This window comes from Rhineura floridana, chromosome 9 (genome assembly GCF_030035675.1).
Source record: "Rhineura floridana isolate rRhiFlo1 chromosome 9, rRhiFlo1.hap2, whole genome shotgun sequence".
Lineage (NCBI taxonomy): Eukaryota > Metazoa > Chordata > Lepidosauria > Squamata > Rhineuridae > Rhineura > Rhineura floridana.
The window spans coordinates 106,425,839-106,497,677 of record NC_084488.1 but is presented as its reverse complement, the minus strand read 5'-3'; the positions used below and the strand labels follow the sequence as shown (position 1 = coordinate 106,497,677).

General features: G+C 41.7%; 3 protein-coding genes and 1 long non-coding RNA gene across 13 annotated transcripts in view; 1 reads left to right on the top strand and 3 right to left on the bottom strand.

Moving 5' to 3' along the window:
• Window positions 1-665, top strand: part of AFF1 (ALF transcription elongation factor 1) — a 193,800-nt gene extending 193,135 nt beyond the window's left edge. For all 5 annotated transcript variants that reach the window (XM_061583084.1, XM_061583085.1, XM_061583083.1 and 2 more), the window contains one exon: window positions 1-665. This exon is cut by the window's left edge and continues 3,190 nt beyond it. The gene's annotated coding sequence lies outside the window, so the exon portion shown is untranslated.
• Window positions 666-6,980: 6,315 nt separating this feature from the next.
• KLHL8 (kelch like family member 8) lies at window positions 6,981-36,245 on the bottom strand. 4 transcript variants are annotated; one of them, XM_061583075.1, is made up of 10 exons: window positions 35,974-36,245; window positions 27,588-27,910; window positions 20,326-20,874; window positions 18,257-18,443; window positions 17,087-17,230; window positions 16,383-16,494; window positions 15,018-15,186; window positions 14,136-14,295; window positions 13,498-13,699; window positions 6,981-9,768 (listed from the first exon to the last, which is right to left on the bottom strand). In XM_061583075.1, the coding sequence occupies exons 2-10, from the start codon at window positions 27,789-27,791 to the stop codon at window positions 9,645-9,647; spliced, it is 1,851 nt and encodes a 616-aa protein (XP_061439059.1). In that variant the 5' UTR covers window positions 27,792-27,910; window positions 35,974-36,245; the 3' UTR covers window positions 6,981-9,644. The 4 variants fall into 4 exon arrangements, with proteins under 4 accessions (XP_061439059.1, XP_061439060.1, XP_061439061.1 ...); XM_061583076.1 differs by having other exon boundaries at window positions 36,032-36,245; XM_061583077.1 differs by lacking the exon at window positions 35,974-36,245 and adding an exon at window positions 32,992-33,099.
• Window positions 36,246-43,976: 7,731 nt separating this feature from the next.
• LOC133363749 (uncharacterized) lies at window positions 43,977-56,653 on the bottom strand. Of its 3 annotated transcripts, none has more exons than XR_009757749.1 (4): window positions 56,551-56,653; window positions 51,008-54,498; window positions 46,300-50,261; window positions 43,977-44,202 (listed from the first exon to the last, which is right to left on the bottom strand). It is a non-coding gene; the product is annotated as an uncharacterized LOC133363749 (long non-coding RNA). The 3 variants fall into 3 exon arrangements; XR_009757748.1 differs by lacking the exon at window positions 43,977-44,202 and having other exon boundaries at window positions 45,661-46,379; window positions 50,110-50,261; XR_009757747.1 differs by lacking the exon at window positions 43,977-44,202 and having other exon boundaries at window positions 45,661-50,261.
• A 4,510-nt stretch (window positions 56,654-61,163) lies between these two features.
• LOC133363748 (17-beta-hydroxysteroid dehydrogenase 13-like) lies at window positions 61,164-69,807 on the bottom strand. Its single transcript, XM_061583080.1, has 3 exons — window positions 69,542-69,807; window positions 64,805-64,912; window positions 61,164-62,232 (listed from the first exon to the last, which is right to left on the bottom strand). The coding sequence occupies exons 1-3, from the start codon at window positions 69,797-69,799 to the stop codon at window positions 62,044-62,046; spliced, it is 555 nt and encodes a 184-aa protein (XP_061439064.1). The 5' UTR covers window positions 69,800-69,807; the 3' UTR covers window positions 61,164-62,043.
• Between the last annotated feature and the right edge of the window lie 2,032 nt (window positions 69,808-71,839).

Here is a 71,839-nt window from a genome sequence, read left to right as displayed (position 1 = left end):
TAATTATATAACTAGAACAGCCTGCTAGTGGCATGTTCTGCAATTTCTTTTTTATTTTACATGCAACTGAAAAGAAGCAGTTGGTCTGTGGGGAATCACACTTAGGAAGCTTATATCCTCTGGATGTTTTTAGAAAGAGTGATCAAATGAATTAGAGAAAATATTTCATTCCCTTTCTAGACTGTGGTACCCTTAATGCTGATGGGCCTTCCATTGATTTCAACCAGGGCCTGGAGCCCAGCCTCTCTAAGGAGCAAGAAATGAATGTTTTGCCATTTTAAACACAGGTCAATGGAGCTGTACACTCAAAGCAGTCTCCTTTCCCCAGTGATATTTATTTAGAATTATAATTAATGTATTTAAATTGTCAATGTTCTATATGTCTATGATACCATTATTTAATAATTTGCAAGTTCCATTGACACTGGAGATGTGGACTGAAAGTTAGATTGATGACAATATTATTTTTTAAGGGCAATTTCTCTTCCCCCACCTGCCCTCCCCTTTTCCCTCTTTGGTTTCATTATAAAAATAATCTCTACATTTAAATTTGTTATGGGGTGTTGTCTCTCCCACTTGTAAATAACGTTTTCTGCCCTGTATATTGGTGGTATTTCCAGATTGATTTGTTAAATTCATGTGGGGTAATAAAATAAATATTAAATGAAACAACAAAATTGGTCTTGAGATTTTGTTAAGCTGTAAACAAAAGTAGTTCCTATATTGGTGTCCAAAAATGAGCCACCAGTGATAACATTTTATGGCAGGGTAGCAAGCTTTTGCACTGAACAGAACTCTCCAGCATCTCAATTTTCAAGCAGAAGAATTCTGTATTGTTTCAAAGGCTGCATTGCTATAATTCCAACAATATAGTTATCCTGAAATGATTCAAGGAAGACCTGCACAGCTTGCACCTTCCCCCCAGCTATGAATGGTAGCTGACCTGAACTTCTGTTTGCTATCTGGCTGGGCTTCAGGGCCAGCATTAACACCCAGCATCCTTGGGCACCTATCAGGGTTCAACTGCCTAGTGGTGGTGCACTGGTACTGATGCCTGCTTTGAGCCCTCCTTGACATTTACAAAGCTCCTAGAAACGGAGATGGGGGGGGCTTGCTTTGTGGAGGCCTGGGTCAAACAGTCCCAGTTGATCCCCCCACCCCAGGTAGCCCTATAGCTTTGCAGTATTACCAAGTTGCATGGCTTGTGCAGGATTGCAAAACATTGCAGTGTAACAGACCCTCCTACTCCCAGGCTTTTCCCCAGCAATGCCTATGAAAAGGGCACAGGGCAAGCTCTCCGTTATTTGCTGCTCTGCTCAGGGCACTTCTGCCCCAATTTTAGGACCCATTTTAATATTTTATATGACCCTTTAGAAATATTATCTATGGAGGGTTCCCAATTGGCACGCACTAATAGTCCTATACGTTCTTAATTTTATTTATTTATTTATTGTACTTATAAACGCCCCATAGCCGAAGCTCTCTGGGCGGTTTACAGTAACTAAAAACATTAAAACAAATATACAAATTTAAAAGCACATATTTTAAAAACAATTTAAAACACATGCTAAAATGTCTGGGAAAAGAGGAGAGTCTTGACCTGGTGCCGAAAAGATAACAGTGTTGGTGCCAGGTGCATCTCGTCAGGGAGATCATTCCATAATTTGGGGGTCACCACTGAGAAGGCCCTCTCCCTTGTTGCCAGACTCCCAGCTTCCCTCCGAGTAGGCACCCGGAGGAGGGCCTTTGATCTTGAACGTAGTGTACACGTGGGTTTGTATCGGGAGGGGCGTTCCATCAGGTATTGTGGTCTCAAGCCATGTAAGGCTTTATAGGTCAAAACCAGCACCTAGAATCAAGCTCGGAAACATACAGGCAGCCAATGCAAGCAGGCCAAAATTGGTTTTATATGTTCGGACCGTATGGTCCCTGTTACCAATCTGGCCACTGCAGTTTCCGAACAGCCTTCAAAGGCAGCCCCACATAGAGTGTATTGCAGTAATCTAACTTGGAGGTTACCTGAGCATGGACAACTGAAGCCAGGTTATCCCTGTTCAGATAGGGACGTAGTTGGGCCACCAACCGAAGTTGGTAGAAGGCACTCTGTGCCACCGAGGCTACCTGAGCCTCAAGTGACAGAGATGGTTCTAGGAGAACCCCTAAGCTACAAACCTGCTCCTTCAGGGGGAGTGCAACCCCATCCAGGACAGATTGGACATCCACCATCCGGTCAGAAGAACCACCTACTAGCAGCATCTCAGTCTTGTCTGGATTGAGCCTCAGTTTATTAGCCCTCATCCAGTCCATTGTCGCAGCCAGGCCCGCCTCACCTGAAGATGAAAAGGAGAAACAGAGCTCCGTGTCATCAGCATACTGATGGCAACACACTCCAAAGCTCCGGCTGACCGCACCCAACGGTTTCATGTAGATGTTGAACAGCATGGGAGACAGAACTGACCCCTGAGGAACCCCATACTGGAGAGTCCAGGGTGCTGAGCAATGTTCCCCAAGCACCACCACCTGGAGGCGACCTGCCAAGTAGGAGCAGAACCACCGCAATGCAGTACCTCCCACTCCCAACTCAGCCAGTCTGCCCAGAAGGATACCATGGTCAATGGTATCGAAAGCCGCTGAGAGATCAAGGAGAATCAACAGAGTCGCACTCCCCCTGCCTCTCTCCTGACAAAGGTCATCATATAGGGCGACCAAGGCTGTTTCTGTGCCAAAACCAGTCTCAGATGCTCCCAGACTAGTGATCTTCAAGTAGAGGGTCAGAAACCACTAATGGATTTGTAGTCTGATCAAAGTTGGGTCACAACAACGACACAATAAAACGTTTGTCCCCTAAACACACACATTTGGGCTAAAGGTAGGTTCTACCTCTACTAATGTACAGCAAGGAACCAGTGGGCATTCAGCTGTTGTTGAGACAATACTCCATCACCACTGACCTTTAGCCATGCCGGATGGGAGTTGGAGTCTATGGAACATCTGCAGCACTCTCTCCCCACCATGTATTATTTTATACACCTCTGTCACGCTGTCCTTACTTGCCTTCTCCCCCAAAACTAAGAACCCCCAAATGTTGTAACCTTGCCTCACAGGAGTTGCTCCAGCCCCTTATTTTAATTAGGCAGTAAACAAACTGCTACCACTCCCACTCTCTGCTCCAACTGCATTGCTTCCTACACTTATATTCGTTTTCAGGGCCATTTGCTTAGCTGCAGTGCGGAAGAACATAGCCAACCGTTGCGTGGGATGCATTAAAAAGCCTCCATCATCAATTGGCCCTAGAGCTTACCTGCTTTTTCCATCCATAATCCATACTGCATGTAATTTATTATGACTAACCACCTCTAGCCATGTGTGAATACTCCTGGCTTTAAAAAGGCTGCCCCTTTACAAGCATTAAAAAGGCTTAAAGTTAACAATGCATCAAAAGTTGTCCCAATAGCCTCATTTCTCCCAAATGTCTGATCCAGATTAAAGAGGAAGTATGCAATGACTGTCCCTAACCTGCTTATTCTGGCAAAGAGAGATAAAAGTATATTGAACCCCTCAGTATTAGGGTCTTTCTCATTGCAAGAGCATTACAGCTTTGTCTATATAATGCAAAATGAAATTTGTACAGGTACATAGGGGTGAATACACCTTCCTTGTCCTCCTGGACCTCTCAGCGGCTTTCGATACCGTTGACCACGGTATCCTTTTAAACCGCCTAGAGGGATTAGGAATAGGAGGCACTGTCTTGCAGTGGTTCCGTTCTATCTCTCGGATAGGCAGCAACAGGTGGCATTGGGAGATGAGGTTTCAGACCCTTGGCCTCTTCATTGTGGAGTGCCACAGGGTTCCATCCTCTCTCCCATGCTATTCAACATCTATGGGAAACCGCTGGGAGCAATCATCAGGAGTTTTGGGTTGCAGTGCCATCAGTACGCAGATGACACTCAGCTCTATCTCACCTTTAAGTCCTCACCGGAGTTGGCTGTGAATACCATGTCCAAATGCCTAGAATCCGTAAGTGGATGGATGGGAGAGAATAGGCTGAAGCTGAACCCCGACAAGACTGAGGTATTACTTGTGGGAGATAAAAGGAAGTTAGGAATTACTGACCTGATGCTTGATGGGGTAAGTTTACCCCTGAAGGACCAGGTCCGCAGTCTTGGGGTCATACTTGACTCCCAGCTGTCCATGGAGGCTCAGATTACAGCAGTGAGCCGGGCAGCTTGGTATCAATTACATCTGATATGGAGACTGCGTCCCTATCTTCCTGTTCACCTGCTCCCTCAGGTGATACATGCCCTGGTCTCCTCTCGCTTAGACTACTGCAATGCGCTCTACGTGGGGTTACCCTTGAAAACGGTCCGGAAATTACAGCTGGTACAGAACGTGGCGGCACCCTTGATTACGCATAGCCGTCGCTGGGATCATATCACCCCAGTGTTATTAGATCTTCACTGGCTACCAGTTGTCTACCGGGCCCAATTCAAGGTGTTGGTGTTGACCTTTAAAACCCTATACGGTTTCGGCCCAGTATATCTGAAGGAATGCCTCCAGAATCACCGATTGTGCCGCCTGACGAGATCAGCCTCGCAAGACTTTCTCTCGGTCCCACCGGTGAGAACAACTAGGCTGGTATGGACCAGAGAGAGGGCATTCTCTGTTGTGGCCCCCACCCTCTGGAACTCTCTCCCTTTCGATCTCAGACATGCTCCCTCCCTGTCCAGCTATCGCCGAGCCTTGAAGACCTGGCCGTTCAGGCAGGCCTACAAGATTGGGACAGATTAACTTATGTTATAATTGAATTAATGAATGGTTTTTTAGCTTAAAATTTGATTATGTTGATCTATATGTATTGTTTTTATTCTTGTTGTTCATCGCCTAGAGTGTCCCTAACCCGGACAGATAGGCGGCTGAAAAATAAAATTTATTATTATTATAAGCCAAGGAGGAAGAAAACATCTATATTTAAATACCTTTTACAAGTTCAAAGAGAAAAGAAATAATGCAACACAGATACGTTATACATGCGCAACTAAGGCGACTAGAACAAAATTAATAAAGGACTACGATTTGCAAAAACGTTGACATGGACACATCAATTAAAATGTTTGTGTCTGAACAGCTTTTAAGCAGCCCTCTACAGATGCATTTTGTTACCATGCAATACAGTACTTTATAATTCCTCTTGTTCCCAGTGACATAAGTATTTATTATAGTCATAATTGGAGAAATATTTTAAGCTCCTAACTCCTCCCCATAAGCACACCAGACTTGTTTTCCAGCCCTTCTTACATCTGCTTTAAATTATCAAAAATTAGCCCCATTCTGCAGCAGCAAAAATGCCAAAGAGTCCTGTGGCACCTTAGAGGCCTTCCAATGTTCCAAGCTACTCCATGCATTGCAAGCACCAAGCTTACAGCAGCTCATGCTCCAATAAATCCATGTCTCTAAAGGTGCCACAGGACTCTTTAATTAAGGCTGAGATAATGGATAGCCTCCAGCAAGTTCTCAAGTTGGCTGAAGCTGGGATTTTCAAACCAACCTCCCACATTACAAGTCCTTGATGATTCAGAGCAAATTTCCATAAGCTACGTTGCTGGTCTCCTCTGATGAGGAAGGCAAGTTATGGTTCTTTCTCCCCCTCTACTGGACAAACATGCTTAGTGCAGCTTGCTAGACATGAACTATGAAATTAGTCCAAGATGAGCTTGCAAAACTGGTCCTCCAGACATTGCTGGACTCCAGCTCCCATCAGGGCCAGTCAGCATACCCAGTGGTAATAAGATAAAGGGAACTGTAGTCCAGAAATATCTGGAAGATCACAAATTCCCCAACTCTAGTCTAAAAGGCTGTATTACACACACACTAGACCATAAACATCTACCCCAAGAACACACTTGGCTACACTTGCGTGTCACTGTCATCTTTAGCTGCCATTCCATCAGGCTACAGGAGAGAGAGAGTGATTCAAGGTCTGTCTAAAAGCTCTGCTAAAGTAGCAGCAATTTTGGTGCCTCCTTTCCTGGAAATCTTTCAATTCAAGCTGGACATTCCAAAATCTCTAAGAAATCATGCCTGGTTTTTCTTTTCCCCCTCTCCTTCCTCCCAGTCCCTTTTATGTCATGTCTTTTAGATTTCATAAGGGCAGGGACTATCATCATCAACATTCCCAAGCCACTCATGGAGCCTTTTTGGCTAGAGAGTAGGATAAAAATGCTTTAAGTAAACACACCATGGCTCACCATGAATGAGCACTGTGCTAGTGCATGCTGCTGACTCACTTCCATTTCATTCTTTTTGTTGACATGGGAGCAACAAACCATGAGTCTTGGCTTAGTGTGACATGCAAACCAGTGCTCATTTGTTTCTCACTTAAGATTGGTTTGTTTCTTATTTGGACTGGAAATGTTGTTCCCGCCTCAATGAAAAGGAGTGACATGGGAGCAATTCAGCAGCACACACAATCACCCTGCTCACTCACTGTAAGTCATGGTTTATGACTTACAGTGACATGAAAATGCAGCTAGTAGAAGGAGGAAACCTTTAGCAGGAACATGGCTGCATTTTAAAAAGCATTTGGCACTAGGAAATCTTATTACAGTCTTCCCTGTTTCATGTTTCTAAAGATATGTGATGATGGCCTGTTGCATTGTCCTTCTGGGGTCTCAGAAAGAGTCTAGTAGGATATAAAAAAGTATTTTAGATTATACATCTAAAGTAATTACTCTGACAACAGATAGCCCTTAACTCTTTTAAGAAATAAAATTTGACATCTTAAGGAGGACGGTTTTCCAACACCAACCTCAGAAAAGCAATAGTTTTTCCTTATTTACAGTGTAGATTCTTCATAAGACCACTGATTAGTGATTGGGCTTTCAGGCTTATCTAACCGTTTAAATCTGAAGTCCTAACAAGCATCCTCTTTCTATTTTTTTGCACTGACATTCCACCTAAGTGAGAAATAAATGCACAAGCCATGAAATAAAATCACTTTATTACAAGATTTCCATACAACACGACATACCACTTCATTCTGCATTTTGTCCACTGGATACCACTGACTAACACATAAACAAGTTTTAGAAGTGGCAGTGCCAATAGTAAAGCAGCAATTTGTATGCTTTGTGATAGAACTACATACAGAGAATCATTACATAATTGTTTCTCCAAGAAACAGTATTCTTATGCCCATACTGTGCCCTAAACCAATTCCACTCACCCTAAAAGGTTTGGGCATTAAGCTTTGGCCATGTACATTTTCCCCAGTCATTATCAACATCTTATGAGATGAGAAATTACATTTTCTTCCGTAATTGTGTTGAGGCAGCTCCCAAATCACACACACAACGCCAAAACGCTCAATTTCCTTTATGAGAAAATGTGTGTTCTGCTTCTTGCCTTGAGAGCTGTTGCCACTTCAGGTTTAGCCTGCTTGTTTTTAAAATACAGCTCTGCATGCAGCCTCACACACAGAGCTCCATGGGCTGAGTAGTAGGTAACCAGAATAAAAGCAACCCAGAACAGTTCTGACGAAGAATTGGAGGGCTTGGGGTGGGGGGAGAGAGGAAGAAAAAAGGACCTGTTACATCAAAAAGAGGTGAAACCGTTTTTAAAGAAAGAAAGGACTGCATATTAAGGAAACTTTCAACTAATCTGCACACATCCAATTCCATCTTTCCCTCAAACTGCAAAACAGAAGTATTTAACATGTATCATTCATGAACAATCATGCTGTCCTCTAAGTTAACCATAGAACAAGACACACTTAAACCATCAAAGAAAGGCTTGGTCCATTCAAAAACATTAGTCCTCCCAACAGTTACGAGGGGAAGGAATGCAAATGAACAGCTCTGAGTTAAGAGTACAAAACTCTTCCTTATGTACAGCTCCTTTTCTGAGGCTCTTGGACTCATGTAGTGAAATGTAGGGTGCCAGCCTATTACCACAACTTCATGCTATAGCAAATCTTTCACCTGGATCTCTTCAGATACATACACAAGGCCAAACCCAGCATCTGACAAGGATTCCGTAAAGGTTCCTCTATCCCGCAGTGACATTGCAGTATTGGACCCCAAGTGGGATAACTTCTTTGGGAATGACTTCCAATGATTGTTTTGAATGTAAAGTGATACTACACAAACATAATCAACAAAACAAAGCTACCCCAAATAATTATCTGGCTTTGTAAACTAACCAGAAATGTCATTTCAGGGTGAGCCACACATCTCTCAGATGACCAGCTTCCAAGTGATTTGCTAAACAATTGTCCCAAACTTGACTTATTTTCAAGTTATGCATGTCCTGAATGCACATATGGAAAAGTCACATGAAAAAATCTGTAGTCCAGGATGCAGATGCAAAGTTTGGCAACTGCAGTACAAGCCAATAACCTCAAGAAAAAGAGAGAGATGATTCATGGAGGATAAACAGCAAAGCAATGCACTCAAAAATCTCTGTAGCTATTCGGATGAGATAAGACAGTTCAAAAGCAAGGCTTCCAATTTCACCAGGTTCTGACATCACCGACACCCAATTATTTTTCCTGTGAAAACCAGAGTCCACAATCCTTGTTTCTATTGAACACTTTGTTTTACAAGGAAGCAGAAGGTAGCGATTCTGTTTCATACCAATTCAGCTGCGTTGCCTGAGCAAACAAACTGACATCAACTTCATTTTCTGAAAACCAAGATATTCACACACTTAATAGTTGGTGCTTCTGTCCATCAATGAAATCTCTCAAGTGATGTTCAAGGCATTGTCCTATTTCACTCTTTTCAGGAGGCTGGAGTCCATAGGGCTTATTTGTGTTTGCATAGTGTTACAGCAGAACACAGAAAGACAACCTTTTTTTTCAAAAACAGAATGGATGCAAGTCTTAGAGGATATTTAGACCATTGTTTTATATGTAGAAGTATAAGCATTTTGGAGGACAGATCTGAGAAAAATCCCAGGGGTTTGAAAAGTACAGGTAATAGTTTCTCTAGTAGCCTGGAAGACCACAAGTTCTCCTCTCCTATTCTAAACAACTGTTGAGGGCTTCTTAAATTTTTACTTTGTTGCTTCAGATAAGCTTCAAAAGCTGCCAGAACACTCTAAGGCTGCATTCGCATGCAATACAAAACCAAGGTTTAGTGCTACATTCATGAGCAAGAATAAGCGCTAGCAAAGACTTGGACTTGAATGCTCAACTCCTCCCCTTCCTCATGCCCAGGAGGACTTCACCAGTACTTACTTTTCACTTCCCTGCATCTCAGCTTGTCCAGGTTGTCCAGCCCAAGGATCACGGTTTATCACAAACTCTGGTCAGTTTCAAGACAACTTCAAAATATAGATTAGGAAGCTGGCTTGTTTAACCAGGGCTTGAGATAAATCAGGATCTCTGGACTGATGACATAAAATGAGATTCGGGAAAAGTGAAACTAAACACGGAAAGAGGAGGGGAAAGCATTCAGGTCCAAGGCTTCACTCAGGCTTGTTCCAATTCATTCACACAGTGCTTAACCATGGTTTAGCACTATGTATGAACACAGCCAAATTCTAATACAAAATGTTTTGAATATCTACACACACTGGTTTAAACATTCAAAATGTCTTCGCGCAATGGCTGCAATTCTTATGACATTTCACAAAAGGCTTCACATTTACATGCAATCCACCACATTGCTGGACCCTTGACCCACATCACGAATTTGGCTGCCAAGGCAAGCACATACTGCTACACCAGCCCCAGCTCTGCAGTGAGACACGGAACCCACAAGCTCCCACCTAAAAAGAATGAAAGAGAAATGCAAAACAAGAAAGGTCAGCAACGCTTCAATAGTTTAAAGTGAAAAAAGTGCAGCATGTAAGGTAGACACACCTCCTGCATAGCAAACAAGGCACAGCAGAATCTCTTACACACATTCAATTTTGAAAATTGCTTCTACTTTACTTCGGTAACCATTTATGGGTTCTAATGCAATGCATGAAGAAAGCTTTGCTAAAGAAATGGATGGTGGTCACTCACATTTAAATAGCAAGAACAGGTCGAGGAGAGCATTTAGCTTCCCATGCACCCAGACAGGGATAATTCAAAGGCCCAATGTATTTTACAAGATTTTCAAAACTGCCTATATCTGCCTAAGAACAATGAAGGAGTTCTTTAGCTCACTCTTGGAGAAAGCAAGTTTCATGTATAAATAACTGTTCAGATATTTATGATAAATGTGTTGACTCCCACATCTACACTTAAAAGATAGGAACTTCTTTATTCAGCCTCCTCTAATCAATGAACTGCACAGCCTTGGAATCCTTGCATATTCATCCTCACATCTGGGTATTTTTTTTCTTCCATTTCCACCTCCACCTTTTCTCCCCAAATCAGATCACACAATCACAATTTCTGCCTTTCTAATTCCTACACTTCTATCACAATAGGTTCTGTCTGAAAGAATCCTCTTCCCTTCGCTACAGAGTCTAAGAATTGCTTTGTGGCTGGTGCAGAAGAGCAAAATGAGGATTTAACATCAACACACCTCATATTTTACACTACTTTTAAATCAGCACACTATTACCTGGCCTGAGTCCATGAAACAGGGTGGGATACAAATCTATAGCCAGAATTTGGAGTATATTACAGATACACAGAAGGGAATACAAAGTCAAATCAAAATCAGAAAACCTAGCCTAATCTTTTTCAATTCAAGTATTGCTTTACATTGCCATAAAAAGTCCAAAAGCAATTTAAATGGACAAGAGGCAAAATATTCAATGAAAATCCATTAAAATAAATACATTAAAATATACTCCTAGTGTTAATTCACAAAAATCACCCAAGGGTGGGAAGGAACCACCCTGCCCATTTAAGGATGAGCACCAGGGAAAAAATGTCCAAAAGCCAAACCTTTTAGTGCTGTTCAAATGTCCAGAAGAATAAAAAATTATTTGCTTGACGCCAGATGACAAAAGTTGATGTCAAGCAAACCTCCCCAGGGACAGTATTCCAGTGGGCCACCAGAGAAAAGGCCAGTTCTCTCATTGCCACCCTCTAAACACAGCAAAAAAGCCTCAGATATTGATCTCAAGGTCCAGGTAAGTTCATATGGAAAAAAGTGGTCCTTGAGGTATTGGGGTTCTAATTTCAGCAAAGATGTCATTGATTAAGACCTGCAATCTTTACCCGAAAGTAAGCCTCACTGAACTCAATGGGACTTCTAAGTAGACATGCACAGTTAAAATATTAAAAAATATTTACATAAAAATGCCAAGTGCCCAACTGACAGTCAGCCTTTGCAAGTTGTTTAGAATGCTAGAAGCAGTTTAACTTTGTACTGAGCAGAATCCTGCCTGCACATTTGTAACTTTTACTTATATATCCCTGTAAGGGCTACTTTTTTTTTTTTTTTAAGGAAACTAAAAGCTCAGAAAGGGGGCCCAAATTATCCCTGAGAAGTTAGGTTTTGTAATACCTCAGAACATCCTTATGCTATTGTGACTTCCGGGAAGGGTGACTTCGCTTGTGCCTGCTTTTGGGACGGGCTCCCGCCTCAAAAGAAGCTTATTCAGATATAAATCAGTCAGAACATTTTTTTTTTGACTGATGAAATTTCTCCCGGGCAGGGAGAAACGTAGAGATCAACCTCAAAAGCCTGTTTTTGTTGGGAGGACTGGATTTCATTAATTTATGAGATAAGGTCCAGCCAACAATGCCGGACGGACTTCCTAACAAGCTCTATCTGCTTAAGCGATACGTTTATCTTTTCTTTAAAGAGAGAACGGACTAACAGGCAAGCACCCTTCTTTCTATTATTTTTTTTACTTGGTTTAAATTGTTGCAGCCAAAGGAGATTTGTCAGATTGATCGGCTTTGGACAACTTCTGGGTGAGATATAGCTCTTCTCTGTTATTCACGAAATTAACAGCTTATCTCTGTTTCTGTCGCAAAAAGCTGTCCTGGAAGTGCATTCTAAAGATAATAAACAGAAGAGGGATTTCTATTCCTGATTTCTATTCCGAGGAATATTATATTGTCTGGGACTATTCTCTTTTTGGTCTATTTTATTTTGACGAATCTGCTTCTTCACGACGCCACTAACTGTTTTGATGCTGGGAACTAAATTTGTTTTGCATTCTTGAACATAGACAGATAAGGCAGGTTGCTCTGTTTATACTGTGATGTCATCAAGCCTGGAATATTAACCCAATTGTTGCTGAAATAAGAAGTGGTTCTTCTTTATTTTTGTTTTGCTTTGTTTTCGTGGTTTTAAAAATGGCAATCAAGAAAGTGGCTGAGAATCTGGAAGTAATTATGTTTCAGAAAATAATGGATGAGATTGAGATAACGAAACAAACCCTGCGACAGGGTAGTAAGGAGCTGAAAATTGAACTGAGCAAAATGACGCAGGAGCTTAAAGAAATAGGGGATCCTGTGAGAGAGGAGAATGAGATCAGAGATGAGAAAAGAAAAAATAAAGGGAAGATACAAGCCCTGGAGATTGGAACAAATGTGGAATTGGAAAAAGATCTGGAGTTTATGGATATTAGAAATAAAATCTACTGTTTGGAATTTAACGTTATCTCTGAAGAAATTAATGAAGATATTAGAGATAAAGTTATCAATGGCTTGGATAATCTTCTGGACTGGAATGATATGATGGAGTTTGATATAGTGAAAATCTATGGAATTAACTGCAGCCATGTGACAATGGAAAAACTCTTAAGAGATGAGCCAGTGCATTTTGTAAAAAAGAAGAACACAGATATGACTTTACAACAGTATTTCAGCAACTTATTCAGAATGGATGGCAAGAAAATATTTGGGATAGAGGAAATTCCCATCAGACTCTTATTATATGACTATGGCTACGACAGCAAGATTATTATGGAATACTGATAATGGAAGATTGGACACTGAAATTACTGGACTTAACAGGACTATTGAAGATGGAAGATGGAACTAATAGGGATAATGGAATAATGGCTATTGAAATTATTGGACCTAACAGATTCTGATGAGATGGATTAATCGAAATGTTTATTTGGACTATGGTTATGACAATAAGATTATTATAATTATTAACGAGATGGATTAATTGACATGTTTATTTGGAGAAAAATTGATAGATATATTTCTTAAAGAATTGAAACCTCTCTTTGACTTTTTGTGGAAAGAATAAAGTAATGTTTATGAGATTTGATGATTAATTAAGATAACTACTGGAGAAAAGTGATTTTATAATATGATTTAAGAGACAGGATTGTTATATATTGTAGACCTATAACTGATTTGATATGTGACAAATGGGAAGTCAACATTTTATTTTTTTTTGTTTAATCATTTTTGTTTTGTTTTTTGTCTTTGAATGTTTTATGATTTTGTTTTCTATGTTTTATGAAAATTTGAATAAAAATTATTGTTAAAAAAAAAAAAAAGAACATCCTTATGCTATTGTCAGTGCACTATGTACCGATCCAACATAAAGAACCTAACTTTGTAAGAGCAAAAGTCGAAGGTACCTGTTCATCACTGGATCAAAGGCTTCCACTGTATTCAGGTAAGCGTTTCCATTGTGACCTCCAACAGCAAAAATTTTGCCCATTAATGTTGCTATGCCAACTCCACCCCTAGGAGTTGTAAGCTCTGCTACATATTCCCATTTGTTAGTGCGAGGGTCAAATCGTTCGACAGAGCTAAGTGGAGAATTGTCATCAAAGCCACCTGCATAAAAGCATGTAGATATAGGAGACACATGAAATCTTTTCTCAGACTATGTAGTAATTTTAACATAAGCTGTAGAGCAAAGCTATAGGATGCATACAGTGACTCAGTTATTCAAATGGCACAAAGACACAATGGATTAAACTAAACTTTGTGAACTAAAACCCCAGAAAGCATAAAAAGTTAATGCTAATCCATTGCTCACAGAATCTGTAAGAACGCACATCAAGGTTAGTAAGTAGAGAGGTCTAGGTTTGTACCTAATGATTCTCTGTTAGCTTGAAAAAACAGCTTCATCATCAATAATTGTCTACAGCCTGCAACTAATACACTTAATACCAGGCATAACAATTTGATGTGGTTGTCTTAAATATTTACAGCAGAGCTACAGGAAGATATATTGATCCACATGGATAAACATCTAGGTATTACTCACCTACTACGTATAAGCAGCCATGGAGCTCACTAACCCCATTGCCAGCTCTTCGCTGACCCATTTCTTTCACTTCTATCCATTTATCTAGATGAGGATCATATTTCTCCACACTGGAGAGAGAGGCTACACCATCGTTTCCACCAACAGCATATACGTAGTTCTGAAAAGAAGAAAGATCAAAAAGAACATTAGTCAGGAAATTTGACATTAGTCAATCAGATTGCCTGTGGAAGCTTTGTTGCTTATTTCATATTCACCAAATTTGAACTGTACTTGTATGAATCCATATTTATGTAATTCAGTTTAGCAAAGATATTTATTCTCTCTATTTTTCAATCACATAATAAACTATTATCTTCTGGATGACATACAAAAATGATAAAACAAATTTAAAACCACAAGATCCACATTAATAGCATTCTACATAGCAACACTTAACATGAAAAAACCAATAATTTCAGTCAGAGGGATGCATCTAAAAATCAAGACAAACAGCACTTAATAAAGAGACTAATGAAGTTCCACAGAGTTATATAACCATATTAAGACACAGCACAACAACAGAGATTAAAAATAGTTTACTGTCTTTTATGACACCAGGCAAAGACCTTTCCTTTTCACAGACATTTCTGACATTGCAGCAATGTAAGTTCTATTTTAACCCTGCAAAGTTTTATTTTGTATCTTTGGTTAAATAATTATCTTCCTTCCATATTTCATTTCTCTGTCCATTTCTTCTGTTCATTCTTTTACTTCATCGCTTAACACACACTGCTACAAATGTGGCACCTGAAACAAAGGTAGTGAAGACCATTTGCAAGATTTGGACCTCCACATAACTGTACCATATTGTAACATTGATCAAGGAACAGAGCTGCTTACCACAAGAGCCACAGAGCCAACTCCTCCCCGGGGTGTATTCATAGGTGCTACACCATTCCACTGATCAGATTCAATGTCATATCTCTCCACATCACTGAAGCAAGTATTATCATCCAGTCCTCCAATGGCATAAATGGGGCCTCCAAGAGAAGCTAGAGCAATGCCTCTCCTAAGAAAATCATGCCATTAGTTATCCAACTACATTATCTTACAACAAACTGGCAAACTGTTACCAGATATAATTAGCGCTAGCTCATCTTGGCAATTTTTCAATACCAAGGTTAATAAAACCCCAAATGCAAACCACAATTTGAAGCTTCTTTTGTTCAAAAACACCTTAAGCAGTAATTGCTAGCAGTAAATAATGTTTGAAATGGCTCCTAAAGATATGAACCATTGCAAATGAAACTATTAAGGAACACATTTTGGACTAGAGCATTTGAAGGTTTCGGAATTCAGTCAATTTTATTTATTTTTTCAAACACTGTAATTACCAATTAATAATATTCAATATTCAAAAACCAACATAAAGGATTAACAGGTTTATGAACTATGTCTGTGTCATAAACTCTGTGTTGTTAAATGGTTAGCAAGGGCCAATTTTCACAAAAGCACTATTCTGGCATTCAGACAACACATGGGGGAATAAAGTACGGCAAACGCAGTGCCATCACTCGTTTCCCTGCCTCTTCAGCTCTGTCCCTGCCTCTTCTTGCATTAAGCTAAAAGGTCTGAAGGTATTCACTTCAATGGGCAAAGAATCCACCCTGAGATCAAGAAACCTGATTGTGCACTATGAAAAACAGCATTTGCACATTCATCTAAATGTGGGAAGATCCCCTTTCAGGCATTTCCCCTGCATATTAGAAGGTCAGGGATGGAGCTGACAGCGATTACCTCCTGTCCCCTCCACACTTTACTCCCCCATATGTTCTTTGAAGGTCTGAACAGGGTTACATCCAGTTTTAATTTCCCTTCTGGTACCCCACCAATTCAGTCTATTTTGGCATTATCGGTCTACCCCAAACTCTCAGAAGCCAGTCCCACTTTCATCGCTTGTATTGAGGATTTCCAATGCCTTCATAAGCCAGTCTACCTATAATTACCCCTTACGATAACCATGAGACAATTTTCAGTCTTCTTCTCACTTATCTTTTTCTTCCCCACGTCTCTTTTTCATTTAATGTCCTCATCTCCTATTTGAAATTTCTACTATTCACCTTCTGTGTTGCACTGTGAGCCTGCAGGCAATGACTACTTACTTGTTCTATGTACAGCATATCTGAGGTATACCTCAAATAGTATTGTGTGTTCCACATGAATCTATTTTTTTTGTCAGGGAAGGTTCATCCCAGGTTTTCCTACCTTTTGGTATTCATTGAGGCTTTCATCATCCATTTATTTGTGAGAGGATCAAACATTTCCATGCTACCCAGATGTTCATTTCCATCATGTCCACCCACTGCATAAACTTTACCTGAAATATATAGAATTTTCTGATCAGACAAACTAGTATAACTCTTTTAAAGTATTGCCTATAACCACCTAGTGTGACATCAAGCACAGGCAAGATCTGTCTTCCCAATTCTGAGCTCTATGCCACACCAGTTTAATTAGTTTCACATTTTTAACTACTATACTATATTCCACTACTGATACAGTGTAAGGCCTACAATGCATCACACAATCTAAGAATCAAGGGAAAGTAAGAAATCTCAGGAACTGGATGATGCTCCAGTTCTTGGATCCAAACGTAGCTTCAGAAGGTAGCAAATTTCCATCTTAAATATTTCCTAGTACTGAATCCAGCAATAATTACCATGGCTAGAATCATGCTATCAGTCATATTATTAGTACTAGAGAGACTTATCACTGGCCAGCAACTCAGAGCAAACAACCACTTGATTGGAGAACAGAAATAATTATATATATTTTTATCACAAGAAACCAAATAATATTCTGGACTATTTTGTATACAAAGGCTATAATTTTGAGTTGATGGAATGGCTGAGTCATTAACTCCAAAAAAGTACAGAGTGATCTTAAAACAGAGATTTCTTTTTACCAACCTCCCACAGAGATTACACCCACATGCCTCCTCCTACTGTTCATTTCCGGGCCAAAAAACCAGCTGTTCTTATTTATCGAGTAGCATTCAATGCTACGAAATGGGTCACCAGATCCACCACGACCACCAACGCAAAATAGTACACCTAATAGGCAAAGTACAACAGAAGAACATCAAAATTCATTACACAAAACGTGCTGGATGACAAAGTACCAAACACTGCACACAGCACACATTAATAGCCCTGTTAAAACAAAAATAGTAGAAGTTGGTCTGTTTGGTTAGTGTTATTTAACGCTTTCAACATTCAGCACTGACAATTTGTCATTCAACAGTAAAAGACTAACAGTTTCACCCAATCTCAACTTGTTGAACCGGGTTGAGGTTTCTACACAAATTGAGAAGGAAATCAAAGGTGAAAGAGACAAGCCGCCCAATCAAAAGAAAATTGCTGAGGGTCTTAGTGGTCCACTTAATGACTTTTTGCCTGTTGTAACAATTGTAACGCACTGTGCTAGATGCTATATGATTTTAATTATGTTTTTAATACTTTTTTTATTTATGCTTGCTTTTACTTCTTATATATTTTTATTTATTTACTTATTATTTAATTTGTATCCTGCCCTTCCTCCCAGCAGGAGCCCAGGGAGGCAAACAAAGCTCTAAAAACTCTTTAAAACATCATAAAAACAGATCTTAAAATACATTAAAACAAAACAGCATTAAAAACATTTAAATATATATATATATATATAACACATATACTGTGTTATACCGAATTACAATATGAATTATATGAAATTGAAATTGCAATACAATAAATTACAACCAGGAAATAAAAGATAAAGATTAAAAATCAGTAAGAATATTTAATGCAGAGGATATACGATCTCCTATCTCCAACCAAAAACCCAGACATGCTGCAGATCACCTGAATGAAGCTCGTAGACCACTGATGGTCTGTGGACCATGGTTTGGGACACCCTGTCCTAAGGCACTTAGATAAATTATTTAATGGCTTACTACTTGTATGTTCTATAGAACTTCACTGATATCATTAGAAATGTTTACTAACTTTTTTTACCATGAGTATTTACATTTCTGAGTCACAGAACTGACTTTTTTGTGAACAGACTTTCTCTACATCATTGGTGCATCAGAAATCAGTTACCTGCTGTATGTTTCCTTGGTGTTGTCCGTACAGAATACTCAAAATCTGGTACTGTATGACTGCTTAAGTGAAGATGATAATTTCTTGCTTCATCCAACAAGTCCCGACATTTTAGGTTCTGCTTGACAATCTCTTCTTTTGCCACTACTCCCATAAGAAAACAAATAGGCAACAGAGGAAGGCGCACCTAGAGGAACACACATTTATGGATGGTCAACTAAACTGGTAGTAACAGTAATTGGTAGTAGCAGACCTCCAAAGACAACACAGGAAACTTCATGATCCCCTGTCTAGTAGGGTTAATCTGCACCTCTATCACTTAGAGCGATAAGTGAATGTCATCCAGGCCAGTATCAGGGTACTCTGTTTCTCCTAGCAGCAGTGATGCTGAACAACACATATACACTAAACAGGCACTATCAGGCAGACAGGTCACACAGAAGAACAAGATGTGCCAAATGGTGTGTGTGTGTGTGTGTGTATACACATGCATGCATAACTCCTTTGAAAGCACCAGATGTCATTTCTCAAAGGTCCCAAGTGCAGGATCTGGTCTACCTTCAAGAGGACAGCACAGGACTGCACTAGCAATGCTGCCTGCAGCATGGTCAACTGGGGGAAGAATACAGTCACACTAATTTAAGTGTGGCCACACCTCCTCTGGGCCTTTTTTTGTGGAACCCCCTCCTCCAAGCCAGTTGTTGACAGGGCAGGATTAGCCAGTTGCCAATAGCAGAGCAGAATAATTTGGTTCTCAGTGCCACATTGGCCAACAGATGGGGATTTTTTTAAATACTCTGCTCTGTTGGGCAGCTTGTAAAAGCTTCCAGAATGGAGCACATTTAATTTGGTCACAACTGCAGGGTCAGCAGAGGCTGGAAGTGTTAACCAGGGTATAAGAAAGTAACCCTGGTACCCTGATGCATCAGAGTGGAGAAGAGAGGCTTGCCAAACCAACCCTTTATGGCCAATTGGCTCAAGGGGTCCTAGAGGCGCTGGGACCTGACGGCTTCAATGATCCCCAGCGCTTTCTAGCTCAAGGCCCATTACACTTTAATTGTAGGCCCTGCAAATGTGCCTCTAAATACCAGCTGCTGGGGAATACAAGTGCTGTTGTGCTCATGTCCTGTTTGTGGGCTTCCAAGAGGCAACTAATTAGCCACTGTGACAACAGGATGTTAGACACAGCAGGCCTTTGGTCTGAGCCAGCAGAGCTGTTATGTTTTTAAGCAGGTAGGCAGCTATGGGCATGGATCAGTTCCATTAACAATCCAATGCATGGAGTCACGGTGCTATCACCTGTCCAAAATTAGCTGCAGGAACTGTGTTCCTAGCCTCACCATGGGAGCAGGCAGATGGAGTTAGCCTTAAATAGCAATAAAGTTGTGGCCCATAGTTGAACCCAGTATGTATGATTGAGGTCTTCAGTGGGGAGGGAGAGATCCAAGGGATGAACAAACAAGATGCAACTGAATTCCAATGTTCCTCATTTAGCAAGAGAGATTGCCTCAGACTACTATCTGTGTTGCATGGTTTTAGTTACATAACCATGAAGTGCTGAGTTGTAAACATAAGAGTTGTAACAGTGATGTTCATCCAGTTATGTGAACCCTTACACACCCTATTTACACAAGCATAGTCATCACTTGTTGTCTACACCATCAGGTTATGAGTGGCATGCATGAAGGATTGATCACCATAGATAAAAGCTTCATCTCTACACAAATATAATGCTGCTCGTGCATTCAGCTGCAAGTCATCAAGTAATGAGTAAAGACAGGATGCAGATGTGTGTAAATTGGCTCTTAGACTGTTGATACAACATAGCAGAGTTTGCTTTTGAGAAACCAATGGCCTTCTGGAGTTTAACAATGTCATGGCAAAAGTTGTTCCAACTTGTCACAAAGAATGGAAAAATGTCTTAAGTATCAATCTTGTTTGAGAACAAAGAGAAATTCAATTCCAATATGGAGCATCAATATAATCACCCTACAGATCATTACACCTCTGCATATTATGAGACACCATTCTTCAACAGATTTATTCACTCCATTGTCATCAGGTCTTACCTGAGCAACTATTTCGTCTAACCACATAGCATGATGCTGCGGATTGGCAAGAAGCCATTTAATAGCAGCACCATAAACCTGCTTTTCACTGTCAATGCTCAAGTCATTTGAAGACAACAGTTTATGAAGGTGCTGCGGTGACACACTCACGAAATCTTCACATTCCACCACTTCAGCAAAATGTTCACAAGCGTAGCGATCAGCCATATCCATCAAGTCAATACGATTGTGACTCTCTGCAAAGGCTCTGACTGCCAGGCAATTCGAAGGATGGAAGTGTAGTTTCATATATTCACAGCAGGCTTTGGCCACTACCTCCACCTGGAGAATGCAGGCTGCATATAAGAGAGGCTGGACATTGTCTACTGTCAGAGTTAATCGAGATGAATAGACAAATTTGACCAAATCCTCTATGGCATCACCATCAAAGTCTTTGATTTCAATCAATGTCTGCTTGGCTTCTGCCATTTCAGAAAGGAACATGGCTCGGAAGTAAGGAATAACACAAGCCAGCACAAGCTTGTGACAGGAAATCAACTTTGAACCCACCTGTGGGAGAACATACATTTATGTTAATAGAGCCCATTTGTTTGAGCTTAATACAAAGGAAGCACTGTTGAGATCTTCGGACTTGGATCCTAAAGATGTAGTAATTGCAGGGTTGATAAAAATCAATGGCTTTTAAAAATCTTTTATTTAAATCAGATTTCAAACTTTTCTAAAAATAATTATTAAAAAAAGAGCCTAGGTCAAAGATAATACAATGGATACCAATTATACAACTTCTAATCATATTCTATGAATATGTTAACAGCAGTTTAGAGATGGGAGATAACCTGATCAATCCTATTCTGCAGGTGGTATATATGAAGTACACTTTCTCTCTCTCTAGGCCTTGTCTCTCTCTAAGTGCAAAGACAGAGACAGTCAATGAATGGAGAATTTGGGGAGATGCAGTAGATCTGAACGAAGAGGAGTCTGGATATAAATGCAAGGAATAGGGGAGGGGAATAGAAAGTGACTCTGAAACCAAAAGTGAACAGAACATATTCATGCAGTCCTGAGGAAACTTCTGCAGCATGTATCCTGCACCATAGAAGGGAGACACCTAGCATGGCAGCAGCAGGCCGTAAAAGAGACTCCATTTGGGAATATTTTCTTTCTGTATCTGCTGTGGGTAAAACAGGCACACGTGCAAAATGTAAACAGTGCAACAAAGAAATGCAAGGTCTGGTTGCCCGAATGAAAGTCTTAGTATGAGAAGTGTTCCTACTTTGAAAACAATGAAAGGAGTGTGTCTGAACATCCAGGATCTTCAGGTTAGTAAATATTCTTTTTGTCATTTTGTTTTTCTTAAGGACTGCCTTGGCCATAGCTTTTGAGTGGGCTTCTCAACCATTTTAATTCTTATGTTTGCTTAAACAAAAATATGGTACTTATATGATACTTACTGTTCCCATTTAGGGATCCCTTGGATTACTTTCCTCACCTTGTATATGTGCTCTCATTGAGCCTTCCTTGAAATACCAGTAAACAGTATGAAGCAACAGCATTATACCTATAGCAAAATATATTTCAAGCAGTTCCGCCTTCATGTAACTGAGGGGTTTTCTTATTCATTTTCTAACTTTTTGGTTCATACTCTGTTTATGCTCTGGAGGCAATATTCCTCAACACTAGACTTCAAATTTCCAGTGAAACCTACATCTCTAAATATATATTAAGGTTATATTAATAATGTACTTCTACTAAAAAGGATGACTAAACAGAATCTTCCTCACTAGTGATTTATATTGTGATTTAAATAATTAAAATTGACTCTTTCAGAGAAGCAATTTAAATCACGATTTAAATCAAATCAATCCTGAGTACAGTAGGGCCCCACTCATACAGCAGGTTACGTTCCAGACCCCTGCTGTAAAGTGAAAACCACTGTAAAGCGGAGCCCATTGAATAGAATGGCACACGATGCCCGAAAACCACCGTAAAAGCAGAACAAGCGCCATATGAGTGGGGCTTTAGTCTAATTGCATCTAATTGAGACCGCTGTATTAGCGAAGCGCTGTAAAGCGGGCCCTACTGTAATTGATTCCTAGAATTATCAGCATCAATCAAAGCCAGAAATGCAAAGGAATGTTGACCCCAGATCTATCAAGACAACCAAATGCTGACACTAGGAAGCATCTTTTCTTATTTTGTCAAGTGGTAGCACTGTTAATGGCCAAAGTTAATCTGGCCAGTTACTAAGTCACTGACTTGTTTGAAAATGAAGTACATGCCTTGGGTGTATGTGTCCTCACCTCCACTTCGCAGAATTGTTTGCGATATATGTGCAGCTCCACAAAACCTAAATTAACCCAAAACAAGTTCCAGCCTAACCAAGGTTGGTGAAGACACTTCACACCAAGCTTCCAGTTCTCAATATTTTGCAGATTTTAATACTTTTGTATGCTACTTTTGGAGCTGAGAGCAGAAACCTCATAAATAAATCTGTATCTAATTATAAGGAACCTATGATTTATGCCAGAACACATACAACACAAAACAGTGGTTAATGCTGAGAATGATAGTAGTTGTATAAAATCTGAGGAGAGTGCATATGCTCCCAATGCTGGCTTCCAGTTTGCAAAATCTGGTATGTTAAGAAGTCATAGTGCACTGGACCTACTAGTTTCTTAATATCTACAGAGGTGGCTTGCCAAAAATCATCTGACTAATTTTCCATTCCCTATATGAACTCTTGAACACACCCGTTTCCCCATATTATGACACTACTAATGCTACCCATCTAGAAGCAGTTTTGGAATATCAATACATATACTAATATGCTCGTTTACTGTGATTATGGTCTTGTGTGATACATGACTGTAAAGTCAATTATTGAAATAATGACTATCCTGTAGTTTTTATGTAAGTCATATCACTACTCAAATCAATCACAAGTTTCTGTACAGATTAGTATACATGTATGCTACTATTGCAACAGACATATATAAGTATATTTAAAAGTCCCTATCAAGTATTTATATAAAATTGAAAGATGAATTATACTGATCACACCATCACATTGTTATTTGTATTGATGAATATTTCAACAAAATGCAGCATATATTCAGATGCAAAACCTACACTTTTAAACTACTAGAGAAAATTACTTCTCATTAGTACAAGGCTTGCGTGCCCCTCTTCTTCCACATTCACCTAGTTTAATTATTAAGTTCCATTTTGGATTTATTTCTAGTAGTTTTATTGCATCATCTCAATAAGCTACTCTTTTAGTTATCCACTGCCATAGCAACTTAATACAGCCAAAAGAATTTACTGCCAAGATAGTGATGAAAAGAAATTAGCTGTGTATGGCTTTAGACAATGTCCTGCTGTGAAACAAGTACAAATATCATTATGTCCAGTTTACGTAAGATGGTTCTCTCTTTCAGACAGTAATGTTTCATTTTAAAGTTATATTTATAATTTATTGTATATTTTAAATGTTTTATAATCTGTTTTCTTTTATCTGATGATTTGTCTTATTGGGTCTGTGACCGCACAATAAATTGAATTTACATTATGTCCAGTCAGTTTCTATGTATTACAAAACTGTGTGCGTATTCTGATAACTGAAAAGGCTCCACACCCACTTTGGTTATCTACCACTAGGATTAGTGACAAATGGCTCACACACACATACATTTTTTCTAATATATCAACATGGGAAGCCAAAAATTGGTTTCATATTGGATAGTCAACCAGGTTGAAAAGATTTGTGTCAATGTCTTCTATGTAAGTTTAAAGATTAAATATCATTTGATAATGAAGATGAAATCTTCCATTTTATGATCCAGCATTCTTAATTTCCATATTAAAGAAGCAGGTTTCCCCCACTTGGTTGTTTTCTTAAGATTTTCAGGAAGTGTTTGTAAGTACAAAGTTCCCCCGATGATGTTTTCTATCAAACAGCATTTTCTTTAAAATGCTGAAGAAGCTTGCCATTAGCAGAATGATGTGGTCTACAAAAAAACTTGTGAGAAAAAGAGGAAGATGTCAGAGGAAGGAAAATATGAGTGTTTTGAATGCTTATCACGTAGAAGCTTTCAGAAAGGAGCAATGGACAACATTCAATTAGTCATTTAATTCTTACTGCTGTCTCCCCCATTTACAACTCATGGCTTTAATCTGATCTTGCATGGAGACTGGGTCATTTAGATAAAGTGGAAAAAATGTCAGCTAAGCCAACACTGTTTCAACACCTTAACATAGTAAGTATAACCTTCCAAACATGAAGAATAGATATTTGCTGCATTTACACATAATGCTAAACCACATGCTATGCAGATGAGCAGCAGTGAACCAGAGCAAAGCACTGGACTTGCATGCTTGCTGTACAAACCAGGAATCCTGGCTTACAACAAACCCTGGTTAATTAAACAAGCCAGAACCAGAACCCACAAACTGAAGTTGCAAATTGTTTTGCAGCTTACCAGTGTTTGTTATAAACTAGGGTTCCTGGTTCATAGAAAACAACTTATGTGGCGTAGTTTCCCCTTTCAAAGAATAAGCGACACATATCCACATATAAGCCCTCCTCCCAGTTGCACAAGAGGACGACAGAGCATGCAGGTCTGACACTTTGCTTGGAATGCAGCAACTCATCCACCATCAAACACAGTGGAACATACAGAAGAATCATGACCAGAGTTGCATAGAAGCGCTTAACTGTTGGTCCACCTTTAGAGATTATGTCCAAAAGCAACCACAAAAATTAAGTCTAAGCTATTTAGAATAAAAGTGTACAGTTTACAGATGAACATCCATCTCTCTTCTCCACTTTACCTCCTGTCTTATGTTTGAGCCAGGATTGTCAGGAAGACAATAAGAAATACATTTTAAATCAAGAGTAAATAAAAACAAGCTTGCTTAGCCACCAAATAAACTCCTTATAAAAGCAGTTGCCATGCTATTTTCTTTCAATCAAGATCAAGCAAGAAGCTAGTAACTTCACACCTTTTCCAATTACTCAAAGAAAAATACACAGAAGGATATAAGAGCATCTTCCAGATATGACATCCATACTCAGACACAGAACACAGAATCTGCTAATTCCAAGTCAATTAATTTACTGGATCTTTAGTGAAAAAAAGGATAAAAACAGCAGAGCTCTTTGTAAAACAAAGGAAAAGGCTTCTGACACAGAAGTCTGATTTGATAGAAGAGTCCTAACTGCATTGAACTAAGTATATACAATGGATTTTTTTAAAGAGCTAGACATTGTGACAAATGTATTTACTTGTTTATTTAAAAGCATTTCTAAATGCTTTAATATTTAAAAATCCTGAAGTTTACAAAAATATGTCATAAAAACAATAAAACAAAAAAATTAGAAAAACAGGTCATGGACTCCAAGCCATCAATTACATGGGAGCAAGTTCTAGCCCCTAATAGTAACCAGACCATGTGTGAATCGGAAACCAGTAAATTTTAAATAGCTATCACCCTGACCTTTCTAACTGCAAGTTCTGACTGGCTTCCCTCACACTGCTATTCATAGAGATGGGATCTGAATTATTAATACCCTAAGTACAATTATAGTCTCCTACTTAACGGTAATGGGTTGAGATTTTAAAGTGTGTATGTTAATTAAACCGAATGCTTCCCTCCTGGTTCTATGCAGAGTATATGCAGAGAATACTTAAAACAAAGACTAGAAAGGCCACAGAAACAGTACATAAATAACCTTAACAAATAAACTGATGCCCTGTTTCTGAATTCAAGTTTTCTGTGCTAGAGCCAATGTGGTGTAGTGGTTAAGGTGTTGGACCACGACCTGGGAGACCAGGGTTTGAATCCCCACATAGCCATGAAGCTCACTGGGTGACCTTGGGCCAGTCACTGCCTCTCAGCCTCATGAAAACCCTATTCATAGGGTCGCCATAAGTTGGAATTGACTTGAAGGCAGTACATTTAAATTTTGTGTACCTGCAATTAGACGGCATTGTTACAAAGACACGTGGTTTCAAAACACAAAGACAAACAAAAAACAAATGTAGATCCCCTCAAAAAAGGTAGCTTTGCCAGTTTGCCAGACAGTGAGAAGTCCTGTACATTTTACTGCAGCAGCTAGGCAGTTGCTTTTCTGTGGATTCATGCCACTGCTTTGCTGTAATGAATAAAAGAATAACTCCCAGACAGGTGGAGCTAATCATACCCAAATCCTTACCCTGGGACCTTCACTTCCAAGCCCAGCCAGACAGCAACTGCATGATAAATGAACATGTGAAGGCAGGCCTTTAATGTTACAAGAGAGCTGTGGGGTGAACAGCTACTTGGAAAAATAACTTCCACATCACTGTTGTAATGCCTATGGGGCATCTAAGAAGACCTTTAAAAAAAAAGAGGGGAGAACATAATCTGTGGTAAACCTAGGCTCGCTGAAACTCATTAGGTAATAATATTTGTGGACAGTTCAGATGCATACTGTTAAGAACCACTTTCCCAAAGCAAGTGTCTAGTAGAAGCTGCCTCCCTTCCAAAGGCAAGCAAGGACCAGCAGGCTGCCTTGGTGTATCACCACAGAAATGTAAGACAGCGCTAATAATTTTCATTCCAACACACACACTTCTGGGAGGACAAAGACAGGAGACCATCAACTTAGTGATTCAGAGCAAGGGGTAATAGTCCACCTTCAGATTTTTATCCTCAATATTGAGGCTTTTCCCACTAGAAAAAAAATGCCAACCACTACTTACACGGGAGAACATAAAGAGGTGCACTTAGAAACACTGCTGAGATTGGCTAAGGTTAAACCCACTCCCTACCTTTAGTGTTTAGTTTGAGAATCAAGTATCTTCTTATCCAACTGGTTTTCGCCTCTTAAGTCACAAAATAAGAGAATGCCGGGACCAGACTTGTATATATTACATTTTCTTAACAAGATAGCAGCCATGTCACATCAGCTGAGTGGGTTTATGTAGGCACTGTGGCTCCTAAAACTCTGCCTCTTTAGATTAAATTACAGAAAGAAAGTAACTTTTTAATTTGTGTTCCTATAGTGCAATCGCACTTTCCTCACAAGTACCAAATGGTCTGCTGACTTGCAGGATTTCTAGCAACTTTTTTTTTTAAAGGGAGGTAACACTGCATGGCCCCATTCCAAAATGATGTCAATGTAAGTGATGCAAATTAAATGCATATTTTAGTTATTCAACACACATATTTCTAAACAGAAATTCCAAACGCACACATGGAAGGAAATATGGAATCAGCACCTTCAGCGTAACATCACAAAGCTCCCCAGCTTCATAGAAGCGAAGGAGAGAGCTGTGAAAATCTTTCCAAGCTTCATTTGCTTCAAATACAAATGTTTCTTCTTCACCATCACTGTTCAAAGGTGACCTTTCTTGTGGCTGTTGCCTCCTGCCTTTTACCACATGATGCTTCACTTGCTCTGGGACCACACAGTCAGAAGCCATTAGACGTTTTGTCTCCTTCCAAATTTGTTGTCAGTCCCCATGAGAAAAAGCTCCACACATCCTGCCAAGCAAATCAGGCAAAGCATCCAGTCTTGGGTAGAACTGCCATCCTCTCATTACTACGAAAAAAATGAAAACAGATTAGGGATTTTCCTCTGTCAAGCGTTTGAAATACATACTGTCTAAAGTTCTCTGCCAATCATTATTCTGCCTCTTCAAAAGACCAATGCAATAAATCAAGAAGGCAACTTCTAACCCAGTATGAAAATAGAAACAGAGGCTTGAATCCTAAATTGCTCCTCCGTTCACATACAGAAGCTAAGTATTTCTGCAGTCTCCCACACAATACCAATAGCCCCCAACCATGAATTTTCAGGGGGGTTCAGAAGGAAGGGAAAGTGGGAAAAGACTCATTCTGGGAACATGAAATCTATTTGATCGATGGAAGAGAAGGCAGTGCATTTTCACAATGAGTTAGAGAGTGAGAACCAGCAAGCAGTGATATAAGTAAATTTGACGGATTTAGTTTTACTTTTGTGTAAGGCACAAAATGCCCTAGAATAACAAAAAGTAACCTTCTGTATGTAAAAGGGAACTTTTTCATCCCAGAAAAATTTCTTCTGGTTATTTCCACAGCAGGCTGCTCAGGTATCCGAGTTGGCATTAGTTAGGGAAAGTAAAGAGGCAAAAGCCCTAGGAAGGAAGAATTGTAGTTAGGAGTTCTCCATCTGTTGGCAGGTAGCACATGAAATCTTTCTGTTTGCCCACTCTTGTTACTTGCCACAGCATGAAAGTAAATTGCATTATGGACCATCCACTGATATTTTAAATACACATTTCCATTTCTGGGTCTTTTTGTAGAGTTGTCAATTACCTTTAATACTTCATGCCTCAGGAAAAGGTAAAGCAAGGTTATAAGCAATTAGTTATTAGGTCTAGGAAATCAACTGATCCTATGTTTAAAATAATGTAGACTTAACCCTACAACATCTTTTGCTAACAGATTATTGCTTCGTCATATTATACAGCAAAGGAATTCTCAAATCTAGAATGGCAGTCTTTAATATGGTATCATCATATTCCATAGAAGGGCTTGGAGCCTAACTTCTGTGAATGGAATTCCATCCTTATGGACAGGGCTCTTGTGCCCTTTCCCTCCTTCCACTGCAGCCCCTGTGCCCTGGGCTCCTGATGGGAGGAAGGGTGGGATATAAATCAAATAATAAATAAATAAAAATCTGGTCCCAAGGGATCCTCGGGAACAGAATGGCCTATATGACAAGGGGAGAGTGGGCTGCAGCAGGAAAGAGAAAGAGTTAAATGGGAGGCCCTCCTTGTATGAGAAATGTCTTTCTGTTCATGCAGGGAACCTTTGGATCTAAGCCAAGGTAAAAACTACAATTTTCAAAACTACATATTGCAAAATTCTTCCTGGCATTATATAGAGGTAAGGCTGTAGGACGTTCTTTCCAAGGATATATAAGCGATTGATTTTTTTGGAGTTTTTTCAAACTGGTTCACAAACACATCTCAGCCAGTTCTTACAAGATAGTTGTAGAAATGTGAACTATCATTATCATCTTAGGAAGATTAAATGTACCTTCTCTACACGCATCTGAATTATAACAGGTAAATTAAATATTTATTATTCACACATAACCTCTTCAATTAAGTCATTATTACTAAAGACACTTTACCCTGGCCCTGAACACCTGAGATCCACCCTATTCTCTTGACTGTATTTTGTTTTAACTGATTTTTAATACTGTATTTTTAAATTGTTGTAACCTGCCCTGGGACCTCACGGTGAAGGGCAGATAATAAGTCTAAATGATTACTATTTCCCAGTAATATATTATTCCCATTTATGAATGGGAAACTGAGGTTGAAAGTGATTTGTCCATGGTAGAGATTAAAACTGATTGAAGAAAAACTCTCCATGCACTGGTCGTCCTTAGCTTAAATGTTCAAGCTGGTTGACGTTCGTATATTATCCATCCTATAAGACAGTAATTTTCCAGTTGTGTTCTGGGCACCCAAAGTTCCACAATAGGAAATCTGCAGTGTAAATGCCCTTCATAGTTTCCATCCTCTTAATGATTTTCCCCGGCAATGGGTAGTAGCAGGGATGTATGAAAGCAACCTCAGTGATCAATTCATGCAGGATATGGTCAGACTCAAATGACAGAGCAAGTGTCCCATATAAATCAAGTGTGTACTCTACAGCAAGGGCCAAAGTAATCTACAACGTGAAAGAGTTCTGTAGCAGCAATTCATGAGCATATGAGTTGATGAAGAAAAGATTCCCTGAAGGCGAAAAGTTTAAATAACACTGCTATTAGATAATGACTAAATTACAGAGACAAATATATATATACATTTCCATTGTCAGTAAGATTTCCAGATGCTATCCATTCAAGTGTTCTTAAAGAACTCCTCCGGGTTCCAACTCACAGGGAGGCCCGGAGGGTGATGACAAGATCTAGGGCCTTCTCAGTGGTGGCCCCCGAACTATGGAACAGTCTCCCTGAGGAAGTACGCCTGGCGCCGACTCTGCTCTCCTTCCGGCGCCAGGTCAAAACCTTCCTATTCTCTGAAGCATTTTAAGTTACACTGATTTACTTTTTAAAATGTTTATTGTATTGGATTGATGATTGTATTTTAGTATTATTTTGTTATTCATTGTATTTTTATGCTATTTTATGTTCACCGCCCAGAGAGCTATTGCTAGTCGGGCGGTATATAAATTTAATAAATAAATAAACTCAAATCTGAAATTGCTGATCTTCCAACAAAGAGACATAACTTGTCCCTAAGATCAGCCTCTGTACCAGAAGACTGGAAAGTAGCCAGATGACAATATTTAAAGAGGGCTCCAGGGAGAATCCAGGAAATTACAGGTGGAAGCATTATTAAGTATAAAATTATCAAACAGGTAGAAGGACAAGTTTTGCTGAAGAAGAGTCAACTTGAATTATGTAAAGGCAAATCCTGTCTAACTTTTTAAGAGTTCTTTGAAAGCCAGTGTGGTGTAGTGGTTAAGGTGTTGGACTACGACCCAGAAGACCAGGGTTTGAATCCCCACACACCCATGAAGCTCACTGGGTGACCTTGGGCCAGTCACTGCCTCTCAGCCTCAGACGGAGGCAATTGTAAATGCCCTCTGAATACCGCTTACCATGAAAACCCTATTCACAGGGTTGCCATAAGTCGAAATCAAAGGCAGTCCATTTCCATTTGAGAGTTTCAGCAAGTATGTAGAATAGGGGTGATCCAGTAGACACTGGTTATTTGGACTTTTAAAAAGCTTTTGACAGAGTCCCTCACCAAAACTCCTGAGCAAACGTAACAGTCATGAGATCCATTTAAGGACTGGTACTGGTTAAATAACAGAGAGTAGAAATTATAGTTCTCACCATGGTGTTAGATGCAGTATGTCTCTGAATGTCTGTTGCTGGGGACATGAGTGGGAGAGGACTATTGCCCTCATGTCTAGATTATTGGCCACTGTGAGAACAAAATGTTGGACTAGATAAGCCTTTGGTCTGATCCAGCAGGGCTCACATTTCTTTAGTCTGTTACAACAGGGCTCATCTATTCAGATGGAAGAGAGGCCATTATTATTTTGAACTAAGAGAATGAAGCCTCTTGGCTGCAGCAGCAGTTCTCCCTCCAACTATAACCCTCAATATCTCACCTGCCAACCCCTCCCTCCTTTTTCTAGATCCTGATCTTATAATTTCTATCACCACTCTTCAAGCTCTGGCTGCACCAAACTCCCTATTGCCACGTTTGCTTTGTCCAGCAAGATATCCCTGACCCAGAAAGGTGCTTTAAATGTCTCTATTTCCTTGTTGAGAGCCCCACCACCTAAGAAAAAGGAACTTCAAATTAGTCTTTTAAATATACAGTTTAATAACAATGCTACTTTATTAAACTGAAAGAAGGACAAGGAGTAAGTCAGTTATTTCAAGCTGCTGAAGTCAGGATACTTGTACTTCCTTATGCTTGCAACATAAAAAGGACTACTGTCTGCCCCTGCAGCCCCCAATAAAGTCAATGTTTACTCTTGGCAGTGTAGATTAAAATCCACTGTTTTCCTTCTGCAGTTACCACTACTTTGCTATAATAAAAATATGAGCAAGAAACAGATGCAGCATAAATCATATGCCTAAGGTTATGCAATTTTACTTATGCTTCCAATTCTTTTAATAAGAGATATAGGATTTTGCTGTAAAACTCCTACATGTGACCAGGGTTGATAAAAATCAATGATTTCTTTTAAAAAAATGGGTATTTTTAATTTAAACCAGATTTTTCTTATTTAAATCAGATTTCAAAATTTTCTTAAAACTATTCATAAAAAAGAGCCTAGGTCAAAAATATCATCATGAATACTAATTATACAACTTCTAATTATATTCTGTTAATATAATGGCAGTTTATGAAGATGGGAGATAACTTGATCAGTCCTATTCTGCAGGTGATGTACGTGAAGTGCACGCTGTCTTGCTCACTCTCTCTAAGCTTTGCCTCTCTCTACGTGCAAAGACAGAGAAGGTCAATGGATAGAGAACTTGGGGAGATGGAGCGGCCCAAGGTCACCCACTGAGCTTCATGGCTATCTGAGGATTCGAACCCTAGTCTCCCAGGTCGTAGTCCAACACCTTAACCACTACACCACACTGGCTCTAGTGATTTAAACTGATTTAAATAATTAAAACTGAGTCCTTCAGATAAGTGATTTAAATTACGATTTAAATCAATTTGATTTAAATCAAATCAACCCTATATGTGACTACTCAGATGTCAGCCTAGCTGAGTTCAATCAGTTACTCTTAGATAAGTGGGAATAGGATTGCAGCTCTAGGCTCCTCGTTATCTCTCTTAGCTCCCCCGCCCCATTTTCAAGTACTCCCAGGAAAGACTTGTGATGTGGTTGTGATGCACCTTCAGGAACTACTTCGAACTTTAGGAGCAAATCAACTTAAAATCAGAAGAGTTTACTTTGTTTTTACTTTTCCCCCCTATGTAAATCTCTTCTCATGCTTCAGAGAAAAAAATGAAACTGTCCATCATCCAGGAGATTTATTTTATATTTATGGCATGTGGCCTAAACACATTTTGTTTCCCTCCAAGCAAACAGGGCAAGCCATCAAAACATCTAATGTGCATACTTTTTGCACAATATCCCACTCACCCGAATTCCAGGAAACCGTCAAGTGCCATGGCATCAGGCTTCGTTGTTTACATATAAGCAGACAGATCACCCAAAATGACGCTTCAAGCCATCAACGTCTTATAATCTGGATACTCTCAGTTCTGCAGACAGCAGAACATATGCTACCAACATGGCATTGGAAAATGGCCCATTCTAATCCAATCTGAGGTATGATCTTCAAAACTTCTCCAATATGCTCCAGGGCCAAACAGAAACAATGAAGAAGGTCAAGCCCTTTTTCAACAATGCTGTTATGTTCCATTCAGTTCATAAACTGAATGCAAGTCCTTCTCTTTGTCTACTAAAAATGGGCACTTCCCTCCATTGCTAAACAAGGAGATGAATTACCAGATTCATAGGTTTCCATTTCCATTACCATACCACCTAGTCCTATAGTCTCTTGGTCTCAAAGAAACACTACAACTAAACCTAATGAGTACTTTTTAAGCATTTACTTTGTGACCTAATTCACAGTTATTTTGAGAAAGGATGACATGGATGACAGATTGATACAGGCAGTCTTTCAAATAACCTGTTCCCAAACTGCTCAGGGCTATAATGGTAAGTATGAGCATGGAAACAAATGGGTAACCCGATGCAAAATCGTGTGTGTGGGGGGTGTGTGTGTGTAGTGGTTAAGGTGTTGGACTACGACCTGGGAGACCAGGGTTCAAATCCCCACATAGCCATGAAGCTCACTGGGTGACCTTGGGCCAGTCACTGCCTCTCAGTCTCATGAAAACCCTATTCATAGGGTCACCATAAGTCGGAATCGACTTGAAGGCAGTACATGTACATTTTGTACATAGCAGTCAGTTTATGGTCCGGAATGAGACACAGAAGTAGACTCTCTAAATGAAGATCTGTTTTCTGTTTTCAACATGGAGAACTACATAATCATAAAGTGTGGTTATGGTCCCGGTCCAAAGAATGTAACATCAGTATTGAGACCTATGGCACTGATCATATGCTCTCACACTTGGAAGTTGTGATGTCTTGCTGAGATAGGAGAACTTAAGCTTAAGCTCTGGAATCCACTGCATATAAATTTATACCAGCAACATTTTTAGCATTCCTGTGCATAGCAATTATGACAGAGAACACAAAAGCAACAGGGATTCTGAATTTATTTTTAATGATGATGTGGAAGAGCTTAAGTGCTACCAGTTCAGCTCTTTCCACATTATCTCTAAGACACATAGAGCACATCTATGGAACTTTTTATCATATTTCTGATTCAAAGAACTATTTTACAGAATTCAAGTCAAGTTCCCATTTCACAGATTAGTTGGAGCAAACATATCTAGATAGTACCAAGAAACATTAGTTTAAAAAAATCAGTCAAGAGCCCTAAGCATTTGTTGTTGTTGAACCTCTTTTATACATTCCCTCCATTCCTTGTTTTTTTAAAACTCCGACTCGCAAAAGTGCACTTCGCATATACTTTAAACCTACTTCTTTATACCCTGATCCTGCCATGCCCCCTCCATTCTTCTGCCCTTCATCTGTTTACATTTTTTCAGCTCTATTTCATTCAAGCTCTTTCCCATAAGAACATAAGAAGAACCTGCTGGATCAGGCCAGTGGCCCATCTAGTCCAGCATCCTGTTCTCACAGTGGCCAACCAGGTGCCTGGGGGAAGCCCGCAAGCAGGACCCGAGTGCAAGAACACTCTCCCCTCCTGAGGCTTCCGGCAACTGGTTTTCAGAAGCATGCTGCCTCTGACTAGGGTGGCACAGCACAGCCATCATAGCTAGTAGCCATTGATAGCCCTGTCCTCCATGAATTGCTCTAATCTTCTTTTAAAGCCATCCAAGCTGGTGGCCATTACTGCATCTTGTGGGGGCAAATTCCATAGTTTAACTATGCGCTGAGTAAAGAAGTACTTCCTTTTGTCTGTCCTGAATCTTCCAACATTCAGCTTCTTTGAATGTCCACGAGTTCTAGTATTATGAGAGAGGGAGAAGAACTTTTCTCTATCCACTTTCTCAGTGCCATGCATAATTTTATACACTTCTATCATGTCTCCTCTGACCCGCCTTTTCTCTAAACTAAAAAGCCCCAAATGCTGCAACCTTTCTTCATAAGGGAGTCGCTCCATCCCCTTGATCATTCTGGTTGCCCTCTTCTGAACCTTTTCCAACTCTGTAATATCCTTTTTGAGATGAGGCGACCAGAACTGTACACAGTATTCCAAATGCGGCCACACCATAGATTTATACAACGGCATTATGATATCGGCTGTTTTATTTTCAATACCTTTCCTAATTATCGCTAGCATGGAATTTGCCTTTTTCACAGCTGCCGCACACTGGGTCAACATTTTCATCGTGCTGTCCACTACAACCCCGAGGTCTCTCTCCTGGTCGGTCACCGCCAGTTCAGACCCCATGAGCGTATATGTGAAATTAAGATTTTTTGCTCCAATATGCATAATCACATAAGGAGGGGAAAGGAGAACAAGTTCCCTACCCCCCTTAACAAATAAGGCTGCAATCCAGTACGCACTTACCTGGGAGTAAGTCCCACTGAACCCAATGGAGCTTACTTCTGAGTAGGCATATACTGGATTGCAGCCAAAGGAACACTCCCATCCATTTCCAACGGCTCAGCAAAATAACAACTCTTTTCTACCACCCTGCCAACAATAGTATCTCATTGTACGCGGAAAGAAAAGCGCGTGTAAAAATACCCCCTCCCCAAGATTAGCGCCTTGACATTCCCCCCCATCTCCCATTTAACTTGTACTAAGATTTCTTACACCACGAGGATTGGAACCAGCGACACACAGATAAACAGCACATACATTTTAAAAATGAAATTTCCTGAGCATGCACAGAGTGCCACTGAGCAAACCTAAAATATCTAGGATTAGGGAGCGTATGGAGCCATAGCCTTGTTTGCCTTTTCTTAAGGTGCCAGCATTGCACACCATAGCTTCTCTCGGCCCAGTTTCCTTACCATTCCCGTTCGCCGCCTCCCCCTCTCTCAAAAAGAGGAGTTATAACGCAGCCGTTACCTCTGGCGCGCGCTCCCGCTCTTTCTATCTCCCGCGCGCCACTACCAGTCCTACGCGATCCAGCGAAAACATATACAACTGGCATATGTATGGAGGACGCTACCAATAAGTCCGGACTCGCCCGACGCGCATGCGCTCCATCTGGATCTGCAAGAGACGTACAAAAAGTGGAGGCGGATCCGAAGCAGCGAGCGGGGCGAAAGAAGTAAAGAGGAGAGGACTATACGCATGCGCCTCAGAGCTGTGGGCTTAAACCTAAAGGAATGGAGTGCGCACGCGCTCGCCTTGGCGCCTGTTAATTGCAGTTCAGTTCGCAGACAATCCTGTTGAGAGAGAGGGAGAAATGGTCAGACCCCCAAAGGGAGGACTACTTTCTGCGCATGCTTCGTTTGAAGAGCCGAGGGAAAGCGCGGTACAGCATCACGAGAATTGTTGTTTTGTGTTTTTGACGTTCTTTTGCAAAGGACTTGCGCGTTGTTGGAGAAGCACAGGTGCGTGGCAAGACAAGATGAAGTAATGCCTCAGTTAATGAAGTAGATGCCTACCTAGACATTACTTCTTTAACAGAAACTTTGGTACCAGAAGTAGGAATAACATGGAAAGAATGGGGATAGGTTCCTACACCACAAAAAAAGAAGAGTAGCTTAGCATATTTCAGCAAACTTTTTTATTCAAAACTAACAATACACATGTGTCAAATGAAACAGCTGGGCTAGGTAAGCCTTGTGTACAGAGCACTTGAAGAATGCTTCCAAAATGCATCCAAGGATGCCTGCCTTGCCTTTTTTCTTTTGTCATGTAACATCTTGCCATGGCAATCTAAAGCTCTGAGCACAGTTCTCCTCTCTGTACACTCGAGCAGGAAAGCAAGAGGCAGCCGCCACCGCCACCACCCTGTGCTTGGTCTCTTTCTCTGCCATCCTCCCCTACACTCGAGCAGATGTGTCTACAGTAAACAGTGCTAGTTCCAGGGCACCTGAAGCACTGTTTACTGCTGAGGTGCCTGCACTACCTGGCAAGGAGCGCCATTCCAGCCACCTGTGAGAGAGCTGCCTGCAGCACCTTCAGTCCAGTAGACAAGGAGCCACATTCTGACTATGTCAGAGTATGTGCCCCCACACACCCCTTGCACCCCCAAAAAAGACTGTTGAAAGGAGCTTCTTCCCTGGAGGATTTGTTAATTGAGTTATTATTGTAGTAAACTAGGTAACAGCACTGAGGTTCCCAAACTGCAGTCTCTGGGGCACAAGCTTCATTCTGGTGGGTTGCGGCATGGCCACATTAAATGTATTTTTATGGCTTCTTTTACTTCTTATATTGTATTGCAATTTGAATTCTATGGAATGGAAATTCTAATAAAATGAAATATAATATAAGAAACAAAAGAATGAATGAAAATACAACTAGAAGTTATACAGCACCTAGCACACCACATTAACAATTGCTACCACAGACAGAAATCCCAATAAGTGAGATGCCAAGACGATCAGCGATCTTCAAGTGGTCCATGACAGGAAAAGTTTGAGAACCACTGGGCAACAGCATTAAGAGAGATGGGACTGAAGAGGCTGTCTGTTGGCTCAGTTTAAGAGCAGCTTTTGGTTTCTCCTCTCCTAGAACATAGGAAGCTGCTTTATACTGAGGATAGAGAAACACATTTCTGCCTGTTCCAATGCATCTCCACCTCTTTTCTGAAAACAGGGTTGCAGGATGGTAGTCAAACCCTACCCCTTTTTACTATAAAACCTGGTGGGATCAGCTTGAGTGCATTTTTTAAAAATTCCCTTCAAAAGGATTTCAGCTGATCGGCAGATCAACCTGTTCCCCTTCCAGATTTGACCAAAGGAAACAGTTAGTTGTAGATGACTAGTATGCTCACAGCCTGTCAGACCATTGGTCCATCTAGCTCAGTATTGTCTACACTGACTGGCAGCAGCTCTCCAGGGTTTCAGGCAGGAATCTCTCCCAGCAATACCTGGAGATGCTGAGGATTGAACTTGGGACCTTCTGCATGTGAAGTAGGTGCTGTACCACTGAACTACAGCTCTTCCCCCACTCCAGTTGGGAATTCCAAGAATTCTATTAGTAAAAGCTAGTGCCTGAGTTTGTTCCTCCCGCTCTTTCCTCCCACTCCCTTTTCCTTTTGTATTGTGTCTTTTAAACTGTAAATGTGACGGCAGGAGCTGTCTTATTACTAAATTTGTAAACTACTCTTGAGAGCCTGTTTTCAGATGAAGAGTAAAATAATGCTTTAAAGCAGCCTTCACCAACCTGGTGTCCTCCAGATGTTTTAACTACCGTCAGCCAGCCAGGCTGCTTTAAATAATTTAAAAGTGTGTTTGACTTTTATGAGTGCATGTACATTATAGTCATATTTTCAGTGTTGGAGGTATTGGACATAAGGGATTAGGCATGTATGAACTCATAGATGCAGATGTCTGCTATGACTGCTCCTTTGGACTATGACCTGGGAGACAAGGATTCAAATCCCCACACAGCCATGAAGCTCACTGGGTGACCTTGGGCCAGTCACTGCCTCTCAGCCTCAGAGGGAGGCAATGGTAAACCGCCTCTGAATACCGCTTACCATGAAAACCCTACTTGTAGGGTCGCCCATAAATCAGGATCAACTTGAAGGCAGTCCATTTCTCCCTTTCTTTCCATTCCAGATTTTAGAGTAACAGCTGGTATATCACAGTGGGGAGGAAAGCCTGGAAGGGAGTCCAGAGTCTGTGAGTTCAAATCCCTGCTTGTGTTTCCTGAAGGGCAAGCTAAAGATCACTCCCACAGTGAGAGACTCAGGGGTTATGTGCCCTGCCACCTGTGCAGCGGTGAGCAAGCTGCATAGTCCCAAGGAGCCCAGTTGCCCCCCAGCTGGCAGTTGCGGACAAGGAAGGGGTTGGCTTGTGCAGCTGTGGCAAACTGAGCAGGCCATAGCCAGCTGGGGAGGACTAGCCTCAGGGGGAGGCAATGGTAAACCCCCTCTGAATACCACTTACCACGAACACCCTGTTCATAGGGTCACCATAAGTTGGGATTGACTTGAAGGCAGTCCATTTCCATACCATAAAGGAGCCTGGATGGCCTCCTTTATTATGGGGTTTGTAAAGGAGAATGGAGGGAATTGGGAGGAAAAGGTTAAACACCCTATTATTACCCAAGCTTCTTGTTAGCACATGCAAAATAGGAGGGAATGTCTGGTTTGTCCAGTTTCTTCTGCCCAGTGCTTTTTTTTTGTAAAAAAAAAAGAAAAGAAGAGGTGCTGGTACTCATATCTTGATAAAAGTGTGGGTGCCAGCACAAAATAGCTGTCATGGGCAGCAGAAAAAGAGGTGATGGTACTCCATACCGATGAGTACTGTCACAAAAAAAGCACTCCTTATGCCTGTAGTTTCAGACAACTTGGAATTTTTGTTGGGCTGTTTGGACAAACCTGAGGAAGAGAACATGTGAAGATATGATCCTCTTCAATCACATACACTCTGTCACCCTGTACAGACACCAGTGCCCTAGGGTCAAAAGCAGTAAGCACTGGGCAGATGCAAGGCAGATGTTGCAAGATGGTCCTGACAGTTTCAAATGCAATTCAAACATAACCTAGATATACACTGTTTCTGTGATACGACATCACTGGTATCTAAAGCTTCTTAGGACAATCTTACACAACATCTGACCCACCAAGGCAAATGCAGCCCCCCAGCAATATAAGGTAGGCCACTAGGGGCTACCTGCTTGGGAAAGCAAAAACAGATCGCACTATGCTTTAGAATAGAAAAAAGCTCTGCTCAGTCAGGCAAGGCCAGCATCCTGTTTCCAACAGTGGCCAGCCAGCTAGATCAGGGATGTGGAAACTTTTTCAACCTATGGGACATCCACAAGCAGGACCTGAATGCAAGAGCACTTAATCTTATGCCAGTTTTTATGAGAGAGGATAGAATTGGGAGCCTGCTCTTGGCTTTAAAAAGGCCGGTTATGGCACTGCTATTGTAAGAATAGATGTCCTGTGTTCTCCTTTGTATCTGGATATACTAGCAGGGAGTGAACGATTTTCAAAACTCAAGCAGGAATGTAAAGAACAGAGTAAAGGGGCCTGAATGGAGAATCTTTCTTTATATACTATGTGAATTGCCTAATGAAACAATCTGAGGAATGTCTGCTTTACAGGACAAGCAGGAATTTGCACCTAGTTAACAATAGACCAGCTGAGCATATTTTTGCTCTGACAGTTCCAGCTGACTTTGCCATGCACAAGTGCCACTATAACAGTAGGCACAGCTGACAGAAATGACTCTGGCTTTCCCTTCACAGTCATTGTTGAGAATGCTGAGAGGTCATAGGAAGTGACAGTTCCCCACTGACAAGGCTAATCTGTGCATGCCACTTCCCATTCATGTTCAGGAACCATTAAAGGGGTGCCACAGCTCTCATCATTGGTTCATTAGCTCAACAATACTGAGCTACTGGACTGATTCAGACAGCTTCCTTTATGTTCCTAAGGGTGAGTTCGATATTAGCATCTAATTAGGACTGTCCATGTGGTTTTGGAGAAGAACTAAAGTTGGCCAAATCCAGCCACTTTGACCAACTCACAAATTGTCAGCACTCAAGCCTGTAGTAGCTCCTGAACCTGGAACCTGAGGGATGGCAGGATTCAGCTTGCATGCCAGTGATGGGGGAACCTTTGGCTCTCTAAATGTTGTTAGACTGCAGTTCCCATGATCCCCAACCAATACGGCCAATGCTCAGAGATGATGATGATGATTTATTAGATTCTTTACCCACCCTTCACTGTGAGGTCCCAGAGCAGGTTACGACAGTTTGAAAATACATTATTAAAAGCAGTTCAAACAAACCACAGTCAAGAAAATAGGCTGCATCCAAATAAATGTATATAAAGTATCAAAAGCCAGGATAAACAGGTGTGTCTATACAGTGAAGGTGCCAGGCACACCTTGGTGAACAGGTGAAATTCCACAAAGAATGCCTGCTCCTAGGTTGCCATTTCCCAAACTTCCAAGTGTGGTGGAACATGGAAGAGTGGGCCCTCTGTCAATCTTAACACCCGGGTGAGTCTTCAGGGTAGGAGGTCGTCTCTCGGATATTTGGGGCCTAAGTTGTTTAGGGCTTTGAACAGTAATGTGAGCACCTTGAATTGGGCCTGAAAACAAACTGGCAACCAGTACAGCTGCTTTAACAGGGTTATGTGACTGCAAAACAGAACTCCAATCAGTAATCTGGCTGCTGCATTTTGGAACAGTTGAAGTCTCCGACTTGTCTTCAAGGGCATCCCCACATATAATATGTTTCAGTAAGAAGTTACCAGAACAAGGATTATAATGACCAAGTCATATAGGTACACCAGCAACTGAGGCCACCATCCTGAGCCTCCAGTGACAATGATGGATCCAGGAGTACCCTCAAGTTCCAGACCAAAGGAGTGCAACTCCATTCAGATCAGACCAAAGAACTTGGAACACCTCTAATATCTGGAATCATTTTCAGTTTATTGGCCCATATCCAGCCCATCACCATTTCCAAGCACCAGTGCAGCACCTAAATTGCTCCTCCTGATTCAGATGGAATGGAGTTGGGTAATAAATGTAATGGACTGCTTTCAAGTCGATCCCAACTTATGGCTACCCTATGAATAGGGTGTTCGTGGTAAGCAGTATTCAGAGGGGGTTTACCATTGCCTCCCTGTGAGGCTAGTCCTCCCCAGCTGGCTAGGGCCTGCTCAGCTTGCCACGGCTGCACAAGCCAGCCCCTTGTCTGCAACTGCCAGCTGGGGAGCAACTGGACTGCTTGGGACTATGCAGCTTGCCCATAGCTGCACAGGTGTCAGGTCACGTAATCCCTGAGCCTGTCACTGTGGGGGTGATCTTTAGCTGGCCCTTGACACCCAGGAGACATGAGTGGGGATTTGAACTCACAGACTCTGGACTCCCAGCCAGGTTTTTCTACCCACTGTGCTATACCAGCTGTTGGGTATGATCTTTGTAATGATGATCCTTCTCTCCAAATCTGGCCACACCTCCCAGTGGCTTCAAATAAATAGCATGGGTGACAAGATGAAGCCCTGCAGGACACCACAGGACAGCTTATATTATGCAGAGCAGTAGCCCTCTATAACTACTTTCTGGAAATGCCCTTGAAGGAAGGAGTAGAACCACTGAAGTAGAGTACCCCCAACCCCAACTCCCTGAGCTGTTCCAGAAGGATACGATGATCAATAGCAACAAAAGCCACTGAGAGATCAAAGAGAATGAGCAAGGTTCCTCTCCCAACAAGATTATAGGAGTTGTAGTCCAGCAACATGGGAGGCCACAGTTTCCCTATCACTGCTGTATACTACCAGTACATAGGGTTCCCTGACTCAAAGGTGGAGCATTGAAAGACTTTTAATATCCTGATGTGTGGGAGACAATGCAGCCACGGCTTCTGTTACCTGTTTCCCCCATAGTCCTGTCATCTTCCCCTGTTTGTCAGCTGGGTGGCATACCTGGATCCCTAATGGATTACAACAGGAAGAGGGGATGGACTACACAACTGGGGAAGGAAGGGGCAAAAGAAGTCACAGCTGCCTTACCTTCTGCCATATCAGGAGATTTAAAGGTACATGAATATTTTCCACCATTGATTCTAGCAACTGTAACAACAAGCTCTGGCCAAAGAAGGAAATTGACCAAAATAAGCCAGAATAGGTTAGTGACACCTGTTGATCCTGTGAAGCCTTCCATGTGATCTCTTGTTTTAAATGGGTTGTATTTTATGCCAGCTGGTAAATGAAGCTATCAGGAAGCAGTAGGTCAAAATATTATATCAAATGTTAAAGGCATGCCTTTGTAATCTCAGTCCCAGGATTACAGATATACTACATTCATTGTCCAAGCTGTCATTTTGCAGTCACAAGAGAATCAAAACATATGACTGGATTTCAATCACTGAAGCCAGATCATCCCTGAAGGCTAAAATAGTTGCTTGGTGTTGACTGCTAGGAGTGGTTGATATCAAGTTAAACTTGTTTCTATTCCAGACTGAGGCTTTTGGTTGGTATTTGGAAAGACTGCTTGATACTGTGGGAAAGAAACATTTGTGCAAAGTGCAATTTTTAGCCAGGAGAGCTTTACACATGCACTCATGGATGTATTTTTTTTTGTCTGTGAGATACTTCATACCATTCATACAAGTGTATGTGCAACTGGATTAATCATGTATATTTTTAGAACACATTTCCATCTAGAGATTGGTCTGAGGATATCTTTTATTGTTGAATTGCATAAGCTGTTCAATGCATAAAAATCACAATTTTTTCTTAGCCCAAATAAGGGCTTCTTTTTCTTCTTTTTTTTAAGTCAGGCTGTGGAGTATACTCAACTCTGCCTATGTCCTTTAATTTACTGTAGGAGGAAATACATTAATATACATACCTGACTGATGGAAGCATGCACAGGTTGCATTCACACATCATGGTAAGCCACACTTAATAGTTTGCTGTGGATGTGCAGATCACTCCTGCTTTCCTGCTCTCCGCTAGTGAGCAGGAGTAACAAACCACTATCTTGACTTAGTATTACTCCTGAACCAGTAGCCATGGTTTGATTCATTCCAAACTAATCACAATTTGAAGCCAAGATTTGTTCTTAGCTTACCAATTGTTTCGTTCAAACAAACCATGACTGCTGGTTCGAGTATAATGCCAAGGCAAAACCCATTGTTTGGCTGATCCCATTCACTAGCAGGGAGGAACCAATTCGAGCAATCTGCTCATTCACCATAAACCAGTAACAAAAGGTTCACCACATATGCGAACACAAAACAATGTAAGAATTGGTTTCTGGGATTAAAAAAACTACAGACAAAATCAACAAACACAATAAATTGATATAAAAGTAATTTATGAGTTTATTTTGATTTTAAAAACCCTAAACACAAAATAAATGTCATTCTTTATTTTTATGGATGCATATGGGTTACTATCTGAAATTCAGCTTGGGAATCTCATTTTAGGCTGCTATACCACCATACACATTGCTATCCCTAGACATATCCACTCATTTTTGTCGAGAAGAGACAGCATGAACCCCGCTACGTCTCCTCTTGCTACAGCGTTAGTAACTAGATAACCATTTGGGTTGGGAACAAAATAGCCTTCATGAGTCCAGATTATTTATCTGTAGAAAGAAAGATATTAGCAGATGTGAACAGTGCTGGACAGAGAAGTGATACAACAGCTTTTGAGCAAACAACTCCACCATTTGCTGCAGCTTACTTTCAGTTCCCAGGAATATGGTTAATTGATGGATTATTTTGGCTGGTATTTGTGAATTAGTGTATTTTAGGACCCACCCAATTCTCTTGACTGTAATTTGCTTTCACTTATTTTAATATTATGTTTTTAAATTGTTGTAATTCACCCTGGGACCTCATGGAGAAAGGTGGGGAAGAAATCGAATAAATAATAATATACGATAATTGAGAAGGTTTGGAGCCTAAAGAGTTGCTCTAGGGGCATTCCAATGGCATGGGTGTTCTCAGTAGAATTCTTTACTTTTCTTCTGACCTTGTCTCTTACTGCTTAGGAAACTCCCCTCCAATTCAAATGAGGTCAGCAAGGTAAAGGCCTGCTGTTTGAGAAGCACAAGTCCAAAGTTTCCCTGGATGCATGAAACTAGATGCACAGTTCTTTCGATTTAGGTTTAAATTCATTTCAAACTCCACCAGATGAGCTTTCCTGTAAAACCAAGGAATTGCTCTCCTGCTAGAAAAGAACCAGACTGATCACCAAGGGCATCATGACAATACTGAGGTGATAATGCACATGGGGGGCTTTCAGATCCAGTTTTCTCTGTGTACATTATCCACACACAAATGTTGTACTGGGTTTTTTTGCCTCCAATACCTATATCAGTGTGCCTGTCTACACTAGTGAGCAGTACTTGATGGGATGTTTGCATAGTATTGTGTATTGTTGAACTATTGGTCAGTTGGAAGTTCCCTCTTGTTCCTCTCACAGAGCCTATACTCAGGACAAGTTGCCATCTCTAAAAGATGCACCCCACAAGCCTGGATTGCCATTCATTCATATATTTTTATGGGTTGTCCTTGTTTACGGATTTCTGTCCACATTTTTGCAGCCAGGACATTTCCTGGCAATAGAAGAGTATATAGTTTTAATGCAGAAGGTCCAGGTTCTGTAAGGAATCAAATATTGGGAATTTTTAATCTTTGATTCACCTCAGTGAACCAGAGTTTGGAAAACCTGCAACAGCAAAGATTCCTGGGAGACAGCCCCCCTGTGACCCCTGAGTACATATCTTGAAAGCCTGAAGGTATAGACTTCCTGACTCCTATGGAAATTTGGGGAATGTCACCTGTGAGGCGTCCTTCCCTGGCTCTCCCTGTCAGGTTCCTACCTGCTCGTGGTTACTGCCTGTCTCTAGGCACCACCAGGGACTCCACCAGTCCGGACCGCACTCTCTTATGGTTTACCTATCCACTCTAGCACAGATCTCAACAGATCCCCCTGCTAGGCAACCACCAGTAACGTCCCAATACTAGTATTCCCAGAGACTCTGAATACTGGTATTGTTATTCTCTTCACCGCTGCCACCATTTGTTACAGTTCCCCTTCAGCCTTGGTCATTACCTTACCCTCCCTTCTGGTCTGTGAAACCCCAGCCAAGGATCAGGCCTTTGGTAAACCAAATTAAGTATTTATTACAGATAACACAGCTAACAAGATTAACAAGATTTCTTCTTAAGGCACATAAGCATATGGTTTTACTCAATACTAATCCGAACTCCACCTCCCTCCTGGTAAACAACTCTCTAAACCCCACCAAGCAATCCACTCTTTCTCTTCTCCCCCCAGATTCCACAATTCACCACCTCACATTCACCCAGATTTACCTGTCATCCTTTCATTTATACTGTCATCCATTTTAAACATTCAGCCAATCATCAAGCATTCTATTGCCCATTCACTCCCCCTCCTCTTTCACTACTTACCATGTATACTCTAAACAACCAGCACTTACCATATATACACTAATATATAGGAACATCACATCACCCAGTAAGAACAGGCACTCCTTTCAAACAAGGAAATGTTTATAATAATCTAAGCCTTTAGGAGGAGACAGGATAGCTCCTTTCAAACTAGGAAATGGTCTGCATAACAGTTATGATAATTTAAGCCTTTAGGAGGAGACAGGATAGCTCCTTTCAAACTAGGAAATGGTCTGCATAACGGTTATGATAATCTTAACCTTTAGGAAGAGACAGGACATTAGGACTTCACAGGTAGGAGATTGCAGTCATTATCTGGGAATTCCTCAAGGAATGGTTTCTGAAAAAAAGAACAAATTCCTTGACTGATGATCCAAAACCTTTTCATTGTTCTTATTTGTCACGTCCAAACCTTCCTGGAGACATTTACATGGGGGTCAGTTTAGTTAGGAAAAGGTATAAAACATGAGGGGGTGGAAGGGGTTGGCAGTTCCTCCTGGAGGGCTCAACAGCTGCCTTTCTTATCAACGCACCCTAGCATCTTTGGGACAATTTGCAGAAATTCAGGGCTAAGGATTTGAATGAGATCTTTCAAATCTAGCGCTGGTTCCATGAGGGCAGAGTGTTTGGCTCATTGGGCTACATACTGTATGAAAGTCTCTCTCAGCCTTAGTCTTGCAGCAACTCTCCAGGAAAGGTATATGCAACTTCTGGGCCTTTTCTTTCCTTTTTCTTTCTGTGTGAGTGAGCTTATGTGAAAGTGTTCATGGGGTTAGTCTCTTTGCTTTAGTCTATCCAGTGTTGCTGAATGAATGAATAATAGTTAGAAAGCTGCTCATTGTTAACTGTAATTGTAAACTGCAATGTTTTTCCTTGTTTCTTCTTTTAATAAAACCACTCTTTATTTTACTTTCTGTGTATGTGTCATTGGGTTAAGGATAAAATTATACATGTTCTGGGGGTGACGTGTGGGTAACTCCAGCAAAAGATCCTGCTGCACTCTCAGTAGGGGAACTTGCATTTCTTGTGAGCTTTGCTCATGAGGAAGTTCAAGGTCCATTCGTAACAGTTCAATCTTCAGGTAGGGCCAGAAAAGACTCTTATCTGAAATCCTGGAGAATTGGTGCCGTTTCAATAGGTTTACTTTGAGTAAAGGTTGATTACAACTACATCCACACCACCTTTACTCAAAGTAGACCCACTGAGATTAATGGGCCTAAGCTAGTCATGGCTATTAATTTCAAAGGTGTACTCTGAAGTAAAAGTTAGTTGAATACAATCCATGGTTCTCCCCCTCACAACAACCCTGTGAGGTAGATTAGGCTGAGAGGCAGTGAATGGCTCAAGGTTATGAAGTAAGCTTCATGGCTGGTCTATCAGGTCCTAGTTCAACAGTCTTAAATAGGGTTGCCAGGTCTCCAGTTTCCACCCAGAAACTCCAGTTTTTTGGGGTCCTCTCCAGGTCTCACATTTAGTGCTCAAATGGCATTGGGGAAGAAGAATAGGCATGTTGGGGACAGGTCAAGGGAGACTTCAGATCTACAAGATCCAAAGCTCTCCCATTTCCTCAACAAGATCCCAGTAAGGGAAGGAAACCGTACTAGCCCTGGAGGTATCATATTTATTTTCCCTTCACCTGCCTCTTCCTACCTTCTGCCCTGGCCTATGCAAGACCTTTGCTCGGGCAGTTCTTCCAAATGGATTTCCTCATAGGATTTCTCTGCCTACATTGTGTTTGTTTGGCTTTGAGTGTGAACTTACCATAATAGACTGGGGTGGTACACATACACCAATTTTGGAGGTCTGATTCATCTTGGTCCTCCCTGTTTTGTTAGAGGGCAAGTCCTGGTACATTTGTACCTCTTTACTAAAGCCAGGGTGCTTCAAGGCTCTTCAAAGCTTAATTATAGTTTTTAGTACTATGACTGCCACAAAATAATGTTTACTGTTTTATTAACAGATTATGAAGCTGTCAGTTCTTGGTGCAACAGGCCAGTTTTTGGTCAAACAAGGCCATGATGTGACAGCGGTTGTGAGAAATGTTGGCAAGTTGCCTATTCAGCATCAAAATCTGAAGGTAACGATTGAGAAATCCTGTTATGAAGTTGACAAAGTAGCAACCGCAAAAAGAGATGGTTATTGCCTTCTGTGTCAAGAATTTTATCTCCATCAGACTGCTGCGAACGTAGCCATGAGGGACAAACTCCAGTGGTGCTCAGAGAAGATGGAGAGATATATGGAGCTTTTGGGCATGCATAGCATGTGCCAAGTAGTACATCAAAGGAGATATGGTGGTGTGACAGAAGAGGAGTACAGAAGAACTAGAGGCAAAGGTTGTGATACTGAGAAGAGGCAAAGGCTTACTGGCTAACTGCCAGTTAAGAAAAGCCTTTTGCACATAACCCTGCACATTTATTTATTTATTTATTTAACATCCCACCCTTCCTCCCAGAACATCCTTGCTTTAAAAAATTGATCTGAGGCAGGCCATCTTGTCCAGAGATTGTGATGACTGAGGGCCAAACTGCATGTTAAATAATGTGCATTCAGCTGAGATCAGGTTGTTCCTACAAGTTATTTTCTGCAGATCCTGCTACACAATGTGTGTGGGTTGATGTTAAAGAATCCCCTCTCCTTCCCCCAAAGGCAAATGTGAAAACTTTGCAAAGAAGCTTAGGAATGTCTCCTGCTGTTCAGGAGCTAAAGACCAGGGAATCCACTGTGTAGTTAAAGTACAATGGTATACATGTTTATTCAGAATTAAGTCTCTCTGAGTTTAATGGGGCTTACCCCCAGGTAAGTGAATACAGCATGGTAGTCCAAGCTGTGGTTTAGGGTTGGCACTGGGGAAAAACAAGGTTCTTGTGCCTTTATGGCAGGCACAAATTCAGCAGGTCATGCCTTTTCTAGTATAGAAATACAGTTATGGGAAAATCTTCACCATAACTGTGCTCTCTCTAATTTTGAGTTATCACAGAGAGAGAGAGAGAAGCCATTTTGTGACTGGCATTCACAGCTCTCAAGATTTGAAAAGTGCACACTGTTTTGAAAAGGTTGGCAAGCCCAGCCTTAGTATACTTAGCGGGCAAACTTGTGGGACAAGTAAAACAGTCTAAGAGACTTTGCAGTTAAGAAAACAAAACAAAACCCCAAACAGTGTCCTTATTGAGACAATTATTTGTCCATATAAGTAAAATAAAATTAGTACTGTAATAAAGAAGGTTAAAAACCAAAAGTGAAACAGCAACAACATTCAGGCTAAAGCAGGCATAGGGAATTTATGGCCCTCCAGATGTTGGATGCCACCTCCCGTCAGCCAGGAACAGGCATGCTGGGAGTTGTAATTAGAGCTTGGAAAAGTTACTTTTTTAAACTACAACTCCCATCAGCCCCAGCCAGCATGGCCACTGGATTGGGCTGATGGGAGTTGTAGTTCAAAAAAGTAACTTTTCCAAGCTTTGGTTGTAATCTAGCAACATCTGGAAGACTACAGATTTCCCATCCCTGGGCCATAGGGACGTTAGTGGAAGAAACAAGGCACAATTTGACCTTTGGCATGCCCCCTCCCTGTTGACTTTTCGCCGAGCCTTGAAGACCTGGCTCTTTAGGCAGGCCTATGGGATCTCTGGGGTGGGCTAGATTTTATACTGTATTAGCGTAGGATGGTCTGTTAGATGAGATGTTATGATATTAATATTATGATGATTATGTATATGTTGAGATTGTATTTTATATTGTACGTCGCCCAGAGTGTCCGTTCGGTCGGACAGATGGGCGTCTGATAAATAAAATTTTATTATTTATTATTATTATAATTTTACAGAGCAGGTGATATGATATATCAAGATGGCTGAAAACCAAATAAACAGAACCTTGAAAAGTTCAGAAGCAAATCTGAAAAGCCAGTAAGAGGAATTGCCATCAAGTACAGTAAAGGACAAGCCTGTAAAGTCAGGAAACTAGAACAAAAGTAAGCAACATACCTAGTAGATGTACTCCTTTGCAGGACAGGGAACTTCGGGTCTTCCAAATGTCGATAGACTACCACTCCCAACATCCTGACCACTTACCATGCTGGCTGGGATTGATGTTTGTGAGAGTCCAACATCATTTGGAGGAAGACACATGCCTCATCCCTCCTTTACAGACACACTACCCAAGTGTCATTTATCTGGGCTCAATCCATTCTGTGTTTTGAAAAAATGGACAAGAAAGGCCTCACCTGTTTGGAAAAAATGGGGGACTGCTTTATTAATTTTTATTGCATTTATATCCCACTTTTCCTCCAATGAGCTCAAGGTGGCATTCTCCCCCTCCCAATTTTATCCTTACAACAACCCTGGGAAGTAGGTTAGGCTGAGTGACTGGCCCAAGATCAACTAGTGAGCTTCATGCCTTAGCAGGGATTTGAACCCTGATCTCCCAGGTCCCAGTCCAGCACTCTAACCACTACACCAAACTGATTGGTGTCTTTTAGCTTCTTTTAGTGCCCTATAAGCTACTGACAGTTCTGGCTGTCTGATTTGTATTAGTCATGGCATGGCATTGCATTATGTATAATTGTGTATTAATTATAGAGTTCTGGGAAGAGGGATTGAACATTAAACCACTCTGGGAATTGTAGCACTATGAGGGGAATAGGGGTCTCCGAAGAATGCTCAGTACCCATAACAAACTACAGTTCCCAAAATGCTTTGGGGGAAGCCATGACTATTAAAGTGGTATCATGGTGCTTTAAATGCAAGGTGCAAGTCACATTCAGCCTCAAGAGCCTTGAAGTTGCTTGCTAACAGTTAGCATTCCCCTTTCTATTGCCAGAGCAGGCATAATAGTCAGCTGGTACTTTCCCCACTATGGTGGAATGTATTGTTTCTACTTAAATTTCTATTTAAATTATAGTAATTAGTTCTAAATTTGTGTGAATACATACAAACTACAGCATTCAAATTTAATATAGATAGGTGTCACCTTTTATGTCCTCTTTTTTTGTCAAGCCTTAACTGCCCATCCTTCTTACTCATTTGCTCACACGTATCCTGGGGCATGCATAAATCCTATCAACACCATTTCCACTGTTCCTGGGAGCTAAAATGTTCTTAATAATTTGGCGCTTGTCCATTCCTCCTCTTGCTGGTCTGCTGCCAGATCCTTTTGGCACCTGCCGTTGCATAGGAAATACCAGTAGGAATTACTGAGAGAGACTAGAAGCGCATATCTCTGTCTCTCAAACTGTATGCCCTAGAGTGGCCTTTCCCAACCTTTGGGTCCCCAGATGTTGCTGGACTACAATCCCCATCATTCCTGACCATTGGCCATGCTGGCTGCAGCTGATGGAAGTTGTAGTCCAGCAACATCTGTGGCCCAAAGGTTGGGAAAGGCTGAAAGTATACACATTCACTGTCTGCCTATCTATATGTTTCAGAGGGATTCTAGCTCAGGAGCTTGCTGCCTAGCAGGATGCATATTCAGTTCTGCTGGATTCAGTGGATGCTTGGCCACCTCATATTCATAGTTACAAAGAAACAACTTGCATAAATTTCCTGAAGCATGAGATCTAACTTAGCCTCAGGTGGTGGTTGTTTTTCCTGACATGTAATCTGCTTGCAGCCTAGGCCGGCTCTTGTGGAGGGACCTCCAGGGCCCTGGAAAAGTATACCTGCACACACATCCCCCGACACCACCCATACAGTGGACTCCCATGAGTGTGCACACATAATGTAGCACAGGACACTTATCAGTGTGTGAAAGAAATCTATGTGCACCAAATGAATTCTAACATCAAACTTTTTTTTTTATGCCAGGGCAAAGTAGAAACAGCAGGAGAAAAGAAGAAAACACCTGCCTTATGGTCATGTTATGAAACAGTTGCCTCCCAACCTGCCTCCCTAGAAGTACGAACAAGTGGCTTTATCTTTGGCCCACCTAGCACCACAGTGAAAATACTAAGTCGAACTGGAGTAGTATTTCTCTCCCCTCCCTGAAACCCAGCCTTCAAAACAAACAAAAGCATACTTTGCCCAACTGGTTTGCTAGTTGCTATAGAGAATCCATGGAAACAGCTGCACTCCTTTGATGCAGGCAGAAACGGAAAGCTACCACTGCACCATGCCATCAGAAACCCACTGCTGCCTACTTGACACTCTAATCCCATGCATGTTTACTCAGATCTGAAGCAAGCCCCACTGAGCTCGGCGGTGCTTGCTCCCAGGTAAATGTGCATCAGTTTGCAGATTTGGTGGGCGATGATTTAATCACATGGACTGAGTGCTGCCTTTGGTCTTATTTTAAAATAGATTTCAGCCCACAGAATTAGGGAGAGAGAAGCTTGCTGAGCACTTACTGGCTTGTGCCAGTACGACAGCCAACAAACCCTGCCTTTCTTTACCTACCTGCTATGGTCTTGCTGTCGTCCTTCCTTCTGGTTTAGCTTTAGCTGATGCTAAAAGCAAACAGTCTTCAGCTTCTGCTTTGTTTTTGTTTTCGTCCCCTATTTCCCAGGCTCTTCTCCCCACATGCAACTTTGATGGCACAGCAAAATGTTAACCAGTTGGGAGTGTTCTGCCCTTGGTCTTGCCACTCCTTCAGCGTCTTTTTACATAAATATTACACAAGCTTAAAAGAAAATATCCTGACAAGACATTTTCATCAAAAGACTGGGCTGGTTAGTTCGATCCAGTATATAAAAGGCTGCTGTCAGTCACACCACCCTACTGCTTTAAGCATCCTGGCCAACCTCAAAACCTCCCTGGTCTGTTCATTCGCACCACCCTTGCCACCTTCTTACTGGCTCTGTTCCTGAGCTTTTAATACAGAGGTGGGGAACCTTTGGCCCTCCAGATGTTGTTGGATTTCCATCAGCCTTGCTTTAATGCTGGCTGGGGTTAATGGAAAGGCCAAAGATTCCCCAGCCTTGCTTTAATAGTATCTCGCCACTAAAACGGAAAACAAAAAGCCACCTGGAAACCTGCAATTAAAGCCACACAGGGACAGGGACAGAAAAGAAAGGCCATAAGTTCAACCTAGTCCATACGTTTCCTGGCAATAGCATTCAGCCTCTCTTGTCCTGAGACCAGGCTTCAACTGTGAATTGGCCATTGTGGTGCACTTTCCATTTTGGATAGTTTGGGGTTAAGTCAGTAGTAATCTGGGATATCTGAGAATTAAACATTCCAGATGCATACAACCATAAATTTGAAGCGCATCTCTCCCCTCCCCCGAATCCTGGGAATGGTAGTTCACCCCTCACAGAGCTACAGTTCCTAGCACTCTTAACAAATTACAGTTCATTGGATGATCCCTGGTTCTAGCTTTATAAGAGGGAGAAAAACCTCTCTCTATCCACTTTCTCTACTCTATGCATAATTTTATACATCTCTATCATGCCTCCTCCATCATTTTTCTAAACTAAAAGGCCCCAAACATGTAACCTTTTTTCACATGGGAGTTGCTCCAGCCCCTTGATCAATTTGATTGCCCTTTTCTGTAACATTTACAGCTCTGTAAAATCCTTTTTGAGGTAGGGCAACCAAAACTGTACACAATACTCCAAAGCAGGCAATACTCCAAAGCAGGTGTCCAGGTTGGGCACTGGCCAAGGGCATCGGGTTGCCGACTGTCACCAGATGGTGGCACGGAGTGGGAGCTCCATTCTGCCAGGAGACATCAACCCCACACACATGCACTTAATGCGCCCGGCCATGCCACCTCTTGTGTCACAGTATCTGTGCACTGACGTGGCGACACGTGAATTAAAGTGCGCGCATGCAAGCACAAATGGCGGGGGACCTGCAATGATCTGGTGCTCAAGGGCCCAAGGCAGTCTGGTGCCAACTCTGCTCCTAAGTATGGTCATACTATTTCACTATTGGCGGTTTAATTTTCATCCCTTTCCTAATGATCCTTAACATGGAATTTGTTTAGATGTATTCACTGAACCTTTGACCACAACCCCACAACCATTTTCCTGGTCCTGTGGATGCTTAAATGTATTTTCATGCTATGGCCCATGTTTGCACATGTTCAGCACTGAAGATGTCTGAATATAGTTTGGCCTGCAATCTCAACATATGTTGAATTACCCAGAACAGTGGGATGCAATAGTGCTTGTCATGAAAGTCACCTGACTAGGAAAATAGTCTGTTTTTTTAGGGGAATCAACCCAAATTGTCATTGTGTATAATAAAAGATTGTAACATGGATCCACTCCTTGCTATCATAGCACGTACATCTTTGACAAAATGTTGACTTTCAGAAATTCATTTGCAATATAAATAAGTTGTATTGCTTAATCTAAATCTTGGCTTGTAATCAGACAACTATAATAGTATCGTTACATCCATCATACTTACTTTGTAAGTGTCATAAATGTGGTCCACCATGGAATGAAAATCATTTCCTGGTTAGTTAGTATTCCTTCCATCAGTTTTTTGGCTGCATCCTCAGTTTGTACCAGAAGGAATCTGAAGTTATATGGAAAATATACATATATATTTATGTATTCACCCCAATTTATAGTCTGCTTTATTCCAAGACCAAATCCAGCAGTAACTACTATTTGGACTCACAACAAAATGTTGTGGTGTATTCCCATCCAAATCCTGTAGAGAAACAATGCCTCTCTTTGGGACTCATTACTCAACAAGCTTTACACAGGAACATAAGAAAGCTGTCAGACCATTGGTCCAAGTAGCTCAGTATTGACAGACACCAGATCTCCAGGATTTTAGACAGGGTTCTCTCCTGGCTCTACCTGGAAATGCTGGAGATGGAACCTGAGGCCTGCTGCATGCAAAGCAGATGCTGTACCACTGAGCCCCAGCCCTTCCTGTTAACTAAATGCCATTGCACTGCTGCTACTGTGCTCCTATTCTGGGCTCTAGCTAGCCCCAAGAGAAAGGCTGGAGCAGTAGTGTAGTACACAGCGCTCAGGTTTGGAGGTAACTACCCATATTTTCTTATTAGCATTTCAGATTGTGTTGTTGAAACACCTCATAATGTGCACTGTTATAGGAAAGTCTGGGGCTGACTGTCAGACCCCAACCTGGCCACTTTTAATATTAAAGAACAGAGACAGAAGATTTTAAAAGATTGAGAGGGACTATGTGCTTTCTAGTGCTGAAGTGCTCAGATTCAGTGCTGTTCACCACAAGATTCCTTTAACTGGATAGGTTGGCACACCATCCTGAGCTCAGTACAGTGATATTACATTATTATTAACAGTGGCCATTTACCAAACAGTTGTCAGTCGAGTAACATAGATATCCTGGTATTTGGTAAATTAATTATAACACAGGTCGTGTGATAAATAACCTTTATACCGATTCAAGCCCCTGGTGACAGAAACTGAACTTGATGAACTGATTTCCAGAGCCAATTCAAAGTATTAGATTTGACCTATGAAGACTTATACAGCTCGGAATGCCAATCCTTACAAACTTTCCCATTGCAAACCTACCCAGACTTTATGAATGCCCGTGTGCTCCCTACAAGACAAGTGGGAGGGAGAGTGGCCCTCAAGAGAGAATGGGCAACAAGAGAGTGGGCCTATACAGTGGGCGCTTGCAAATGGGCACTAATTGTTGGTGGCCCAGGAATTGGGTCTCCTTACAGTGGAGACTGTTGGCTCCGATATCACTGCCCCACTGACACTGAAGCCACCAGACTCCATTGTCTCCTTGCCTGCTAGAAGAAGATGTTTTGCAGTTTGAAGTGTAGAGAAGCTGATGCTGCTTGGGAGACGGGCACTTGGGATGTGCTAGAATTCTGCCCAGTTCTGATTTGGTATCAAATTTTCCATTAATTTGCTTAACCTCAATCACTGAGGATCGGATTTTAATGTAGTGAGTTCTCGTGGCTATTTTTAAAAATGGACTTTTAAAAAAAAGTCTCTAAAACATGAATTGTAACAAGAATAGTTTGTCAATGTTTCTTTTTAGAATATCGATATTTTCTTTAACTATTGACATTTTTAAAGTAAATATTGATATTTCCTTCAAAATATCAATATTTCCTTAAAAATAATAATATTAATATCAATATTTTTACAAGCAAAAAAACCCATGGATTGGTAAAAGTAGCAGCTAGTGGATATAGAACGAACCTGAATCGATGCCAGCCTGTTAGGTCGATGGAACACTTTCGAACCGGCACTGTCCAACAGATCATATCCCTAACAGGCAGTGTCTGTCTAGGTGACTGCCTCCCTCCCTCTGCTCAACTTGTACATTTTGAAAATAAACATATTGCAACGTTATCATAAGTCTACAGCAGTCTTCATCAACCTGGTGCCCTCCAGAGGTTTTGGGCTACAACTCCCATCAGCCCCCGTCATGTAGTGCAAAAGATCTGGAGGTCACCAGATTGGTGAAGGCTGGAAGACAGTGGTCTCTCTCATCCAAAAGGAAACCCTAGACCATTGCACCACTTGGGAGAAGAAAACACAAATGCATCAAAGAACTGCTAACAGTAATGGGGCTGGTGAATACCAGTTTCCCACTATCCTGATCACTTACGCCTTCTTTTGGAGTTTTAGGCATTCATTGTTCAGAAAAAATGGGCATATGCATGTTGTTTTGATCCCGTCCATTCCCAGAATGTACAGCTCTTCTTTCAGACTCTCATGAAAACCAGCAACGCCAAACTTGCTTGAACTGAAGGGGTGGAGTAAAGTTAGACACTATATATTTATTTGTTCATTTATTTAATTCATCACATCCCACCCTTCCTCCTGAAAGAGGCCAGGGCAGCAAACATATCAACAATTTTTTTTGTTGAAAACGAAAAAGCATTCTAAAAACAGTAAAATTTAACATGAAAATAACATCAACAGTCCTTTAAATAACATTACAGGAGATGAAATCAATTTTTTTTAACTATAGCAGATTAGGGTGAAAGAAACGTCTACATACTGGGACATAGTAATGGTCCAATGGACCCCAAACAGCATGAAATACGACAGTGAATCATGTCCCTACCAAGAAATTATGGAAAGACAGGTTATTTACTCTCCCCACCCCCATTTTCCTTGCCAGGTTGCTAGCAACATCTTTTCATTTAAGGATGGACTGAATTTTGATAGTATTGTTCCAGCTAAGAACAGAGACCTCATGACTCCACCAGCACCTGGGGAACCATGTAGGATTAAAGCTAGAGATACCCCCCCCCCAAAAAAAACCCACAGGAGGGCCTTTGGTTTTTATGTGAACGGCTGATATATATCTCACAAAGTTCTCTGCGAAGGCCCATCTTCATGTTCAAACTGCAAAGGAGGGGTTAACAACCCTTTTGCCTGCTTCTTAGAGAGAAAATGGCTTATGTGCATTTTGATGTATTGTGGCATCTTTGCGATCAGGAGCTATACTGTAGGCCGGGTAAGAAACTTATCAGGTTCATCCAAGAGCTTCTAGCTGCCTATCTTACTTTATCAGGTAGCAAGATCAAACCTAGCACATAGTATCATCTACATGCTGGGTTTGAACTTGCTACCCTGCTTTATATGAAAATGATAATTATTCATACCTGTAGGTCACCATGTATGGAATGCCCACATGTCTAGCAGATGAAGCAACCGTGACAATATGGCCATGATTGTTTTTAATCATTCCTGTCAGGAATGCTTTAGTTGTCTTTAATACAATTAAAAGGAAAAGAAGTTAGAAGCCAAACTTTCTAAAATGTTCAATCAGAAATGTGTCCTTTCTTTTTTACATTATGATATAAGCATTATGATGGCAAGGAAGGACATGGAATTGAGTGGATGGGTCCAGAAGGGATTGCGGCATTGCTCAGAAATCTGGAAGTAAGCTTCTCTGAGCTGGAGGGACCATACTAGCCATTGCCAACCTAGTGCCCTCCCCAGCTACTTTTGACTACAACTTCCATCAGCCTAAGCCAGCATGGCCAATGGTCAGGGATGATGGGAGCTGTAGTCCAACAACATCTCAAAGCCTACAGGTTCCCCATCTCCAGGTTAAATAAAATAAAAACCTTCATGAGGCTAGCTGAAATGTTAAGAAACTTAATGTTTATTAAGCTTGTTTTAATTATATTTTGAGAGGTGTCCCACTTTTTATCATACTGTTGTATGATCAATGATGTTCTTTGACTACTAAGCAAAGAAGATTTAGTATTTTGTGGAAATTGTTAGACTTTCCCCAAGTCTGCAATTATTTTGCCTTTCTTCCATGTGGGGTGAATATTCCCATGAAAGTAAAAGTTGGTTATATTCAGTACAGGACTAATTTTGTTTAATAGATTTGTGTAACCAGTTAATCTAAGGGTAGCCAATGCAGTGCCCTTCACATGTTGTAGTCCAACAACTCCCATCATCCCTGACAATTTGCCATGCTGGCTGAGGCTGATGGGAGTTGGAGTCCAACAACATGTGGAAGGTACCACATTGGCTACCCCTGGATGAATATATTAAAGGCTGTAGCCTTAAGTGATAGAACATCCTATAACTGTTTAACTCATGGGCCATGGCTTTACTTTGGAGGGGAAGTTTGGCTGTGATGGGGAATATCTATCAAAAGAATCCTCTTCTGCTTGTTTACATTCTTCTGAAACTCCTAGGGAAAACCCAGAACATCTCCTTTTGCACACTAACCCCATTTAGAAATCTGGTAGTAGAACCATTCACATGGATAGCAATACTGGGACAAAACTTTTTTAAAAAAATTAAAAGGAGTTGTAGGCCCCATACCAAATCCAACTAGGATCATGGTACCAGTAGAGGGGGATTAACCTTTTCCCAAACTCATGGTTAAAAATGGCCTCCCTGAAATTGCCATTTACTCGCTAGACTAGAGCAAAACATTCTGTTGTTGTTATGTGCCTTCAAGTCGATTTCAACTTATGGCAACCCTATGAATCAGCAACCTCCAATAGCATCTGTTATATACCACCCTGTTCAGATCTTGTAAGTTCAGGTCTGTGGCTACCTTTATGGAACCAATCCATCTCTTGTTTGGCCTTCCTCTTTTTCTACTCCCTTCTGTTTTTCCCAGCATTATTGTCTTTTCTAGTGAATCATGTCTTCTCATGATGTGTCCAAAGTATGATAACCTCAGTTTCACCATTTTAGCTTCTAGTGATAATTCTGGTTTAATTTGTTCTAACACCCAATTATTTGTCTTTTTCGCGGCACATGGTATCTGCAAGGCTCTCCTCCAACACCACATTTCAAATGAATTTATTTTTCTCTAATCCACCTTTTTCACTGTCCAACTTTCACATCCATACATAGAGATAGGGAATACCATGGTCTGAATGATCCTGACTTTAGTGTTCAGTGAAACGTCTTTTCTGGTTCTTTCATAGCTGCCCTCCCCAGTTCTACCCTTCTTCTAATTTCTTGACTATTGTCTCCATTTCAGTTAATGACTGTGCAAAGGTATTGATAATTCTTGACTTCAGTGTCCTCATTGTCAGCTTTAAAGTTACATAAATCTTCTGCTGTCATTACTTTAGTTTTCTTGACGTTCAACGATAGTCCTGCTTTTGTGCTTTCCTCTTTAACTTTCAACAGCATTCATTTCAAATCATGACTAGTTTCTGCTAGTGGTATGGTATCGTCTGCATATCTATATTTCTCCCTCCAATTTTCTCACCTCCTTCATCTTGGTCCAATCCCACTTTCCTTATGATATGTTCTGCATATAGATTAAACAAGTAGGGTGATAAAATACACCCCTGTCTCACACCCTTTCCGATAGGGAACCAATCAGTTTCTCTATATTCTGTCCTTACAGTAGCCGCTTATCCAGAATATAGGTTGTACATCAGGACAATCAGATGCTGTGACACTCCTATTTCTTTCAAAGCATTCCATAGTTTTTCATGATCTACACAATCAAAGGCTCTGCTGTAATCTATAAATCTTCTGAAATTCCTTGGTCCATTCCATTATCCAATGTATGTTTGCAATATGATCTCTGGTACCTCTTCCTTTTCTTAATCCAGCTTGGACATCTGGCACTTCTCGCTCCATATATGATAAGAGCCTTTGTTGTAGAATCTTGAACATTACTTGCATGGGATATTAAGGCAATAGTTTGATAATGACTGCATTCCCTGTAATCCCCTTTCTTTGGAATTGGGATGTATATGGAACGCTTCCAATCTGTGGGCCATTGTTTTGTTTTCCATATTTGTTGACAAATCTTTGTCAAAATTTGGACAGATTCAGTCTCAGTAACTTGTAGCAACTCTATTGTTATGCCATCTGTTCCTGATGATTTGTTTCTTCCAAGTATTTTAAGAGCAGCTTTCATGTACTACGTACTACCACCCATATATCTGAAACTTTTCTCTCACAAGTTAAATTGCATCTGTATGTGTGGGTGCCTTGGGCAAATGGACAGAAAGGAAAGAGTCCTGACTAAATCTTCCTTCTCCACATCTTTTATTCGTTTATATAAATTATGGGAAATCTTGATCACATATCTCTGACATCATATCTAGTTTGCTCCTCAAACAATTTTTTCTTCGTAATCGGGGAAAATATGGTTGCCACAAGCACTGAATATGTATTTATAATTAGATAATCAGCAAGATGAAAAAATGTTTTCAATGGAATAGTGGCCCAGTTTATTCGCCACATTCAACCATAGTTTAAAGCAAACTATGGTTTAATGTGAACAAGCAGCGTGCTGGTGGACACTGCTCAAAAGTTCCCACAGTGCTGCTATGGAGTGTTCCCCTACTCCTGCTGCCGTGCTGAGGACAAAACAAGCCACTTGTGTAATTTGAACCTGAGCTCATGGTTTGTTTTCTGCAGACAAACCACAAGCAATAAGCCAAGAACAAACTTTGGGTGTTGCTCGTGGTTTGTTTGGTGAAGACCAAGATTTGTTCTTGGTTTACAGCTTGTGGTTTGTTTGGAGAAAACAAATCATGAGCACAGGTATGGGTGACATGAGAAGCTAGACTCTGGCTTGTTCCCTTTGTGGCAAGGCAGCAGAAGGAGTGGAGAAACACTAGGGCTGGTGCCAGACCACCACGGGCCTCGGGCACCAGACCACCACAGGCACCAGACCATCATGCCTCACCACTGGGCATACATATGTATGTACTTTAATACACCCAGTTGCACTACCTTTTGCATCGCCACGTCAGCACACATGCCTGCCATCTTGGGTGATGGCAGGCATGTGACAACACAAGAAGTGGCACAACGAGGCATATTTAAGTCCACATCAGCTGGAACATGCTTGTGGAGGTGCTGGAACTTTTGCTCTGCTATCTGTGTCACCATCTAGTAGGGCCCCATGACCCAGTGCTGGCTGAGATTGTGGAGCAGGAACTCTGCCCTCAGCCAGCCACAGGGGCCATCAGCCATTGCCTGACCTGGCCACCTGCTGGCACTGGATCTAGGGAAAAGCACTGCAGGAGCACTGCTTGTTCAACATTAAACTATAGTTTGTGCATACTTCTGTCTACCTCCTGAATTTACAGCACAGCATTTGTAATTAGGCCCAGCATCAGCGTGTGGCCAGGTTGTGCCCTGGACAAGGGCCCCTGCAGCCCAGAGGAGCTCAGAGGGTGGAGGTTATCCAAACTCATAGGCCCAGCATCATCAGCATCCTTAGGCAACTGCCAGTTGTCCCAGAACTGCAGATCACAGAGCAGGAGCTCCCAGGCACGCCCCCAACACAAGGGACGTGGGCTTCAATAACTCCACCTGCCTCACCTATCTGTTGCATTAGTGCATCAGTGTGTGCACCCCATGCAAAGCATGAGCATGCCTGCCATCACCCAAGATGGTGGCAGGGGTGTTCCTAAGGGTTGATGCCTCTGCCACCATTTTTGGTGATTGCAGGCATGCGAGCACACTGATATCAGATGTAGATAGGGCAGATGGGCTGCCTGTATCAGGAGGGGGTGTTGGGGCAAATGGCACTATGGGCCCAGGCAGGCTGGTGCCCAGGGGCCCAATCACACCCAGTGCTGGCCCTGTTTGTAATTTTTATATTATGATTCAAACTTTCAGATACTCATCACTATTATCACTTCTTCCTTTGGGAGGACAGGCACAATAGAAATTTAACAAATAATAGGATTACCCAGAAATTAGCAAGAATGTTGACATCAAACATGTTCTGGATCTGCTCATCCTTGTTTGACGATAGTACTGCTATTTTTATAGCTTCTGCAGTATTTATCAAGATGCTCACGTCTCCAACATCTCTTTTGACCTATAAACATTTAAAAATACAAATTATGAAAGTTCAGATAGAATTCAAATTATGTTTCTGCTCATACTGCAGCTCTGGCCTAGAAAATAATTACGAATGGCAGTGATAGACAGCTAGTTGTTTTTTTTAATGTACTCTTAAGCACAATGCCCATCAGTGTAAGTGAGCCTGTGGACTAAAATAGACATGTTAGATTTAAACTCATTTAACAATGGAATCCTGGCCGCTACTGAAGAGCCGTGGAAAAGAGGGCAGAATGAGCCCAGAAGTGCTGTAGCTCAGTGGCAGAGCATTTGTCTTCCATACAGATAGTCTCAGGTTCAATCCCTGGCATCTCTAGGAAGGGCAGTGAGGGACTCCTGGCTTAAACCCTGGAGAGCTGCTGCCAATCAGCGTAGACAATTTTGAGCCAGATGGACCAATGATCTAATTCAGGGGATCCATGGCATGTCTGCATTAAATATTAATATTAATGTTTACTTGTATTTTATTGCTTGTATTTTATTGTGTGACAGTTTGAATTCTATGAAATGCAAATTGTAATAAAAACACGATATAAAAAATAAAATAAAAATAACAATTAAAAATCATACAGCACTTAGCATTACATTTGCTACAACAGGCAAAAAAATAATTACGTGGCCCACCAAGTTCATCAGCAATTTTCAAGTGGTCCATGGGGGGAAGGGGGGAGTTTTGGAACCACTGATCTAATTTGTTCGAATGCCGCTTCCTATGCCCATAGTTGGGCATCTGCGGACGGGAGAGCTCTCCACAGGGAGCCCAATGAAAAGAGCCCTCTGGACCTGCACCTCCTCTTCCCCACTGCATTCTCCTTTTCCTGTGGCCAAGAGGAGTGCAGTGGTGAGGAGGAGCAGTAGATGCCACTACCTCCTTACTCAGGTGGAAGCCATGATACCGTTGACCACGGTATCCTAGACCACCTGAAGAGGTTAGGCATAGGGGGCACTGTATTGCAGTGGTTCTGTTCCTTCCTCTCTGGTAGGTACCAGAGAGTGGCATTGGGGGATGAGGTTTCGGATCCTTGGCCTCTCACTTGTGGGGTGCCACAGGGCTCCATCCTCTCCCCGATGCTGTTCAACATCTATATAAAGCCGCTGGGGGCTATCATCAGAAGATTTGGGCTGCAGTATCACCAGTATGCGGATGACACGCAGCTCTATCTCTCATTCAAATCTTCACCGAGGTTGGCTGTAGAAACCCTATCCACGTGCCTGGAGTCGGTGAGTGGCTGGATGGGAAGGAATAAGCTGAAGCTGAACCCTTACAAAATCGAGGTACTGTTTGTGGGAGACGAGGGAAGGTTGGGGGATGTTGATCTGGTGCTCAATGGGGTACAATTGCCCCTGAAAGACCAGGTCCACAGCCTGGGGGTCATTCTTGACTCCCAGCTGTCCATGGAGGCTCAGGTCTCGGCTGTGAGCCGGGCGGCACTGTATCAACTCCATCTGATACGGAGGCTGTGCCCCTACTTTCCCAACCAGCTGCTCCCATCTGTGGTACATGCCCTGGTCTCCTCTCGCCTAGACTACTGTAATGCGCTCTACATGGGGTTGCCCTTGAAAACGGTCCAGAAGCTGCAACTGGTACAGAATGCAGTGGCTCGCCTGATTAAAGGCAGCCGCCGGCAAGATCACATCACTCCAGTGCTGAAGGAGTTGCACTGGTTACCGGTTGTTTTCCGGGCCCAATTCAAGGTATTGGTTCTGACCTTTAAAACCCTATACGGTTTCGGCCCAGTCTATCTGAAAGAGCACCTCCAACATCATCAGAGATGCCGCTCAACGAGATCAGTCTCAAAAGGCCTTCTCTCTATCCCACCAGTTAAAACAGCTAGACTGGTGAGAACTAGGGAGAGGGCTTTTTCAATTGTGGCCCCCACTTTGTGGAATTCCCTCCCAAATGATCTCCGCCTTGCACCCTCTATGATGAGCTTCCCCCAGGCCTTGAAGACCTGGCTCTTCTGGCAGGCTTTTGGGGTGGGTTAGGTTTTATTATTATTGTTGAGATCTTTAATGTTTTAATGTATTTGTATGTTTTTATTTTGTACGTCGCCCAGAGTGGCAGGACAGCCAGCCAGATGGGCGACTAATAAATTTAATAAATAAATAAATGATGAGAAAGAGGGCACCAGCAGCTGGTCATTCAAGAAGTAGATTTACAAAGGTAGGAGGATGTCTTGGCCAAAGTCCCTCCAAAACCCTGAGCAGACACTGTCAGAAGGGGCGCTTGTATGGTTGTTTTTTTCCAACACAGGCCTACTTATTTATGCTGGTTTCCCCCTGCTCTTCTTCCAAGTTTCTCAGGGTGGCAAATATGGTTCCTTGCCCCATTTTATCCTTACCACAGCCCTGTGAGGTAGGTCAGTTTGGAAAGAGAGAGACAGAGGTACTGGTCCAAGATCACCCAGCCAAGCTTCAGGTTGGATGGAGATTTGAACCCAGCTCTCCCTGTTTCCAGTCCAGCGCTCTTACTGCTACACAACTCTGGATGCTCACTGATGTTCCATGAGGCTTGGTAAATGTTTGGAGCCAACATATGGAAGTCTTACCTTATCTGCAGCACTATAGATTTCCAGCCTGTTCTTGCAGTCCACCACAAACGCATGTGCAATGGCACCCAGCTTTCTGCATTCCTCAGCAGTGTTCTCAACGCCTTCCTGTGAGGAGAAAGCCCGGAAATGTCTATAACCCACATTGATGGTGATGATCTTGTGTTCATGGCATAAACAAAAAGGCTGTACAGGGAAAGCGTGCTGTTTGGTAAGCCATGGTTTAATAAATGATAGTAAATAAACCATATTTTAATAAATCATGGCTTAGCCTTATTTGCAAACCAGGGCTATGGTTGGTTATCCAAACTCCTTTCCCTCCCAGCCTGGCTTTGATACTGGAAGTAGGCTCAGCAGCAGGGCTGGTGCCAGGCATGACTGGGTCCTTGGGCACCAGCCTACCCTGGGCCCGTGTCACTGTAGCGCAACACCCCCCATACAGGCAATGTGGGGCTAATAAGCTCAACTGCTTGCTCCATCTACCTCTCATGTGAATGACATGCGCGTGTAGCACGCATGTTTGCCATCAACCAAGATGGAAGTGGGGGCATCAGCCCCTTAGGGAAGCCCCCACTGCCATTTTTGGTGATGGCAGGCATGTGTGCACAGCACACACAGCATTCACACTGATGAGAGAGGTAGGTGGGGTGTGCGGGCTGACATTGAAGCCCTCACTGTCTGTATTGGAGGGGTGCCTGGGAGGACCCAACACTGCCGCAGATCACAGAATGGGAACACCATCCTCCCACCCTAAAGAGGGACCCTTTAGGAGCCCCTCTGGGCCATTGGGGCCCTTGGCCAGGGCCCAACCTGGCCACCCTCTGGTGCTGGCCCTGCCAAGCAGCATCTGTGCCATAGGCAACTGCCAGGTGTCCCTGAGCTGCAGCAATGCTCACCGGTGATGGCAATGGCAGATGGCCCTTCAAATATCAAATGGTGCCCTGAACATAGAGCCAAGGCCAGCTGTTGTGCTATGTAGAAAGGTGGCTCAAAATGGCTGTGTATTTGTGTGTGTGTGTGCTGCCCAGAGCGAGACTCACGAGATGGAGATGAGGATGGAATCAATTCTTGTTTTATTAAAGTAACATTGAAGGCAATACGTTTCATAGGCACACTATGCTAGCTCGCTGCAATCGCTGCAATCCCTAAGTAGTCTACCTAAGTAAACTCTGCAGCATGTGAAGGAAGTTGAGTCAGCACCCCGGTCAGGGGGGAGCAGGCTTAAGTAGGAAAGGTCTTTGCCCATAATCTCTGACTCCTTTGAAGACTCTCCCTCTGACCGAAGCGCTTCTCCTGGCGTCTGGCGCAGGGTGAAAGGGGGCGTGCCTCCCCTGGCTCATCTGACAATACAGCCTCAATAGGTGCCGACTCAGCTTCAGGAGGTGGGGAAGCGCTTGATGTGCCAAGGGGGGAGCTCGGGGGGGGTGGAGTTGGCACATGCGCCAAGACATCCCCCAATGGCTGTAGGGGGACATCTGGCAGCTAAGCGCGGTCTTCTTCGGCGGGAGAACTGTCCGTGGAATGTGAGCAGATTGAGACCAGCAAGTGGACTGCAACCCTAATGACATATATAACCTAGGGCAGGGCAGGCAACCAATATTTTTTGCATTCTATGGAAATAATAACACATTTTTTTATAATATATAATGGACATATGGTGATCGTTATTACACCTACACTGTTACGAATAGAGCAACTTTGAGGAAATTATGAAGATAATTACAGAAAATAGGAGGAAAATTCAGGGGGGAAATCTGTGCTGATTGCAGCTGCAGCCACAAAATCCATGCCAATTACAGCCACGGTCCACCACAACAAATCAGTGCCAGTCTGAAAAAATAGCAGACTGTTGAATTCAGTTGGAATCCAGTACTAAGTCTGATTTAGTGGATATTGTCCCCTATCCCTAGCTGGAACCCACATCACTTTTATCAAGATATGTGTAAAATGTAAATGTACTGCCTTCAAGTTGATTCCAACTTATGGCGACCCTATGAATCGGGTTTTCATGAGGCTGAGAGGCAATGACTGGCCCAAGGTCACACTGTGAGCTTCATGGCTATGTGGGGATTCGAACCCTGGTCTCCCAGGTCGTAGTCCAACACCTTAACCACTACACCACACACACACACATCAATTTTGCATTAGGTTGCCCATTTGTTTCCATGCTCATATTTACCATTATAGCCCTGAGCAGTTTGGGATCAGGTTATTTGAAGGACTGCCTGTATCAATCTGTCATCCATGTCATCCTTTCTCAGAATAACTATGAATTGGGTCACAAAGTAAATGCTTAACAAGTACTCATTAGGTTTAGTTGTAGTGTTTCTTTCAGACCAAGAGACTACAGGACTAGGCAGTTGGTATGGAAATGAAAATGGAAACCTATGAATCTGGTAATTCATCTCCTTGTTTAGCAATGGGGAAAATGCCCATTTTTAGTAGACAAAGAGAAGGACTTGCATTCAGTTTATGAACTGAATGGAACATAGCAGCATTGTTGAAAAAGGGCTTGACCTTCTTCATTGTTTCTGTTTGGCCCTGGAGGATACTGGAGAAGTTTTGAAGATCATACTTGTAGCTAATGGAATAGGTTGTGGTGTGTTCTTAGTTGTGGACAGGGCCATTCAGAGGGGAGGGCCCAAGAGGGCCATTTGGCCTGGGCTCAAAGGAGAGCTCAAATTTAGATGTTAATTTTTGGTCCTTTGATAAATTTTGCAACTTGTTTTTTTATGCTCATTGTACAAAAATGTGACACCCTCTCAGCTTAGAGCTGCAAATTTGAGCAAATAAGTGACGTGATTTGGCAAAAGAGAATTTCTTTGTTAAGTGATACAGATTTTGTTTTCATGTAAATACTTTTATTATAGTTAGGGGGCTCAAAAACTGGAAGTGTCTCAGATCTCTCTGAATCTCTGAGAGGACCTGGTTATGTGTCTATGGTGACCATGACAATTTTTCCAGCATACATATTGGTGACCCCTGTAATGGGGGGCATGGCTAAGGAGCCAGGCCTGTATCCAGGGTGTGTGTGATGGGGGCACCACCTGTGCTTTTCCTTCCTAGGATTTCTTTTGGGAAATTGTCATCTTTTTAGTTTTGTTACATGACAGACAATGAAAACCTCCATTTAAAGGATGGGTTGTTTTAAGGATAGCAATAATTTAAGAATAGGACCCTCTGAAAAATTTAGTGAACAAGGCAAGGTGAGTGCACAACAAAATCCTCATCTGGAAGAGCCACCAAAAGTCTGCTCACTCAAGACTCCCTGACTGAGGGTGGATTTTTCATGATCAGATCACCCTGTAATTATATAAAATGGAAATGGACTGCCTTCAAGTCGATCCAGGCTAGAGTTTGACTCCATCCCTTGGATTTTCCTGTGCTCCGCTTTTCCGTTTCAGTTTCAGTTGCTCTGTCTACCCAGCCAGCAATAAAGAAACACGTTTGTTTGCCTGCAGTGAGAAGGAAGAGTTTGTTTATTCTGCAATTATTATAATGAGTAGAGCAGGATTGCTATAGGGTGAAACAAAGAGATAACTTAATGATCTGAAAAAATGGCTACCCTTTACTCTTTTAAAGCAATCACAATCATGGTAGCTATTTTTCTTTTTTTATTACTTGATGGCAAAGGATGAAAACACCCCTAGAGGAATAGAAATATTGCTGGGTACACTATACTACAGTTAGCTACCTGGACACCTAGGCTGTAACTCAGGCCTAATTTCTGATTTCCCCAATATGTGCAGCTTAGTATGAGGCCTTTTCAAGGTTTCTGGACAGAAAAATCAACACAGCAACCAGGAAAAAAATTCCAATTGCTTTCCATAATTAGATTCCAATTGCTCCTTTATATAGCAGCCAGTTAAAAAGTTTACTCTTGATTGTCCAACAGGAAGGAAAATCTAAAGGCAAGGAAGAAGACTAGAAGGAGGGATTCTCAAGTAGGCGTTAAACATACATTATAGCATTTATTTTCTCTCTGCCCTTCCCTAATCTTGTAGTACAGTAGGGCCCCGCTTCCCAGCGCTTCGCTTCCCGGCGTTCTGCTAATGCAGCAGCTTTTATTCCCTGCTTTAAAGCCGATTTTGCGCTTTTGCGGCATTTTCACGCAACACGTCCCATTATACTCAATGGAGTTCCGCTTTACGGCAATTTCCACTTTACGGCGGGGGTCCGGAATGGAACCTGCCGTATAAGCGGGGCCCGACTGTATGGACAAGTTTGTTTTTCAGGTGGAGTCTAAAACTGAGATACCTAATGCAGCATCAAAGCCAAACTCAGTTAAGTTCATGAAGAGTCAGAACACAGGACAGACCACAGGTGAAAGGGGACTGTAGCTATAGGCAACATCAAGCTTTTGAGTCTGGTATTCCTGGGGATGTCTCAAAAAAGGTGAGACAATTCAACAGATTAAGCTTCATTAATGTAAATTAACACACTCTCTGGATGGAGAAGGAATGACAAGGAAGGTCACTACGGAAGGTCACTACCTTTCCCTTCCCTTGGCTTTACCCTCACATCCTCTCCACCAGTGGTGGTGGGGATTGGCTGGTGCTATGCACCTCTCCCCCCCAAATGCCCCGTGTAGAAATGTGGCTGCCCCATATAACAAGGAAGGCTGGCTACAGGGTTATTTGAAGCCAGTCATGATCAGCTGCCGCGCTTCAACATTTATCACTGCACCACTGCCTGTTGATACTCTGGACTGAAGGTAGAATAAAAGCACATGCCTACCTTGTTGATATCCCAAAGGACCATCTTGCTTTGGTGTTTGGCAAACTCATAGGCAGTTGCTCTGCTGAGTCCACGGGCAGCCCCAGTGATCAGAACAATCTCTCCGTAGATAGATTTTCTCCTCTTGGGAATGAAGAGTTTCACCACTTCTTCCAAATATGAATAAATTAATATGACGAACGCCTTGAGAACTAGAAGCAGAAGAGATGTCATTCTCCCTTCGTGAGGCTTTCTACTCTGGAGCTGCCTATGGTGCATCCTGGCAAAATAAGCTCTTCAGGTTGGTAATCAACCTTAGTCCTTAACATGTGAGATGTGGGCAGTGCTCATGCTCTGAAGAAATAAGAAGGGTGGTACTGAAGCCTTCAGCTTGGCAAGTATGTCCAACACAAAACATGGTGCAACCCACACTGCTGCAATTGCCTATTGCACATTTTGACAAATAAAGCTCTTAGATTGCCAGAGGCAGCCAATGTGCTAATCAAATTGAAATTAACTGCGGAATTGAGACATGAACCTAAATTAGTCGTGTCTATTAACTTCAGTGGGTCGACTGCCACCGTAAGGAAGTGACACTACTAGGGACGAGCAGATCTTTCCATTTCGTTTTCTCTCCGTTTCTCAGATTTCCGCTCTTACGTTGAGTTCTCCACATTTCCACATCAGTTTGCAATTTTTTTTAAGTCCCCATGAAAATTCATCCACATTTTAGTGTGAATTTCCCCTAATATACACATTTTTCTGTGCAATTTCCCCTAACATACTCATGTTTGCAAAGAGGTTTCCCCTAATACAATGCATTTTTGTATGCTTATTTTCACTAATATATGCATTGATATGCACACTTTATCCTAGTATATGCAGTTTTGTACACATTACTTGGGTGGAGAGCTGCGTTGCAACATCCCGGAGTAGTACAAATTTCTAAGGATTGCTGTATTTTGATTGCATATTGTTTCGGAAAGTGCAAATGAGGAAAGTTTTTAAATGCAAACTGAATCAAATTTCTGACCTTTTTCTAAGTGCTACCCCACACTCTGAAGAAATAAGATGTGTAGCAGTGCATAAAGAGGCTGAATCGCTATCTGTTGGGGATGCTCTGCCTCTGGATTTTCTGCAGCAAGCATTAGGTCTGGATAAGGTAGCCTCACAAGGACCCCTCCAACTCTATAATAGTACAGTTTTATATATACCACGATAGTCACAAGAACTCTATGGCACTTAGTAGATGTATGTGCAATCTCATGAGTATGTGCCATGGGCAAAGGTCAGAATTCCCCAACCTGTTGCCCATCAGATGTTGTTGGACTCCCAGCTATTATCAGCTCCAGCCAACAAGGCCGATGGTCAGGAAATTGGTTCCACAGTTTTACTGCTCTCAACATAAAGAAGGTTCTCCTAATGTTCAACCACAATCTACCCTCTTGTAATCTAAACCAATTTAATCTAGTCCTACCCTCTGGGGCAGCAGGGTACAAGTCTTTGTCTTCTATGTAGTAGCCCTTCAGATATTTGAAGAGTGTTTTGCTTTGCAGTGTGCCAGCTGATTGCCCTTAGTTAAAAAGAAGGGGGGGAAAGAACTCTTCCCCCTCTGCCTTGTAACCTGACAGGGAAGGAGAGCAGAGCAACCAAGCTGAGACCCACCTAGTTCCTCCCTCTGCCTCTTTTACCGCTTTAGGCCCCATCTGCATTGTACATTTAAAGCAGTATCATACCACTTTAAATAGTCATGGCTGTTGTAAGGAGTTGTATGGTGGGAGTTGTAAGGAGACCCTTATTCAGTATTGTAGTGGCACATTCAGAAGTGCAGGGTTCCTTCATGATAGTCACAGCCACACTCCCCCCCTTTTTTTTGCTGCTGGATTGAGAATGAGATTAATGCGACTTCCGGGAAGGGTGACTTCGCTTGTGCCTGCTTTTGGGACGGGCTCCCGCCTCAAAAGAAGCTTATTCAGATATAAATCAGTCAGAACTTTTTTTTTTTTGACTGATGAAATTTCTCCCGGGCAGGGAGAAATGTAGAGATCAACCTCAAAAGCCTGTTTTTGTTGGGAGGACTGGATTTCATTAATTTATGAGATAAGGTCCAGCCAACAATGCCGGACGGACTTCCGATCAAGCTCTATCTGTTTAAGCGATACGTTTATCTTTTCTTTAAGGGCAGTAAGGAGCTGAAAATTGAACTGAGCAAAATGACGCAGGAGCTTAAAGAAATAGGGGATCCTGTGAGAGAGGAGAATGAGATCAGAGATGAGAAAAGAAAAAATAAAGGGAAGATACAAGCCCTGGAGATTGGAA

Excerpts from the sequence above, each read along its gene's own strand:
- KLHL8 (XM_061583075.1), bottom strand. The coding sequence starts at position 27,791 with ATGGCTTCTGACTGTGTGGTCCCAGAGCAAGTGAAGCATCATGTGGTA. Across the intron at positions 13,700-14,135 it reads TGGCTGCTTATACGTAGTAG|GTGGCTTTGATGACAATTCT; the intron begins GTGAGTAATACC and ends GCTTTTATGCAG. Across the intron at positions 9,769-13,497 it reads TTTGATCCAGTGATGAACAG|GTGGGAGCTTGTGGGTTCCG; the intron begins GTACCTTCGACT and ends CATTCTTTTTAG.
- LOC133363748 (XM_061583080.1), bottom strand. The coding sequence starts at position 69,799 with ATGCACCATAGGCAGCTCCAGAGTAGAAAGCCTCACGAAGGGAGAATG. Across the intron at positions 64,913-69,541 it reads TCCTTTGGGATATCAACAAG|GAAGGCGTTGAGAACACTGC; the intron begins GTAGGCATGTGC and ends TTCTCCTCACAG. Across the intron at positions 62,233-64,804 it reads TCTATAGTGCTGCAGATAAG|GTCAAAAGAGATGTTGGAGA; the intron begins GTAAGACTTCCA and ends AAATGTTTATAG.